This window comes from Spinacia oleracea, chromosome 1 (assembly GCF_020520425.1).
Source record: "Spinacia oleracea cultivar Varoflay chromosome 1, BTI_SOV_V1, whole genome shotgun sequence".
NCBI classification, from domain to species: domain Eukaryota; kingdom Viridiplantae; phylum Streptophyta; class Magnoliopsida; order Caryophyllales; family Amaranthaceae; genus Spinacia; species Spinacia oleracea.
Genome location: NC_079487.1, coordinates 15,581,273 through 15,652,868, shown reverse-complemented (window position 1 = coordinate 15,652,868; position 71,596 = coordinate 15,581,273). Strand labels below are relative to the sequence as shown.

Here is a 71,596-nt window from a genome sequence, read left to right as displayed (position 1 = left end):
CTTTGGGAAGACTAGTATTGGACAGACCTATGAAACTTTACTGTAAGAGATGAAAATCTGTCATAAGTAAATTTCATGAAAATTATTAGACACTAATCCTCAATACCTGAGTGATTTGAGATTACTTGTTTGAGAACTGCTTACTTTGACGTTGACCAACCGTCGCACCGTAAAAGGAGGCTATAAAGGCAACGCTCAGGTAATCACCTATCAAACGAAGTCTAATCTCAAGATCGCAAGATTGGGATTGTCCTCCCATAAATCGGGATGAGATGCTGAAAGTTGTACAAGGCCACTCGGAGAGCTAGAAATTGTAAAATGCATGGCCGTGCTCAGATGAATCATAGGCTATGATTATCTGTTTATTTGATCAGTTGAACTCTGAAACCGAGAAACACCTCTGGACATAATAAGGATGACAACTCTTACCTTATGTTCAAGAGCAAGCATCAAGCGACAAAGAAATTAGGAAATGCACACTTGTCCTAGACTGAAGGAAATAATGCCCTTGGTCCAAGTATGCATTTAATGTTAAGTCTAATAAATACGGTTCAGTATTAATTAACAAGTTAATAATTCAGTGAGATCAAGTGAGCTGAATGCCTAGCTAGAGGCCGCTTCAGTTCAAGTGGAATTAATCATATTAGCTTACTCTTGATTGAACCCGTAGGGTCACATAAATAATACGTAAACGGATCAAGTATTGAATGGCATTAAATACTCCATCTATGGATATTCGGAATCGACGGATCTTGGTTTCAGTGGGAGCTGAGATCGTCAAAAGCAATAAATGAATACTCCGGAAATGATGATATTGCCGGAAACGGAAATATGGATCGTATCGGAAATATAAATATTATCCAAGTCGTAGATGTTGCCGGAAACGGAAACATGGTACGTATCGGAAAATATTATCGGAAATGGAAATATTGCCGGAATCGGAAATATTCCCGGAAACGGAAATATTGTCAGAATCGGAAATATTATCGAAATCGAAAAATAATTCCAGAAACGGAAATATTAAATATTTGTTCGAAACCGAAATTAATTCTGGAATCGGAAATATTAAATATTGTTCGTATCGGAAATGAATTCCGGAATTGGGAATTTAATCAGAAGCGTATCGTACGAATTAGCATCGGACGAGGCTTGCTAGACGAAGGCCCAGCACGAAGCCAGGCCGTCGCCCAGCAAGCCAAGCGCAACAAACCACACGCCAAGCCTCGACCAGGCCCAGCGCAAGGCCAGGCCCAGCCAAGGCTTGGGCGCGCGCACGGATCAAGCAGGCTGCGAGCAGTGGGCCTCAGCGCTGTGCGCTCGGCGTGGGCCGCAAGGCTTGCGCGCGGGCGTGCGGTGCTTGTGCGCTGCTTGTGTGCGTGTTACACGAATCCTAAAGCTATCGGGATTCGTCATATGATTAAAACCTAATCCTAATAGATAAAGTTTATTTAATAGAGTCCTAGCGGGATTCTAATTAAACTAAATTAGTATTCTAATAGGATTATAAGTCCTTTTCCATAACTCTATAAATAGGTGCCTAGGGTCACAAATTTATACACAACATTGAAGTATTCAAAGGTAAGATTTTGAAGCAAAAATCAGCCAAACACTTGCAACCATTTTAGCCGAAAATTCCTAGGAACCTTAAGGGCGATTCTTGTTGGTCAAGCTTAAGGCGGATCCGGACGTGCTGTGGACTATCTACGGAGGGACGACACTTGGAGTCCTAAAGACTTGTTCTTGTTTGGTTCGGGCGCAGCTAGGGAAGGCACGCTAAAAAGTGTATGCATCTAAATTATGCTACATGATTATGTGTAAATAATATGTTTCCTGGCATTAAGGTTTTCCGCATGATTTATGTTTTGTCATATGTATCATAACCTAACAGTAAAATATAATAACAAAAACCACTGAGGGAAACTGAGGGTGTTGGGAGCCAACCAAGCACCAAATAATTAAGGTCGGGCTTTCTACCGACAGTCGGGCCATACCGACGAAATTCCTGCGCATTACAAGCGATAAAACCAAAAGAATGAAACAACATTTTGTATCATTCAAGGAGTACGAGTTTCTCCGACGCGACTCCCCCCATTGTTCATACTCAAAGTATATACGTTCCAAGAGTTTTGAAGCTCATTCGGGTTACACTTTACGTTAATTAGTATGTTATGTTCAAGGCGACTCAAGACTCTACACAAGACATAACATGCAAACAATTAAACAATTAAACAATGACACTTAAATTTAATCCTTTAGGACTTGTGATCAAACATAGGACTCAAGTGAAATTTCTCCCATTGTTCCTTCTCAAAACACTGTTTGAGATAACCCGACATTGCCTATTAACAACCGGGGTGTGCCCTTAGCACGAATAGTCATTAGTTCAATTCACATAAACTTCTTAAATGTATTCTACTCGGCGGTAGAATAAACGATGCACTGAGGCAAATCCAATAGGCTCAAAGTATGCTAGACATCTTGTACAATAGCATAATCATAATAACTTGCATGCGAAACACTCATACATGCATATCAACTTGAACAACATGCTTGACATAATTCAACGATTATAAAAGTCCATGACATGATTGTCCACATAGAATTCATAGATTCAATAATATATAATTCACAACATGCTTGTTCACACATCAAACATGAATTCTTAAAACTTTAAGTTCACATGATTCACAATCAATACACATCATAAAGTCCTCATGGGATAGGTGGTCACCCTAGTCATGTACGTACCTGGAATACCTAAGTATGGGGGCCACTGTGCGAATCACGACTCAAATCTAGAAATCACCTCCTATAAACACAATGGAGAAACTTAATTATTATCCATGTTTACTAAATGTCCAACAACTATTTAAGATTCTAAAACCTTTGTTTTAATTAGAAATTAATCGTTCTTTAACAATTTAATAGTCTCAATTGGTCAATTAAAGTCCAGCGCAAAACATTAACTTTGGGCCTTTAAAATCATTAAAAATTAACACTTTACGGCCTTATATTAAATCTGAAAATTAAGTTTGATTCCCATAATTTAAATCGTCATTAAATTATGTGAGTCAATCGCTTAAACAGTTGGAATTAAAATCCTATCAATGGGTCATCAATAAAACCATGTTTTGACCATAAAAATTGACACTTTAATTAATTACTAAATCTGAAAATAATAGTTCGTATAATTAAAATCAATCTCATCAATTCAAATACGAAAACATTAAAATACGGTGTTCACAACCGTTCCCAGCAGTTTAAATAATCCAAAATAATAATAATAATTTAATAATTTAAAAATGGAATTTAGAAAAAGAGTTAAAAGTATCCGGAGTATGGAAATCAATCAACAACGACAACCCACACAACACGAATTGTGTTGCGTGTGGGCAGCGAGCACAAAGCAGCTGGGCACTCGGCAGGGACGCACGAGCACTGGGCGTTGGGCTTGCTCGGCACAACACAGCAGCACCACACGGTACGTGCGCATGTGTGTGCGAGCTGGGCAGGAGCGAGAGATGCGAGAGGTGAGGGCGAGAGGCAGGAAACAGCGCATGCGGTGTGCGGGGCTGAGCGGGCAAGGCTACGAAGATGCGCGGGTGTGCGCGGGCTAGGCAGCGAGCAAGGCACTTGGTGCTTGTTTGCTTGCGGCCGAAGGTAAAAGGCAAGAGGAGAGAGAAAGTGACGAAAGAGAGGAGAGAGAAAGAGAGAGAGAGAGAGAGAGAGAGAGGAGTAATTTCTGAATTTTTAATGTGGGGATTAATGAGAGGGAGGATTGTATTTATAGTTTTTCCTTCCCTAATGGGCTAGGTTTTAGGGTATTGAGTTGGGCTTGCTAAGGAATTTAATTGAAATTAGTTTCTTGCAAGCCTTGTTGGGTTTGCCAACGGAATTGGATTGGGCTTGGATTAGAATTAAAATAGTTTTCGAAATACGACCCAACAATTCCCGAATAAATAAATTCGTTTAATTTATTTAATAAAATTCGGTTTTCATAAATAATTAATAAATAAATTATTTAAAAATAAAATACATTTAAATTTGTAAAAATCTTTGGTAAAATGAAATGCAATTAAATTAAATAAAATGCAATTAAATTTGTAAAAATCTTTTATAAATACAATAAAATATATTTATAAAATTACGAAAAATACGAGGTATTACATTTGCTATTAAATTATTATTCAATAATTTATTTATCATTTCGTACTTGACGATCCATTGTCGTACGATACGATTATTCGTTTCACCTAGTTCATGAATCTACGCAACACGATATACAATTTCACGATCCAATGTTAAATCGTATAATTATGTTTTCCGAACTAATTTTCCGAAAAGATATTAAATGAATTTCCTATTCATTTAATCCGATGATTTGTTACATGTCAATGGTGTGACCTTATAGGTTCAATCAAGAGTAAGCTGTGAGCCTAATTAGGATTAGAACTCACTGATCGGAAGCATATATTACTCCATCCAACTGTTTTCCGATCACTTGATCTCACTGAATTAATTATTTGTAATTAATCTGAACCTTTGGTATTAGACTAATGCACATTGGGTGAAGGATACATTTCCATCATGCTCATGCTCTTAGAATCTAGTATAATGACATCCCACCTAAGTATAGTTGAACTACTTCACTGATTCTTTAGGAGATATTTACTCTAAAATCTAATCTAATCTAAAATAAAGGAGGCATATTGGTTGAATTATTAGAGAGACATATAGGAATCTAAGCTAATAGTTTCGGAAAATGAAAAATAAGATTTCTAATTTATTTTTAAATTAAAAAAGTCAAGTGCCACGTAGATATTAGGTGTCATGTAGATGTTCTATTAATTAATTAATTAATTAATTAGTTAATGTATGTATGTACAAATCTAATCTAATATTATATAATTAAAGCGGACATATTTGCTATGCTATTAGAGCGCAATGTAGGATATCTAATTGTTCGGCCAATGAAAAATAAGATTTATAATTTATTTTTGAATTAAAAAGTCAAGTGACACGTAGATAAATAATTAGGTACCACATAAATATTTTAATTAATTAACTACTAATATATACAACTCCATCCAAAATCAAACACTCATAATTTCTTTTTTTAAATCTTCCCATAAAATAAACTCCGTCCAAAATCAAACACATTAATAATTAAAAAAAATTCTAATCTAATCTAATATATCCAAATAAAAGAGGCACATTTGTTGAATTATTAGAGCACCACGTAGGAAACCTAATGATTTCGGCCAATGAAAAACAAGATTTCTAATTTATTCTTGAATTGAAAAAGTCGAGTGCCATATAGATATTTTAATTAGTTAATTTATAATATATATAAATCCATTCCAAATCAAATACTCTTATAATTAAAAAAAATTAATCTAAAATAAATTTTATCCAAAATCAAACACTAGCCTAAAATAAAATTATGCCCTGAATCAAACACTAATCCAATGTTAGAGCGCTATGTAGGAAATCTGATGGTATTGGCCAATGAAAAATAAGATTTCTAAATTATTTGTGATATTAAAAAAGTCGAGTACCACGTAAATAAATAATTAGGTGCCACATAGATATTTTAATTAACTAATTACTATATATACAACTCTATCCAAAATCAAACACTCTAATAATAATAATAATAATAATAATAATAATAATAATAATAATAATAATAATAATAAATTGATATTCCAGTAGGAACACACACAAGAGGGGGGGTGAATTATATTTCGAACTTTAAGAGAGTTTCTTGCGGAACTTAGAAATATTAAAGGAACTGAGTATTAAGAAAGTAAAAAGCAATGATTTAGAAAACTTCTTGACACTAATCAAGAAGAGAATTCCTTTATATTATGGTAATACCTCGATTACAATAACTCTCTGACTCGAGTTCCTCTCAAACTCGAGTTCCTCACAATAACCTACTATGATTACAACTCACTTTTCTTCTCTTTCACTTAGACTTACGCTCCAAGTCTTTACAGGATAACTCTATCCTTTCTAATCTGAAATACAGTTTTGTTTCAAGAACTCTAGATATTAATAAGCTTAAGTATATATATATATAAAAAGACCTTTAGGAACTTGGATTAAACTAGGACACACACTCGTTTTTTTTTTAAAAAAAACTCTTTAAAACGTTTTAGGAAATGCAAAGCTCAAGGAATGTTTGTGTATTTGTTTTAGAAAACTTCGTGGCCTTATATAGAGTTTTGTCCTTAGGGTTTGTTTCCTTCAAAAACTCAACTTCCAACAACTGACACTTTGTTTGTCACGTCCCTAGACTTGAGGAACAAGGGAAGACCACTTCCCACTCAACTTCCTCAACTGCTGGACGTGTTTAAGACTAAGTCAATCACTTTTGTTTTCTTAAAAACGTTTATTTATTTTATCAAAATATTTAGGAGAAGTTCTAGGAAGATAAAAACTGTTTTTATTTAATTAACAAAATATAATAAGAATATGATTTTTATTAAACACAAAGAGATATTTTATTTAAAAATATATTCCTTAAAACGCATTGCCAGATATTTAAACAAAAACAGCTAAGTAATCCAAGTTCCTCCAGTTCCTTATATATCACCTAGCATACGAATATTTTACATACAATCTAAGTAAAGTAGACTACCTAGACATATATGTCTTCCCTTTGATGAGGCATTCAACTCTGAAGCTTCACTTGTTCCAGCTCAGGAACATTGATGAGTTCCTCTTATGTTCACAGAGGAACTAGTAGCCATGAGTCTACATTTTGTTCTTGTGACTATGAAGAACAGTCGATTTGTTATATGTGTTGCTCCTTTTGTGACTTTGAAACTCTAGCTTGTACTACTTCTAGCTCAGGAACTCCAGTAGCTGTTCCAAGTGCATATCAGGAACTTCAACATCTGTCTCAAGTTCCTATCATATTAGGAACTCAGGCACTTACCTGTCTAAAGTCATTAGCAACCATAATCAGGAAGTTTGCAATATGTGTGTTTCATCAACCAAAACCTAGGAACAACAATATTCCCCCTTTTTGGTGATGACAACACTTCCAAACTTTTTACAATGAGAGTAAACATAAACAGGAACTGATGCAGACTTCAATTGAACAAAAAAAAAATTAAAGAAGAAAAAAAAATTTAAAAAACTTACAGAGAATACACAAGAAGGTGAATCAGGAACTGGATTGATTTTACCTTGGAAGTTTGCACCTTGACTTCCCCCTGTTGACATCAACAAAAAGCATAGCACGAAATATAGCCATTCCAAACACAGTGCCCCACGATCAACGTTTGGCAAGTTAAGCTAGCCTCAAAGTATTAGACTAACTCACACAATAAATTAGAGAGCAAGCAGTAATGATCAAGACCAGAAAACACAAAGATACTAATCAAGCAAGTCAAGATAAGATGGAACAAATACCCAAGTTTTAAAAAATATACAGACCAAAAGAAAAAAAATGTTCCATGGCAAAAGAAATTTAAACATAGGAGAGGTTGATTAGGCTTGGGATGGGGAACCAGAACCAGCTGTTTCTTCGACCACTGTCTCCTCGAAGGATTCTAGATTGTTGATTTTGGTGAGAATGGTGGCACGAGTGGCATTGGCTTGATCTGAGTAGTGTTGGAGATTGGTTTGAAGGGTCTTGACACTGTCAACCAAGGCACCAATGTGAGCTTGCATTGTACTGATCCTGTGGTCTGTTCCTTCCTGCAGTTCCACCAGACGAGCAACTGTTGCCTTGAGCTCCAATATCTGATCATCTTTTGTGTTCCAGGCACCCCCATGATCTTGAACATGTTCCTGTGTAGATGGAACACGACGAGATTTGGATTTCTTGGAAGATTTAGGTGTCCTGGTTCTTGGCACAACAGCTTCAGGCAGTTCCTCCTGCTTGATGGGAACAACATCTTCTTCTATGGGCATCTCCTTGACCTCCCCTTCCTCATTAATTTCCATAAAGATAGGGCACTCTCTTCTTGTTTTCTTGCATAGCCACCCTCATGCTTTTCCTTTTTCCTTGGGATCCTACACTCTTCTTTTTCCCTTTAGGAACTCGAGACAGAGTCACCTCCAAGTGATCGAGTTCCTCCTCCTCTTCTTATTTAACTTCGATGCCCTCTTGATCTTATTCATCCTTTTTCTCTTCTTTGCCAGCCCTAATGACTTTTCCCTGAACCACCTTAAGGTTTAACAGATTTATCATTTCAAGTTGTAGGATTTGGGTCGATTTTAGAGGGATGACATAGTAGGGACTGAGGTCAACAGAGAAGCTTTTGAAGATTTCAGTGAGAAGGGAAGAGTATGGGATTTTGTATTTGGGAATACAGGTGGAGAGATGTTTGATCATGATTGCTGGAAAGTTTATGGGAATTTTTCTTTCGAGGCAATACATGAGGCATGCATCAAACAGACTGGCTATGTTTCTTTTCTGAGTTCGAGGAACTACACCTCTCCACACAATATTGAATAATAATTTTTGAAGGGGAGAGAAGTAGTTGTGTGTTGTGGAGATGGAAACTTTAGAATCTCCTCCGATGGAACCAACAATATCATTCTCATCTACATTATCAATTGTCACTGTAATTTGACCTTTCAACCACATATCAAAACCCCTATTGGGTGTACCAAACAGCTGTTCCAGATAAGAGGCATCAAATTCGATGCGAGTTCCATTCACTTTACTTGAACATACATTATCAACACAAGTAAAGTTTTTGCAAAATTCTTTCATGGCTTCAGGAATTAAAGGCGATTTGGCATAGTTACTCAACAGGCTTACCCATTTTTGGTGTTCGAGGATCTCCATCAACTCATTGAACTTCGTAGCTTCACACCATGTTGAGTTGATTGCAAACCCTTCGACCAGATTGTTCTCCTTTGCAGAGAGTTTCTTGGAGCTCTTTCCTTCCCCCTGAGTTTGAGCACTCTCCTGTAGTTCCTCAGTTTCCTCAATTTGTTCACCAGAAGTTTCTACTCGACGCTTTTTGGATTTTCTTGTGGAGGATCTAGCTAGGGTTTGAAATTGGGGATTTCATTTCAATGTTAGTGTCGATTGGTTCCCCTGAGTAATTGCGAGTATGGGGTTGTGAGATCGAAGGGGAATTGGTGATTTCATGGGTGAGGTATCCATGGGAACTAGAGAAGATGGATTTCTTTTTTGTTTGAGTGAAGTGAGATCGGTGTTGTTGCTGGTGAGAACCATGGTGATGAGTTTTTATAGGTGGGAGGAGAGGTGGTGTCAGTGGAGAAAGCGTGTGAGAGTGGAAGAGAGGGGTTGTGTGGGATGAATGCGGGAAGTGAAGAGTTTCTCCTATTTATTGCCAATGGAACCGTTCCAAATATTCTTTGAATGTGGGTATTTGATTTTGAATTTTAAAAGTTTGTTAAAACAAAAATTTAAAAGAAAAATAGAAAATAAAATAAAACTTGTTTGACGTGGTTTTGACTTGCCTAATTTTGCATCTCAGAATTAACTAGTTTGAAAGGAACTGCTTACCTAGCACATTTGTAGTGTGAGTCTGTTTGCCACGATGGTAAGCTTCAACTATGTTTGCACACAAGATTTTGTGTTTGTAATAGTCTATATGTACCATCGTTTTTGTCTTTATCTTGGAGGAACTTCAATTTGCAATTACCTTAGCTTGATCATTCCGAGTTCCATCCTCATTTTCTCATGTTTCTCCCTGTTTAAAGGCTTAGTCAAAATGTCAGCAATTTGGTGATCAGTTTGGCAAAAATCTAACTTTATTAATCCTTTCTTAACATTATCTTTAAGAAAATGGTGTCTAATGTGGATGTGTTTGACCCGGGAATGATGAACCGGATCTTTTGAAATACAAATAGACTTGTGTTATCACAATAGATAGGAACACAATCATAGATAATACCAAAGTCTCTTAACTGTTGTTTTATCCATAGTATTTGTGAGCAACAAGCTGCAGCATCTACGTACTCAGCTTCAGCTGTGGATAGAGCAACAGTGTTCTATTTCTTGGAACCCCAAGAAACCATGCATGGACCTAGGAACTGTACCATACCTAATGTGCTTTTTCTATTCACTAAGTCACCTGCATAATCAGCATCAGCATATCCTTTTAATTCAAATGATCCACTTCTTGGATAGAATAGGCATAGGTCATCAGTTCCTTTGAGATATCTTAGTATCCTTTTTACAGCAGTTAAGTGGGACTCCTTTGGATTTGATTGAAACCTTGCACATAATCCTACACTAAAAAGAAATGTCAGGTCTACTAGCTGTTAAGTATAATAGTGATCCAACCATACCTCTATACTTTGTTTGATTTACACTTTTTCCATTTGGATCAGTGTCTAATCTGGTAGTTGTTCCCATGGGAGTATGATTCACTTTGGCTGATTTTAGCTCGTATTTCTTTAGGAGTTCCTTCACATACTTTTGTTGTTATATCATGATTCCTTCCTCGGTTTGTTTGATTTGCAAACCAAGGAAAAAGTTGAGTTCCCCCATCATGCTCATTTCGAATTCACTGCTCATTAAGTTTGCAAAATCCTTGCACAAGTTCTCATTAGTTGCTCCAAACAATACATCATCAACATAGATTTGAACTACTAACAGGTCAGTTCCTCAAGATTTTAGAAATAAGGTTTTATCTATTCTACCTCTTTTGAAATCATTTTGTAGAAGGAACTTTGATAATCTCTCATACCAAGACCTAGGGGCTTGTTTTAATCCATAGAGAGCCTTATCTAGCTTGTAAATATGATTTGGAAATCCGGGATTTTCAAAGCCAGGAGGTTGTTCCACATAGACATCCTCTTCTAAGAAACCATTTAAGAAAGCATATTTAACATCCATTTGATAAAGTTTAAAACCCATAAAGGCAGCAAAAGCAATTAAAATTCTAATGGCTTCTAATCTAGCAACAGGTGCAAAAGTTTCTTCGAAGTCAATACCTTCCTGTTGGTTGTAGCCTTTGACCAGTAACCTTGCCTTGTTCCTTATGATTGTAGCATGCTCATCTTTCTTGTTCCGGAACACCCACTTCAGTCCTATTACTTTCTGGTGTTTTGGTTTGGGTTCCAAGTGCCATACTTTGTTTCTTTTGAATTCATTTAACTCTTCTTGCATGGCTATAATCCAGTCAGCATCTTCCAGAGCCTCGATGTGATTTCTTGGCTCAAATATGGAGAGGAACGCGTGAAATGCACAGAAGTTCCTCAGCCGTGACCTTGTCTGAGTTCCTTTTCTAATGTCACTCAGAATGAGTTCCATTGGATGGGATTTGTGATGTTTCCAAGGTCTGAGTTTAAACTGAGCTGCTGGTTTTGTGGCATTTTCCTCAGTTCCTTCTGTGACTTGAGTTCCTTGTAGATCATTGTGGAGTTCCTCAGGTTCTGGAGTGGTTTATGGATTTTCTTGGATTTCTTCGTGTTCCTCTTGTACAGGAACTTCTTGATTTTGTTGAGCAGTTCCTCTGGCTGTTTGCTTGTTTTGTTGGAACTCTTCATCATTGTCTACAGCACGAGACAACCCAATTTCAAAGTGTTCCTGTTCTTGAACTACATCATTTTTGTTAGATTCATCAAATATTATATGTACACTTTCCTCAACTCACATTGACCTTTTGTTATAGACTCTGTAAGCTTTGTTGTTTAAAGCATATCCTAGGAACACTGCCTCATCGCTTCTTTCATCAAACTTCCCCAAGTTCCTTTTGCCATTGTTGTGAACAAAACATTTACTACGAAAAGCTCTAAAGTATCACTAGTAGAAAAACATTCATTTGAGGCGTCACTTTTATATTCATTTGCGGCGTTTTTGGCGTAGCAGCAAATAGAGTGGCAGCAAATGAATAGGATTGATTTGCGGCGTTAAAAAACGCCTCAAATGAATAATTCATTTGCGGCGTATAGGCAGAAAAACGCCTCAAATTAATAGTATTGTTAGGCGGCGTTTTCTACCTAAACGCCTCAAACATTGTAAAATTGCGGGAGAATAAACGCCGCCAATAATGTGTAATTCTTTTTTTTATAAATAATTTCTTTTCTGTATTCAACAAACCCAAAAAAGTAGAACCTGTACTCACGCCACATTTATACAATGTCCAAAAGTATCGTCAACAACCAATAACTTCCAAGAAACTTTGATTTTTACATATAATACCACCATCATATGTTTACAAAAATAATCCAACTAAATGGTTTCAAGTTTATCATAACTATATCTTTTACACTTCGTACGTTACAAATTCACACCAAAAATATAATAAGGCAATTGTATATGATTTCAATAGCAGGAAACATCCACAAAAAAAGATCGATGAAGTGTTAATTATCTACACAAAATGTTCGGTGAAGTATGATGCCCATGTGTCTCGTATTTCAGCAATTTGCTCATCGGTGAAAGGATCTCCACTTAGTGACGGGCAAACCTAAAAAAATAATATATATCATAAAATAAGTTATCTTCGGTTAGTTCTAAAAACAACTAGCAAAATAGAAAATAACAAGTGTTGGTTGTTTTCGCTCCCAACTCTGAACTAATGAAGCTAAATAGGTATTCTAAACCCTTTACATGTTCAATATATTTAGTATTAGGTTTCTAAGACTCATTCCCATCTACTTTGGTCAAGTTATGCACATTTAAGGCTCGTTTGTTCGTTATATGACATATTTTGACTATAAGGGTTATCTTCGCTCAACTTTCAACTAATGAAGCTAAATAGGTTTTTTAAACAATGTAAATGTTTAATATAATTAATATTATGATGATAAGACTCATTCTCATCTACTTTTGTCTAGTTATGAACATTTAAGGCTCGTTTGATCGTTATAGGACATATTTAACTTTAATGGTTGTTTTCGCTCCCAACTCTCAACTAATGAAGCTAAATAGGTATTCTAAATCCTTACATGTTTAATATACTTAGTATTAGGTTTCTAAGACTCATTCTCATCTACTTTTGTCAAATTATGCACATTTAAGGCTCACTTGATCGTTAGAGGACATATTTTGACTATAATGGTTGTTTTCGCTCCCAACTCTCGACTAATGAAGCTAAATAGGTATTCTTAACCCTTTACATCTTTCATATACTTAGTATTAGGTTTCTAAGACTCATTGTCATCTACTTTTTCCAAGTTATGCACATTTAAGGCTCGTTTGTTCGTTATATGACATATTTTGACTATAAGGGTTAACTCTCAACTAATGAAGCTAAATAGGTATCCTAAACAATTCAAAACAATTTAAATGTTTAATATACTTAATACTAGGATGATAAGACTCATTCTCATCTACTTTTGTCAAGTTATGCACATTTAAGGCTCGTTTGATCGTTATAGGACATATTTTGACTATAATGGTTATTTTCGCTCCCAACTCTCAACTAATGAAGCTAAATAAGTATCCTAAATAATTTAAATGTTTAATATACTTAATATTAGGATGATAAGACTCATTATCTCTACTTTTGTCAAGTTATGCGCATTTAAGGCTCGTTTGGGATCAAAAGCCGAAGACTTCAAGTCACGCTTTACTGGTGGCCCTGGTCTTCCTACAGAATGTCTGCACAATCATACCCAAGGCTGTTTAATGTTTATACATTACATTACATACAACTTAATCATCAACTAACCCATATTTTCCTACATATAAATACATTATGTTCAAATATATATCAAAACAGATGACTGAGAAGCAAACAAGGGCATGAACTGATACAGAAGTAGAGAAAGATGCTTAGAAAAGGGCAAATTCTGTAATAAACTACCTTATTCCTAGCTGCAAGTTGAGCATCAACTCGAAATTTTTATGCCCCCTGCAGATAGTCTCCTCTTGCTTCTTGATGGTCTTTGGAAGTAGGATAGGTCGAAAGTTTCGTGGCATGGAACTATCCAAACGGTCTCCACTTCTCCGATTTAAACCATTAGCAGAACCATCATGACCAAAATCCCAAGTTCCTGCACAATCATACCCAAGGTTGTTTAATGTTTATACATTACATTACATAAAACTTAATCATCAACTAACCCATATTTTCCTACATATAAATAACATTATGTTCAAATATATATCAAAACAGATGAATGAGAAGCAAATAAGGGAATGAACTGATACAGAAGTAGAGAATGAAGCTTAGAAAAGGGCAGTTGCCCTTAGACCTTCACAAGTCAATGCAATAGCTTTACCAGGGAAGGGATGGTCAATCAGCATTTAGGAATTGCAAGGAATTGAAAAGCACCAACAACTAGGCAAACAGCCAAACGGCTGCCCCTAGTTTATCAGATCTAACTCATTAAGCCAGCACTAATGCATCGGAAATGCATGCTTCGAACGGTTTAGGTAACACAATTTGCAGATCAACATGATTGATTATTTGTATTTCTTACTACCGCATTGTCATTATTAAAAGGTTTCTGACAAAATGATGTTCTCAGAAAATGTTCATGCCTAAATTTTCTACAAAAGCATTGCTGCATTTAGTGCGAAATTCAAGATGAACAACATAACTAGCAACACTAAGAATTGAGATCAAGGTCAACAACATCATCAACAACAACAAACAAAATCTTCCAACAGTAAGCATCTATCAAGCAACAGTTAAGTTAAGTTCAGTACTTCAGTTTAGTGTCAAAACCCCACATTTGAAACATCAACCAATCAAGTTTATCAATTAAAATTAAAAAGATGAAGATGAAATATGAAAATTTCAAAGTAGCCCTTACAATAGGTTTTGTCTGGATTTGCAGTTCACTTCGTTAGGTGGAAGAGCAAGTTGTTGTTCTTCTTTCAGCTCAGGCAAGAACTCATTTGGGTGGGATAGGTCATATCCCTTCACTTTCTTTTTTCGTCTTATTGCACTCTTTCTCTTCTGGAAAAGAAATAATCAAATCCCAAGTGACCAAATGTGACATTAATAAGTAAAAAAAAAACCTTGTAAAAAAGAAGTCGAAATATTCAGATGCACGTTGCAAGTTTGTGTATAAGAAATTAACGGAACGAGAATTTACCTTCTGAGTTGTCTTCTTAGCATTTAAGGTTGCAATGGTCTCCCTGATTCTGCACTCATCCCAAAACAAAACAAGAAAAATAAATATTCAATTCAACAATTACAGTAAAATCCAAACCATTAAGTAGAATTTCAGCAAAACAGAAAGCAACAACAGCAAGCAACAGCAGCAAGCAGATCAACCACAACAACTATTAAGCAGATCAAAACTTAGCTAAATAGCAGATCAGAGAACAACCTAAGAAAACCACGTGGGCACACTACCTAGCATGACAGCATATGAAAACCCAAATGTAACCCAAGAACGAATTCAGTCCATGTGGACACACTACCTAGCATAAAACGAATCTAATTCAACCCTAGACTAACCTAGCATGACACGAATTTAATTTCAGGCAACAACATTGTTCTTAAAAGGGGACTAAAAATATCAAAACATATCTTGCATAATGAATATGAGGTTGCAACAGCCTCCGTGTTTCTTCAGAAGACAGCACATCAAGAAGTTTAATTTAAAATTCACCTTGTGAATTATATTCTTAGCACTTGAGGTTGCAACAGCCTCCATGATTTCTGCACTCATTTCAAACCAAACCCAGAAAATATAAATAAACAATTCAACAATTAAAGTAAAACCCACAAAATTAAGTAGAATTTTAGCAAAGTAAAAAAGATGTCTTACTGGAAAACAAAACTCGTGTTTTTCTCAAATTTGCGCTCCTCTTTCTTGGAAGCACCTAAACTATATCAAATTTGCAGACGAAATTAGATATACGAAATTACCTAACCTCAAATTCGAAATTTTTTGAAGGTTTCTTTATGCGAAAAATTAAAATTGATAATTAGGGTTTTATGCTTCAGCGGGAGAGAGGAGAGGAGAGAGCAAGAGAAAAATAATTCGATAATTCATGTAAATTGAAAGGGTAATTGAAAGGAAAACCAGCAAAGAGGGTAATTGAAAGGAAAACCAGCAAAGAGGAGGAGGAAGGGTGAGTGAAAGCATCATTTACCTTAAGTAAGAACGGCGGTGGTGGAGATGAGTTCGAAGGCTAATGACGGTGGATATGAATCTTAAGCTTCACTTTTCCCGGCGAGATTTGATGGTGAACCCGGCGAGATTTGATGGTGAAGAAAATGGAGGTCAGAGTCGGACCTAGTTTGAAGGAAGAAGGAGGAGCTTTTGTCTACCGACGAGAACCCAAAGAAAGAATTAAGCGTGGGTGATATTTTGTCGAGGACATAACACTGCGGCGTTAAACAAAATGACGCCGCTAACTAATTATTAGCATTGATTCGAGGCGTTATAGTTACAACTAACGCCGCCAATGAATCTTTTATCATTTAATTATAGGCGTTTTCAAATTAACGCCGCTAAGTCATAGCAGCAAATTAATATTTTTCTACTAGTGTATGTTGGGTTTTATACCTTTTAACAGTTCATAGGGAGTTTTGTTTAGGATTGCTCGAATCATAACTCTATTAACAATATAACAAGATGTATTAACTGCTTCAGCCCAGAAGTTCCTGGGCAAGGAACTGGCTATTAACATGGTTCTTGCCATGTCCTCTAAGGTTCTGTTTTTCCTCTCAACTACTCCATTTTGTTGTGGAGTTATGGGAGCTGAGAAATTGTGATCCATACCTTGTTCCTTGCAGTATTCATCGAATTTATAGTTTTCAAACTCTGTTCCATGATCAGATCTTATGTGAATCAATTGATGACCTGTTGTTTTCTGAATTTTCTTTGAAAATGTAACAAATTCATCAAATGTTTCATCTTTGCTTGTTAGAAAAATGACCCAAGTAAAGCGAGAATAATCATCAACAATAACTAAAACATATCTTTTTCCACTTCTACTTTGAATTCTCATTGGTCCACACAAGTCCATGTGGACGAGTTCCTATGGGTTTGTTGTGCTTACCAATTTCTTAGGATTAAAGGAACTTCGGACATGCTTGCCTTTTGCACATGCATCACAAACTTTATCATTTAGGAACTTGATTGAGGGGAGTCCTCGAACCAGTTCCTTTGATTTTAGTTTGTCGAGCAGTGAGAAACTAGCATGTCCAAACCTCCTATGCCATAGTAGTGGATCTTCTTCAATGGTACTGAGACAGGTTAAGTTGTTCCTTGGAACCGTATTGAGATCCACAGAATATGTGTTCCCTTTGCGAGTTCCTTCCAAAATAACCTTCCCAGTGTTATTGTTAATAATTTGACAATTTTCTGAAGTAAAACTTACAGAGTTCCCTTTGTCACAAAATTGAGAAATACTTAGTAGACTGTGCATCAAGCCCTCGACTAGAAATACATTTTCAATGGCATGGGAACTTGACCTTCCAACTTTTCCAATTCCAACAATTTCTCCTTTCATGTTGTCTCCAAAGGTCACAGTTCCTCCATTGTAGGCTTCTAGTGAGATAAATTTAGATTTGTCTCCTGTCATGTGTTTGGAACACCCGCTGTCGAGGTACCACGAGCTGTTCCCTCTCACTAGAACCTGTAAAGAAATCAATGGTTAGTTACAGGAACTCGGGTTTCCTCGAGTTCCTTTTCAACCACAATATCTGTCTTCTTAACCCATTTTTGCTTAACATAATTCATGTTCTTTTGATCTTGTTCCTTCATCTTGGAACATTAAGTACTTACATGATTTCCACTTCCACATGAGAAACAGACTTTTACACTAGGGAGTTCCACATATCGTTTCTTATGACCAGTTTTGTGGCTAAAACCTAAACCTTATGTTCTCTTGGATTGAGCATTCTCAATCCACTTGGGAGGAACCTTAGGTGGTTGTTTCTGGGCCCTGGCCATGGCTAGTTCCCTTTCTAGTTTCTCTTTCTCTTCCTTTGTGGTGATCAGGTCTTTGTTTAATCTTTCTAGGTCGACATTAAAAATTCCCATGTTAATTTCTAAGGATTTTGTGGGGTCTAGACTTAAGTTAAACATCTTGTATTGACTGAGTTCCACTTGAAGAAGGATGTTTTCATTCCTAACTTTCTTGAATGATTCATTTATGGTGGTATTCCTATCTAGCAATTCAAAGAACCTACTTTGAACATCTGATCTAACATTGTTTAGATAACTCATATGGTCTTTACTGAGTTCTAGGGCTCTATCACTTTGGGCTTTTAATATACTTAGCTTTTTATAATCATCTAGAGTTTCTAACAACAGTTCAATTAGCTTCGACTTTGAAAGACACTGAAGGGTGGAGGAACTTACTTCTTCTGGTGGAACTTGTTCAGTTCCACCTGTCCTTGCCATTAGGCAAAGATTTGCAGTTTCTTCATTTGGCTGTTCCTCATCATCTTCAGGATCTGTTGCTTCGCCCCATGCAGCTATCATAGCCTTTTTGAAGTTTGGCTTGTTGAAGGTAGACTTATTGTAGCGTTTCTTGACCTGTTCCTTTCCTTTTCCTTTGGCTTTGTCGTTTTTCCACATAGGGCATTCACGGATTTGATGATCAGTTTCTCCACATTTGAAACAACCTTGCTCAGTTTTGGAACTGATAATTTTCCTTGCAAAGTTCCTTCCTTTCTAGTTGCCTGGTTTGAAGTTCCTGTAGAGCTTTCTCATTCTTCTAACGAGCATGGCAGCCTCTTCCTCATCTGGCTCAGATTCGTCGAGTTCCTCAGCTTTTAGAGCAAGTCCTCGGTTTCTGGAGCTCTCAGGAACAGCAGCTCCAAGATGCAATTCATGTGTCATCAAGGAACCAACAAGTTGTTCAATGTTAAACTTTGTGAAGTCCTTGGTCTCAAATAGTGCAGTGACCTTTGTTCTCCAACGATCATCTTGTGGCATGCTCCTTAGTATTTTTCTTACATGGTCATCTGTGGGAATGATTCTACCAAGAGAAACTAATTCATTAGTTATGTTAGTAAATCTAGTGAACATCTCTTGAATAGTTTCTTTTGGAAGCATTTCAAATCTTTCATATGTAAACATTAAAAGATCAATTTTGGAACGCTTGACTTCATTTGTTCCTTCGTGGGTTACTTGTAGTAATTCCCAAATTTGTTTTGCATTCTTGCACCCCATGATTGTGTTCATGGGGTCCAAGCCCACAATGTAAGATTTTGACAGCCATAGCATTTATCTCATATTTTTCAAAATCCTCTTTGGTAAATTCAGATATTGGTTTAGGAACTACCTCGTTTTCTGCGTTGGTTTTTGTTACCTCAAAGTCTCCAACTTCTGTCACACGCCACACTTGGTAGTTTTCAGCTTTGATGAATATTGCCATCCTGTTCTTCCAGTATGAGTAGAACTTGCCATTGAACATAGGTGGCCTTTGTGTGGAGTAACCTTCTTCTAGTTTCTCTTGTGAGTTCATACTATCAGGAACTTGACTCAAGCAGGGTTTCCTGCGATTTTAGTGAGTACTGGCTCTGATACCAATTGATATTCCAGTAGGAACACACACAAGAGGGGGGGTGAATTGTATTTCGAACTTTAAGAGATTTTCTTGCGGAACTTAGAAATATAAGGAACTGAGTATTAAGAAAGTAAAAAGCAATGATTTAGAAAACTTCTTGACACTAATCAAGAAGAGAATTCCTTTATATTATGGTAATACCTCGATTACAATAACTCTCTGACTCGAGTTCCTCTCAAACTCGAGTTCCTCACAGTAACCTACTCTAATTACAACTCACTTTTCTTCCCTTTCACTCAGACTTACACTCCAAGTCTTTACAGGATAACTCTATCCTTTCTAATCTGAAATACAGTTTTATTTCAAGAACTATAGATATTAATAAGCTTATATATATATATATATATATATATATATATATATATATATATATATATATATATATATATATATATATATATATATATATATATATATATATATATATATATATAAAGACCTTTAGGAACTTGGATTAAACTAGGACACAAACTCGTTTTTTTAAAAATAAACTCTTTAAAAAGTTTTAGGAAATGCAAAGCTCAAGGAATGTTTGTGTATTTGTTTCTGAAAACTTCGTGGCCTTATATAGAGTTTTGTCCTTAGGGTTTGTTTCCTTCAAAAACTCAACTGCCAACAACTGACACTTTGTTTGTCACGTTCCTAGACTTGAGAAACAAGGGAAGACCACTTCCCACTCAACTTCCTCAACTGCTGGACGTGTTTAAGACTAAGTCAATCACTTTTGTTTTCTTAAAAATGTTTTATTTATTTTATCAAAATATTTAGGAGAAGTTTTAGGAAGATAAAAACTGTTTTTATTTAATTAACAAAATATAATAAGAATCTGATTTTTATTAAACACAAAGAGATATTTTATTTAAAAACATTTTCCTTAAAACGCATTGCCAGATATTTAAACAAAAACAGCTAAGTAATCCAAGTTCCTCCAGTTCCTTATATATCACCTAGCATACGAATATTTTACATACAATCTAAGTAAAGTAGACTACCTAGACATATATGTCTTTCCTTTGATGAGGCATTCAACTCTGAAGCTTCACTTGTTCCAGCTCATGAACATTGATGAGTTCCTCTTATGTTCACAGAGGAACTAGTAGCCATGAGTCTGCATTTTGTTCTTGTGACTATGAAGAACACTCGATTTGTAATATGTGTTGCTCCTTTTGTGACTTTGAAACTCTAGCTTGTACTGCTTACAGCTCAGGAACTCCAGTAGTTGTTCCAAGTGCATATCAGGAACTTCAACATCTGTTTCAAGTTCCTATCCTATTAGGAACTCAGGCACTTACCTGTCTAAAGTCATTAGCAACCATAATGAGGAAGTTTGCAATATGTGTGTGTCATCAACCAAAACCTAGGAACAACAAAAATCTACAATGAAATTCAATTCCAAATCAAACACAAATTTAATCTAATCTAATACTCCACCCGTTCTTAAATATTAGTCCCATTTTGACTTTTTCACCCGCTTCAACTCAATATTTAAACGTCATTATCTGCAAATACGTATGTTAAAAAAGTATAAAAATTTGATATTGTTAAACTACAAACTGAGACGAACAAAACAAGACATGAATATATTTTGAGATACGTATTGGAAAGAAATTAGAAGATTCTTTTCAATTGTGTATAGTGACAAGATTCCAAAAGGGACTAATATTCAAGAACGGATAGAGTATATAAAATATAGCAGTGGTAATAAGAGGTTTATTTTAACTAAACAATTTAATACATAGTCGTGCCTCGCACAGGCTAAAATTTAGTCTAAAATAATTCAATCCAAAATCAAACACTAATCTAAAATAAAATTCAATCCAAAATCGAACACTAATCCAATATTAGAGCGTCAAGTAGGAAATATAATGGTTTCGGCCAATGTAATCTAAGATTTCTAAATTATTTTTTAATTTAAAAAGTCGAGTGCCACGTAGATAAATAATTAGGTGCCACGTAGATACTTTAATTAGTTAATTACTAACATATACAACTCCATCCAAAATCAATCTATCTGACTTCTAAATAAAATATGAACTTTTGAATGGCATAAAGAGCGTCACCTAGGAATTTTTTAATTAATTTTATGTGTATATATATATATATATATATATATATATATATATATATATATATATATATATATATATATATATATATATATATATATATATATATATATATATATACATAGGTGTCACATAGATATTTTAATTAATTAATTACTGGTATATACAAGTATACAACTCCAACCAAAACCAAACACCCTAATAATTAAAAAATAAATCTAAAATAAAATTCATCCAAAATCAAACACTAATATAAAATAAAATTCAATCCAATATTAGAGCGCCACGTAGAAAATCTAATGGTTTCGGCCAACAAAAAAAATAGATTTCGAAATTAATTTTGAATTAAAAAAGTTAAGTGTCATGTAGAAAAATAATTAGGTTTCACGTAGATATTTTTATTAATTAATTACTAATATTACGCATATACAACTTCATCCAAAATCAAACACTCTAATAATTAAAAAATAAATATAAAATGAAATTTAATCCAATAAACTAATCTAATCTAATATATAAAATATAGCAATGGGTACATACAGGAGTTTTATTTTAACATAACAATTTAATAGAATTCGTGCATCGCCCGGGCTAAAATCTAGTATGATAAATTTAAGATATCATAGAAGGATTATAACGCTACTACGATTCTTATTTGATACAAAATAATAATGTATAGAATCATATTAATATGTGACTCTTTTTACTTCCCTGTATAAATCATATTAATATGTGACTCACCGGCCTCCAAAGTCTAAACAATGAGATTTTGTTTAGCGTGGAGTGTAAAATAAGTTATGTAAACCTTTAACAAAGTAGTGTATCTTCCCTTTTCAAATAGTATGAATATTTTCTTTGATTCCTTCATCATCACTTCCATTAATGATTCGTGCCCATAACACCAACGTTGGATGAATGTTTCAAACAATGAAATTAATGTTTTGTTATTGTTAATTTATTAGAGTATCTTTTATTGTTTCCTTACTTAATAAGGTTTTTACGTTGTTCCTTAGTTACAGTAACCAGTGTTATTGCTTCACGTAGTACGATTTATATCATAAGCTATCTCTACTGTCATGTCTTCCGAACAACTCGATTGCATGTCTTGTCATATGAGTTTTATTTTAACTTAATGGTTTAATAGATTTCGTGCACGAGCTAAAATCTAGTAAACTTAAATCATAACTTAAATTTATTTTGCAGGGAAGGGAGAAAGGTAAAGAGATTCAAAAGGAGCTTTTAAGAAAACATGGTTCCCACCAAAGGAAGGTTTTATGAAGCTTAATATTGATGGTGCATGGAAGTCTATGGATGAAGAAGGGGGAGGAGGAGTGTTTAGAAGACCCACTAGTTCATTGTTTGTGGGTTATTCTAGCAAATTCAATGACCATTCTCCTCTAACAGCTGAAATATATGCTCTTCGTGAAGGTTTGATGATTGCTAAGGATTTCATGATTGATAAACTGGAGGTTGAAACTGATGCTGTTAATGATAAAGTGTTGCTTGAAAGTGTTGATGATCAGGCTCATCATGAACTTGGATCTGTTTTAAGGGAAGTTGCTCAACTTCTTAGGCAGAATTAGATAGTTACCTTCTCTCATATCCCTCGTTTTTGCAAATAGGGTAGCTACAAAATAGGGCTATAACAACGGCCTAAATGTGTTGGCAAAGATCCATTAAATGTTGCCATAGACCTATAGCAGCAGTTTATATGGCGTTGCCAATAGGTGGCGCTGCTATAACTCTATGGCGACAGTTATTATGCCTTAGGCAACAACATTATAAAACAGTTGTCGTAGTTATCATTAGCAACACTTTTATTAGGCAACGACTTTTAACTTTTGGCAACAGTTTATTATATCTAAGGTAACAATTATTAAGTTTTAGTAACAATTATTTAGGATTTTAAGCAACAGTTTTAATGTCTAGACTAACAGTTTTATTATCCAAAGCAACATTATCAACAGTCTATGGCAACGTTTATTGCTCTAATATTGCAACAATTTTGTAGTCTATTGCAACATTTCTTGATAACGCTATTGCGGCACTTTTACATGAGTCTACATCAACGTTTCTTGATACAACTATTGCGACACTTTTACATGAGCCTATAACGTTTCTTGCCACAGCGACATTCTTATGAGTCTACAACAACATTTCTTCATACAACTACTGTGGCACTTAAATTTAAGCTTATAGCAACAGTTTTCATACGAGTTTATTTAATAGCTCATTAAAATGAAAATGTTCTACGAAATAATCTAACTACTACAAATAGAAAACATTTATTTCGAATTAAGTTTTACTTATTATTAAAATAAAATATCCAAAACAATCATTCGAATAACAAAAACCATGCATTGTTATAATATAAAAACATCAATTAAAAAAACTAATGAATCTCCAAAAAGAACTAATACTTCATGCCATCATTTTATCTACCATTCTCCTTCTATCTACCATCCTGACTCCTGTAAACAAAAAAATAATAGTCAATATTTTAAGAAAACTAATGCATGTAATTAAAATGATATAATATGATCAATTCTGCAAAACAACAGCTGAAAACCACACAACACAATCACACAACACAACTGCACTGAAAGAAACACAAACGAGCAAAGCAGATCAAAACTGAACAAGCAACTGATCAGAACAGAACTGAACAGCTATAAAGATCAGAACTGAACTGAACAGCAAGCAGATCAAAACAGAACTGGACAGCAAAGGAAATCAGAACAGAACTGAATAGCAAAGCAAATCAGAATTGAACTGAACACATGTCTCTAAAGGCTAAACACAATCAATCTAATACTTCTAACTAATGACAAATATATTAAGTGCTGATTTTGCCCATACAACCTGAAACTTAAACAATTGAATTTTGGACGAAAATGGCAAAAATGGTATATCATAAATGCATAATGAACCGTCGAAATTAGCAATGTGTCTATAGCAGCTTATTCTAGTATTTGGTCACAGTGTCAATTTGTGTCAATTAGTGTCAATTAATCTTTCAGAAATAACTTTGAATCTTCACTCTGCTTGTATCTTCATTACTAAAAATGAACTCTACCTATTATTGCCTCTCATTGATAAAACCAAAACCAGATCACCAATCTTTGTATCAAACATCACTATTTTGGTGTTTCAACTAAAATAATCTACATAGATATCTCTACTATAAACAGGACTCTTGGTAACACTAGAATTTCCCTATGTCTACTTCAGCTATCAAATCATGAACAAACAAAGTGGAGATATGTTTTTGTGTTTGAACTTATTTTGACAAGTAGAGATTACACATGTCTCCCAATCTTAACAAACTAATGTACGATATTTAAAAGATCTATAAAACCTCTCTTACAGAAAATAAATGGAGGCAATATTAGGATTCTTGAGTCTGCTCAATAAACGAAGAGTCACCTCGACTCTCACCGGCGAAACAAATAAAGAGAAGTCAAGTCCATAACTGAAGTGTCACAACTTTATTTAAAAACCCAAATCTATAAACGGCCTATGACAATATCCATATACAAAACCATGTAGGACAGAAACACAATCTATAGGTGTCTGTATCCGGACGAAGCAGACATTTTACAACCATGGGGAAAAAGCAATCAACACTAGCTGGAAGAGGTAATAACCTCCACGTAATAAACTGACTCCATAAGACAAGGGGTTTCCATAAGGAAAGTTGAAATAAGCCACGCGACAAATAAGTTTTTCTAAAAAACTTAGCCTCGTTGATTTTTTCATTCATGTTCTCCGTCAATAACATCTCAATCAATAGTAACCGAAGGGAAATTAAATTATCCCAGCATATTACCACTTTATCTACATGTACGTATTGATAAAAGAATTCTAGGTAATCTATCCTAGCTAACATTAGATTAGTACTTAATTGTTGTTGTTCATACATATTATTCCTTAGTAATAAGCAATAGTGTCGAACATCTGCAAGAGTATTACTCTTAAGACACTCTTCGTATTACTGAAATGACTGAAATGAAGCAGGTGCAAAGTTTGAAATTACTAATTAGTAATTACCTGTAGTGCTGATGGAGAAAGGTTGGTTCCAGGTTGGGGTGCTTGTTGTACTTGTCGACCTATACAAATTTTGGGAAATCCTGTAAAGATACATGATAGATTTTATGTCATCATAAGACATTCAGTATACAAGGAACAAACATAACAGAATTTTTAAAAATAGAGTGCAAAATAGTGCAGATCTTTATCAGACATACACCAGGAAAGAAAATATATGCATGTATTCAAGTATAAACTTTTTGATACTACTGTATGGTGTTATATCTTCAATGTCAAGAGTAGACTTGCAACTTTGTTTTAAGGATTTTCTAACAAAGACTTATAGGTTGTTACTCGAAAATTTCATCCCAAATCCAAAACCAAAGTTCCCGCATATAAATGCAATGCAAATTTTGTCAAGATGATGTACCATGGCTTCATAGTCTAAACAGCGCCAGAAGTATAAATGAAAAATGAAAATAGACATATATTCAACCTTCTGGGTAACTACAATACAACAGTAACATATAATGCACGTAACTGTCCCAAGCATATCTGAACCAGAATATATAGATCCAAACTGATGATGAATTAGACTCTGGCTACTTGAACCAATTTTCATGGTATTATAAACTCGTTCAGACCCCGTTGCTTGATATGGCTCTAATATAAGTGGATTAATTTATTAACTCAACATCAGAAAAAAATTGTTGTAGAATCTACCTCTATTTGTTGATCAACACCTTGAGGTAAACCTACAAATTTATATGACCAAATTAGCCTAGGGACATGCACCTGACCTGCTCAATATACAAAATAGACACAACACACCAAAAAAACATAGTTATAAGCTTCCAACAAACACACTCCAAACCAGACAACCTGAAAAAAAAAAAAAAAAAAAAAAAGAACAAACTGGTCTACAAACCAATCTGCACACACCATACCAGTCTACAAAACAGACTAGCATACACCAAACTGGTCAAACCAATCTGCACAGAACAGCAAAGATAACAGCCCCAAATAGTGCAATAACCAACCACCGGCAGTGCTAAGCCATTCCCCACGAACTACAAACCAAGCAGCTCCACCCAACCCAAAGCTGAAAACCAGCGGTATAGAAATGGACCTGTAGCACCAAAAGGCAAGAACATAGAAAATCCCTCTTAACTATTTGACTGCAACTCAAAGAACAAGCAGCAGCAAGCATAACACAGACAAGCAAGCCTCACACTCACTGACAACACAAAAACTAAGATAAACAATGATCATACAAAGGTCCTACCTGAACCCTGCAACACCCAACATGAGCAAGATGATACAGTTGGAAAATTATGCACATACTAATAACCGTATCTTGGAAAACCCAACACTGGATCTGACCCAAAGTTATGTAAAACCCATTTTGAGGCAGTTTGTGGACCAGATGCCAAGAGAAACTTGAACTTGCACCACATTCATGGAGAGCAAAGGCAGGAAAATTGAGAAAAGGCTTTCAAACCCAAATAACCTAGTTATATACGCCTGAACTAAAATTGACTTCAGCTAGTACTCATCTAATTTGATATTGACCTTAGACATCTGATATGACTTGTAACATTGTCGCTATGAATAGGGGGAGGCGAGTTATCAATCAGATATATAGGATTGCTCAATGGAAAAATAAAAATGGTGCAATGCAGGTCACTTGAGTTAAGTTGCTGGTATTCTTTATTAATCAAGAATTTTTCAGTCATTCAGCGAGTCGGCTACTTCTACCAAACTGGATATAACAACAAACTCTATCAGGGGCCGTTTGGTTGGGGATAATAATCAAAGGGAAAGGGAATGAGCTGATATCATTCCCTTTGTTGTTGTTTGTTAGCCCTCTTTTGTCATTTCCTTTACCCATTTTCATTTTTGAGTTAACCCCAAAACACTCTACACTCATTCCCCACCCCCCCAAGACTTTTCCATTCCCTTTCCTCTCCTCATTTCCCCCAACCCCCTCTCTCTCCTCTTAATCCTGCATCTTCAACAACAATTGGAAGCCATTAGAGTCTTCACCAGGCGACCACCGGTGTAACACACAGGAACTAACCTCCGACCACCAAGCTCCGGCCGCCGTTGAGGTAACGTCACGACAGCCGACGCTACCTGCCCCGCCGCCTCCTGGTTGTCGGAGACTAACGTGTGACGGGTTCCGGTGCCACTAAGGACGCAGATCATCGTCTTCGCCCAGGTCCAACCTCTGCTGCTGTAAGTGGAGGTCAAACCGATGGTGAGACAATTGGTGGTGAAGTTGATGAAAATATCCATTCGGTGTGCCTAAATCTAAGCCAACCATTCTCACAACAACATTCAAAAATAGAAAATTACATGTACTACCAGGAATCAAATTCTTTTTCTTTTTTTATAAAAATTAAAGTAAACTTTTAAAAAATCAAAACAGACAAGAGTTCTATTTAATCTTTGTTTGTTTTAATCTTTGTTAAGTGGAGGTCTAGACTAAGCTTTGTTTTAATCTTTGTTTTAATTTCTGCTGCTGTAAGTGGAGGTTGAACAGTTCTATTTAATCTTTGCTTTTGTGCTGATGGGATTTATTTAAACAGTTCTATTTAATCTTTGTTTTTGAACAGGAAGAAAATTTAATCATATTACATGTATATTTAAATTGGTTCTTTATAAATACATGTTTAGTAAAAAAAAAAATACACTTGATTCCTTGTTTTAAACCAAACAACCACAAAGGGAATCAGGGTGCAATTCATTCCGTTTCTGGGAAATACCCAATCAGGTAGGGAAAATCAGGGTCATTCCATTCCTTTCTCCTTGATTCCCTTTCTGCTATCCATTTCGTTTACCATTCGCGAACCAAACGCCCCCTCAGTGTTTAAAGACTTCTAACCTTAGCTCAAACCTCCCTCCCTTTATCGCTCTCTCTCCTCTTCCTCCACCCTCCCTTTCACTCTAACTAATGGCAACCATCAGCCAGGTCCGTTTGTGGACTGGGGCTCAAAGGACCTTGGACAACTGCAGGTCCTTCAGGAGCAAGCAACAACACAATTATTGGTTGGCAGAGCCTTGCATTAAAGGAGAAGGGCAACAAAGAAAAAAGGGGAAAATGAGGTTTACCCCGAGCAGTGGTAAAGGAGGAAGGATAGCCCCACATCTCAGAGAATCCCAGAATCACACACATAAGTCTATTTTAACAAATTCCGAGTAGATTACATCAAATAAATCAAAAAAATCAACAAAGAACAATCAAACAAGCAAGTATTTCACAAATTTTGATGAAAAATTTAAGAATTGAGAAGAAAATTACGGTGAAATAAGCAACAAAACTAAATAAACCAAAGGTATGCATGCGCTAACAATGAAGAAAAGAAATTGGGATTTTGTAAAATAACTGAAATTGGGGCAATTGATTAAATTAGGGTTTAACAAAAGGAAGATATAGGTTACCTGTAGCAGGTACTGATACAGCGTTCGCCCCTCGAAATTCAGAAACGCAAATCTCCAAAGAACGATGAAGGAAGGATAAAGGAGAAGAGAGGAAAACCCAAAAAAATGTGGTTTATTGAAACTCTTAGTACCTTAATTAATTAAAATGTATTTATTTTATTTTTAACATGTTTTATTTGCTTCACCAAAATCGTTGCCATAATTTATCAAAAAATAAAAATTAAAAAATATAAAAATTGTTGTAAAAGAATAATTAAAATATACAATCGTTGCTATAGTTTTTCTATGGCAACACTTTTTCAAACTCAGAGTTTACTCAAATGTATAATTATTTAACTGTTGCAATATCCAAGATATAGCAACGCGAGGTTTTCTGAGACTCTACCAGCTAGAGTCTTTGAAGACTATACCAAGGGTATAAAGGTAAATTCACGTGCTTATTTGTGTTTGACCCACTAATTAAACATTTCCCTTTAATTTTCTACTTCTCTCTCTACAAATCAGGTTTCAATTTTCAATTTTCAAAATATATTTTATTTATTCTTTTTCTTATTTGTAAAAGTAAATAGTATTTAATATGTTAAAATTTTCTCTCTCTTCTAAAATCACTTCAAACTTTCTGAGATTTTCGAATCTCTCTGCTTCAACTCTTCGCATTTCAATTTTCCATTTTCTAGGGTTCTTTCTCTCCTCTTATTTCCCTCATATTTACTGATTTCATATATTAATTCTAATTCCTAAATTACATTGATCTCGTTCTTTAGAAATTAAGGTTTTTAATTATTTTGAAATTGAATTGTTCTTCAGGTATGGAAGATGTTCAAAGCACGACAGCACAAGACTATGGCGGCAATCAAGAAGCTCCGGAAATCGGTATTTAATTTCTTCTGTATTTTATTTCCGATTTATGCATGCAGTTGTTGTGATAATATATTTATTGTAAATTTAAGATTGTTTGATTGTAAGAAATTGAGAGTTTGGATTTTGTGTTGTAAGTTAATTTGTTTGATTTATTTAGTATGCTCTAAATTAGGTTATATTAATTCGGATACCTTTGAAAATTCCATCTGATTGTTTGTGAATTGTGATGCCTTATTCCGAGGTTGACTATCCCTGGGATCCCATGTTAGTATGTCTGCTAGGTACTTATGTTTGATTTTTGTTCATCGTGCTTTGCTGTGGTTTGGAGTGGGTTGTGTTATGGTTTATCTAGTTGCTTTGCTGCTGAATTTGGTTCTGTAAGTTTGAATTTCTAATGTTGTAGCGTATGGTTTACCTTGTGTATTAAAGTGTGAATATTTTTATGTTTTCTTTGTAGAACTGCTGACTTCAGTATGGGTTAGAAAGAGGGCTAATACTTATAGGCTACGTTTTGTCATCTACTTAATGGCCTGATTTTAGAAAAAACATTAGGTCTTGGTTGATACTTATTAATTTAATGCTAGCCAAGTAAAATGATGATTCAACCATACTGTTTCAGCTTTATAACCTCACTATAAAATCAGATATGCTGGATTTTTTTTCCTTACAGAAAACACTCAGTCTTTTCGTACTTGAGGTAGATTTTAGCTATTTCTTTGTATTGCTATCATTATTCAAGTAGAAACGGTTGCATTTGTCTATGTAACTTTTACAAAATCATTCTTACAAGACTTAAGAGCGGGAGGAGGATCGATGGTTCTTGATAATGATTTCATGGGTTCTAAATTTGTCCACCAGGTTTGTGCATCTGTTGGCAGACTACACTTGTCTCTAAAACCCACTTCTCTCCAATTTTCAATTGAGTACGTGTTTCATCCTTGAAATTTAGAAGTACATTTAAAGACTTGAATTATGAAGGCTTGCGTCTGTTGAAATTTGGAAAAGAAATCGTCAAAAGATGAAGACGCTAATGCAGAAGTACACTGTAAGTTATTGTATTTACTTATATTCACCTATTTCTTGAACTATTCAAATCTTGGAAGTTATCTTGTTTACAGTTTTGTTAGTTGTTCCTGTTACCCGGCTATGACATTATGACAAGTGATAACTTTTTTTTTAAGTGCGAGAGAAAGTTCTATGGTTTTTAGGAGTTACACTCATCCGTTGAACGTATGTTAATGATATGCTACACTCATCTGCTACACTTCTTATCTGGCTAAAGAGTTGTTGGCTATTTCCAACCCATGCAAAGTTACCGTCCAATTTTTTTGTTATGATATGCTTTGCATTTCTAACCATTCAAGTAATAATTTCAACTGAATATACTTTGGGGTGGCCTAGTTCATGTCACTACTAATTATATTGGTTATCCTTAAAATAAATTATAGTCACTTTCCCTTTTATCAATTTTAAAGTAGGATTTTTTAATTTTTGTTACCCTTGTTTACCAACTTTTTGGTTTTTGTGTGATCCATTGAACACTTCATGAAGGTAAAGTTTGTTACAATCAGACCATTAATTCTCGTTGTCAACAAAAAAAAATCAGACCATTATTTATCTTGATTTGGGGCATTTGGGTTTCTCCCGTAAGGCTGCAACACAAATTCATTGTTTCTATTTTCCGGCTGAGTAGTTTTTATGTCATTCATTGCAGAAATTAACGGTCAAATAATGTAATCAGTAAACACTGATTCTGTTGAATCTCATAATGTTTCCTGGATTTCTTAAAGTCCATCAAGGTGTTAACATTTCTAAATTTTTTTGAGAAAATGAAGAATTTGAACACAAAGTTGAAAGCAATCAAAATGCTGGCGCAGGTGTATTGTGCACAGTGCTTGGTTATCATTTATGTACAACTAGTCTATGTCTTTGTAAATTTGAACAAGCGTCTCATTCTAGGTCATGTATGAGGTAGATAAAAGGTTAAAAAATTTCTCGCCTGTGATTTACACTCCTTGTCTTACAATACATGCAAATTTCCAAATGCTTCAGATATGGAGATATTTTCTTTATATGGAGTTGGAATTCCTACTGAGAGAGCCTATATTTACAAGCTGAGTGCAACAGCAGATTGTTACATTCCTTTTCAGATTGATACAATGGCAGACAGTTCAGATGAGTGCTCTTGTCTCAAAGGAGGGGTTTACAATGTTAATGGAGATGAAACAGTTCCTGTTTTGAGTGTTGGTTACATGTGTGCTAAAGCATGGAAAGGGAAAACCCGGTTTAACCCTTATGGAATGCAAACTTTTATAAGGGAGTATGATCATGCTCCTCCTGCTAATCTATTGGAGGGTAGAGGCACCCAAGAATCGCTTGCCATACGTAAGGCAACTGTTACAGAAAGAAAATTACTCAGTGGAAAGTGATGTAGTTAGGACTTAGGACCTTAAAAATGTTGTCTCAAGAGCATATGTGGAAAGATTCTCACTGTTCGGCGTGGCTGGTTTGTGGTGTGGGTGAACCAAGAACCATGGCCTGTGCCAGATGGTGCTGGGGATTGGTACCTCAAAATTACAAATCAAAGCAGCAACAACATCAGAGAGTTTCAGGCTAAGCTCCTACCTGTTAAAGAAAGTGGATACTCCCTTGAGGCTACTGATTATGGAGGCTGAAAATATAGATTTCATATAGTGATATACAGAGTATATATGTAACATTTGTTTATAAGATCAATCATATTTTATTCGATTAATATCATAGTTTTTTTTCTTCTTATAAGTAATTAATTTAGATTAGCCCTGACCATCTAGAAAATCATGTTTGCTTCATTATGACTTTTGTAAGTCATATGACTACCTTGTATGTTTGCTTACGCAAGATAATTTCCTACCATAAGTCACAAGTTATTTGGTACTCAATGTCAATTTTACAATACCATTTATAAGATAGTACATAAATTTGGTACTGGGCTACAAATTTCCAATACCGTTTTTACAAGACATTTGCATATCCTAAGTGTTATTTGGTACTCAACGCCAATACTATTTTCATAAGATAGTACATAAATTTGGTATTGGGATCCAAAATTTCAATACCATTGTTACAAGATAGTAAATGAATTGGTACTCAAATCCAAATTTCATCCTCCTCTTTTGGCTCAATTGTCCCTTATAGTGATCAACAATCCATCTCTCTTGCTCCTCCCATTTTGGCTCAATCGTTACTTACAATGATACACTTCTCGTGAATGCTTTTTTTTCTCGGGTTTCACTGTGGCTCGGGTTTGGTCGGGTTAGGCCGTTAGGGGCCGGCTCCCATTTTTGCAATGGAAACGTTCCCCGGAGTTCAATTTTGGTATTGAATTTTGTAATGAGGCTTGGAAACATATTTGAACTTGAATTGGGGTCCGAAATCAGGATTTGGACTCGAGCATTGGAATATCATAACTTTGAATTAGGAACCGAAATTGGAATTTTGGATTTGGAATGTTTTCAAATTGGAATTGTATTTGGCTTAGAATTTGTGCTCGAATTTGAACAAAAGTTCGGAATTAAATCGAATTCCCAATACCAGTTTACAAGACAGTAAATGAATTTGGTACTCAAATTTGAATTTTCAATGCCATATTACAAGATAGTTAATGAATTTGGTACTCAAAATTAAATTTTCAATGCCATTTTACAAGATAGTTAATGAATTTGGTACTCAAATTTAAATTTTCAAAGCCATTTTACAAGATACAAGATAAAAAATTAATTTGGTACTCAAATTTAAATTTTCAATGCCATTTTACAAAATAGTAAATGCATTTGTACTCAAATTTAAATTTTCAATACCATATTACGAGATAAGTAAATGAATTTGGTACTCAAATCCAAAATTTCAAAACCATTTCCCCATTTTGGCTTAAAGTTCGTTTTTGATATCAAATTTTGTAAATGTATGTGAACTTGAATTGGGGTACGAAATCAGGATTCGGACTCTAGGATTGGATTATCGTAACTTTTAAATTGGAAATTGCGGATATTGAACTTGTGGAGCTTTGAATTAGGAAGCGGAATTGGAACATTGTGTTTCAATTTGAAAGAGTTGTTGAAATTGTGTTTCACTTTGAATTTGATTTGAAATTGGAATATTGTGATTTGAAATTGAAATTGTGTTTCACTTTGAATTTGAATTTGAAATTGTGTTTCACTTGGAACTAGGAAGCCTGTGTTTTGAATTAATATCGTATAAGATCTTCATTTGATTAATATCATATAGTTTGCTTATTGACAGGCTTAAGTCGTATCACCTAATAAAAAAATAAACCTAATTCCACTAACAAGGTAGCAAGGGAAGTCAGGATCGTATCCACATGGAAATAGGTGTTCTTATTTATACTATTAAAACTAAGGTTTAGACTATTGGGAACAGGAAAAATGGTTGATTTTTATAACTAAAACTAAGACAATAATTAAATCGGGGAATAACAATATTAAGGGAATCTAGGGCAACGATTCACCACAAATGCAGATCAGGATTGGACAACAATCAATCACAAACCATAACTAGGAAAACATGCATCTCTCGAATCTTATGAATTCCTTAGGAAATTATATAATTGACTATCATAAGTCACAAACTATTTAGTACGCAACTAAAAAAATCCCAGCACCATTTTCGAAGATAGTAAATGAATTTGGTACTCACAACTATAAATGTGTGATACCGTTTTTTAAGATAGTTAACGAATTGGTACAAGAGGTTAAATGAATATGGTACTCAACTCCATATTTCCAATTCGTTCCCCTCGTTTGGCTCAATCGTTCTTTACAATAATTGACAATTCACCCCTCTTGATCTTCCATCGTCTTTTTAAATTGGCATACCTCGTACTTAATCATATACAGAGCGCAAATCTATATGTTTCTCAACTTCATTGGTCGAAAAATAGGAAATAACACCAAATTTGTATGTTACAAAATAACTAACATGTGAGAATATAGCTTATATTTTGAATAAATATCTTATAAGATCATATTTATTAGATTAACATCATAGTTTGTTTGCTTATAAATAAGTAGCTTAAATGTTTAGAACATCATATTTCATTCGTTAGAACATTCTATTTGCTTCCAATTATGACTTTTACGAGTCATACGATTATCTTTTATGTTTTTGACTTAAGATAATTGACTATTATAAGTCACAAGTTGTTACGAGTCATATAGTTATTTTATAACATAGTTTATTTGATTACGAGTCATATAAATTATTTTATAACATTATACATAGTTAAAAAGGTCAAGTATTCAATGAGCCGATACGCTCGTGAACAGCTCGACAAGATCGGTCAAAGCTCGGTCAAAGTTCGTTCACTAATAAATAAACAAGCTTGAACAAAAATATTAAGCTCGTTTAATAAATGATACTAGCTCGAACAACCTAGTGTTCGGCTCGTTTAGGCTCGCGAAAAACTCGTTCATGTTCATTTCCTAGGTCGTTCATGTTCGTTTATAAGCTCGTTCAAGCTCGTTTATATTAAATTTCTAAAAAGAATATAACTAATTTTTAATTAAAGTAAATATAAGTTTTAATTATTTTGTTAGATTTTGATATTTAGAGTATTTTTATTTTAGGAGACTATAATTTATAAAATAGTATTAGTGAGTATACTATGCTACCTTTTTATTTGGGTTAAAGTTCGATTTTGATATCAAATTTTGTAAATGTATGTGAACTTGAATTGGGGTACGAAATAAGGATTTGGACTCAAGGATTGGATTATAGTAACTTTTATGGAATGGAGTGAGTATAATTATCTTACGAGTCATAAATTTACAATATCGTCTTACAAAATTGTAAATATATTTGGTACTGTACTCTAAATTTTCAATACCATTTAACAATATAGTCAATAAATTTGGTACTGAACTTCAAATTTACAATACCGTTTTACAAGATTGTAAAAAAACTTGGTACAAAACTTTAAATATCCATGCCATTTTACAAGATAATAAACAAATTTGGTAATCAACTCCAAATTTCCAATATCATCCCCTTTTGGCTCAATCGTTCTTTAATTACAATGATCGACAATCCACCTCTCTTGTTCTTCCATCTACACAAATCCATACGATTCTCAAACACTTCTTTGGTCGGAAAATAGGAAATAGCACCAAATTTATATATTACAAAATAACAAACATACGAGGATAAATATCTTATATGATCATATTTATAGGATTAACATCATAAATTATTTTCTTATAGATAAGTAGCTTAGATGTTTGGAACATCATATTTCATTCGTTATGAATTTTTAATACCATTTCCAATAGTAAATTAAAGAAATCACAGGTTATTTGGTACTCGACGGTAAATTTTCAGTACCATTTCCAATACCATTTTACAACATAGTAAATAAATTTGGTAATTGACTCTAAATTTTCAATTCCATTTTACAAGATGGTAAATGAACTAAATCAAGTTATTTGGTACACGACTTTAAATTTTCAATACCATTTTACAAGAAAGTAAATGAATTTGGTACTCTAAAACTAGTTTTTCATTAGACTTTGAGAGCTAATAACGATTGACGGATGCATTTGAGTGCAAACCAACATTCTTACACCTCAACACCAAGATCTCGTTGGCCGCTTGATGTGATTTTCTCGTTTGCCATTCCTTTTCAAGCTACAAGCAGACATGGTAGATTTCTTATTAACATATATTAAAAAAAAAAATGCAGAATTGAAACAGAAAGGAACCATAGATTCAACAAAGTTAATTACTAAAGTGGACAAGCAAATAAAGCTTCCTAAAAAAATTTTGCATTAAAGCTTATTATTATTGACATTGGTAAGTTAAGAAGATCATTATTGACGCTTAAAGCTTGGAATTATGTTGATGATCATGAGCAAGATATATATAGTACAAGCTAAAGACTAATTATACTCCTTCTAGACTTAGGATAACGTAGCATTGTAATCTAATACTACTGCTAATACTTAGGAATCCAAATCTAGCCTACACTCTAGGACTAATATACCAATATTAGAATTGTAGTCCAATTCTAATTATTATCCTTCTAGGACTAATCTAGGACTAATTATTTTTACCCGGCTGGAGATTATGATAAGTTTTTACGTGACTGGAGATTACGATAAGCTTAATGTTTGTTTAGAGTTTAGACTACACTAAACCTCAAACAGTCTAATAAACAAATTAGAAGTTCTTACTAGAGTCATCATCTATACTGAAACAGATGAGAACTCAACAGAGATTATCACAAAACATGAAATCGAAAAGACAATTAAAGAGAGAAAGTGGAAAACCTTGCCGGAGCGCTTGAGACGAGCAACAATTGGAATACAAGTTGTTTCAAGAAAAGGGCCCTGGCGACTAATAAGGTCATGTGTTAGTCGCTGCCATCCTTTTAGTAACATTAAAGGACTTGTTTTTATCGCAATGACAGTGAAAGAAGGAATGTCAACAATTAAGCCCATCAAACCAACAACAATGATTGCTGGTACATGGAAAAATATGCATGATAGCCAGAACATATTAGCAAGGTTAACTTAGCTAGAATATCTATCTAACAAACCAAAAGCATGCATATGAAATCCCTTGTTTAGCAACCACAAATGAACCATGGTTCTAGTCTTCTTTTACACAACAAAACTCTACGCAATCCACTACTTTCTAATTCCAAACTGTCCTTTTATACGGACAATAAAACAAATGCGGTGAAGAGAATAAGGCTTAAATACACATTTGAAGAAGTTAGATGTTTATCCTCATTTTAAGTTAATCAGATTAGGTTCTGATCATCACAAGTAATACGGTAATACCCACCTAAGAGTCTGAAGCTCGTTTGAGCTTGTAGATTCACGAACCTCCTTTAAGTAAACTGGATATGAATGAATGCAAATATCTGCAAAATCCCGGACAACACAACTTCGTTTGACAGTATCCCATGTTCCATCCTAATTGTTGGAGAAAAACAGTTTTAACAAAATCAACTAAGGAAGGAAAATATATAGAGAAAAACATGCCACTTCAGAAAATTATCACAATGCAGTGTAAGAATTTATTGGATTCATTCTCTTGTCTAAAGGGCTTAAAAGCTGAAACCCAAGGAGTGAAAAATTCATAACCCACACCCACAATAACACTTCCTGATATGCTCAGAGCCAACCAAATAGCAGCAAGAGCTGGCAAAGCCAACAAAATTGTTACCTTAAGCTGTGTATCTAACCTGGTAGTGTTGAATTTCAGTTATTATGTGAAATTAACATTCTAGTTGATCTTAAAAAGTATCACGTATTTTTCTAGCATTATTATAAATGCTTGTCATGTTAAAGACGTTATAATCTAATTTGATAAAACTCAATCTCAGACATTGTGAATACGGAGTATTATTCAAAGTCTCAAACAGAGATTTGAAATATTATTTAAAGAATTTGTTTTGACTTCAGTACATTGTGTTCCCAATACCTTTATAGAGGGGCCAAATAAAAAAATGTTGGACTGTTATTCATTTATTTGCAATAGTAGCCATGGATATATTGGTGAACTCATACAAATATTTAATTGAGATTAACAAGTTAAAAATAGAAATTCAACTAAAAAAGCTGCATGATTTGTTCTAAGAAGAATTCATTTAGCCAATACACGTGCGCAAGGCAATCAACTTGGTTCCATAGAGCAGCAGATGGGATGCAAACCATTTAACCATATATACTGGTGATTACTACTACATGCCAGATAAAATAAATAAAAATAAAGCAAAAGTAAGTTGAAATCCAAGGAGTGAAAAATTCATAATCCACACCCACAATAACACTTCCTGGTATGCTCAAAGCCAACCAAATAGCAGCAAGAGCTGGCAAAGTCAACAAAATTGCTACCTTAAGCGGTGTATCTAACCTGGTAGTGTTGAATTTCAGCAAATTCCACAATCAAAAGCAATAAAAATTGGTCGAATTTGTCAATTGTAAAACGTCCAAGCAACATGTACATGGAAAAGGCCCAGGATCACTGCAACACTTCCTACAATCAATCTGAGACCAACGATTCCTACCAGCAAACCTACAACCAAAAATCAAAATTGAAGCAATTGGGTATTTTTAGTTTCTTAAATAGGCGTTAAAATATAACCCAGAAACATAAAACTATGGGTTAAAAAAACTCACATCAAAATTGAAATCCTTTTTCTCTCTCCTCTCAAACCCTAAATTACGGAAATTCATCTCCAAATTCGATCGATTTCAGCAAATTGATTCTACTCAAATTTCACTATACTCAACTAAACTTAAATTAAAATTGCCATATTAACATCATTCCATCATAAACCATAAAATCGAAAATCTAAAGAGAGAAAGAGGGAAACCTTGTCGGAAATTCAAGTTTTTCTCACCCTCCATTGTTGATGTTGAATCAGAGAAGTTTGTTCTGGTTCTGAAGAGAGAGAACGATGGAGGAAAGAGAAAACGATGGAGGGTTTTGATTTTTCTTGAAATTTTTGGGTTATGAGGGCTCAAATTCACTGATTTGGTTATGGCACTCAAATTTTGGGTGATTTATTTGATGGCGCAAAATGAAAATTTCTTTCTCTCTCTAGTTTTTAGTTTGGCGCTCAGAGATTAAGGCTTTCCCTCTTTTTTTTTGTCTGCTTTTACCCACTTTTGAGAATATTATTATTAAATTTTTGGTATAGTCTTTAAAGACTCTAGCTGGTATAGTCCAAGACTTTCTCATAGCAACGCTAGTAAAACCGTTGCATAAAAGGGCGTTGCTATAACCCTTTTTTCTAGTAGTGGCTCATTCTCTTGCTGCTCATTGTAGTGGGTCATAAGCTCCATTACATGATTCCATCTTGTGCCAAAGGGGATTATGAGATCGATTTTGAGCATGCAAATCCAGAATATGTGAGCAATATAAGAAGGGAAGCAATGGCTCGTGCAATTGCTACTGTACCTTCTTCCAACAATAATTCCTTAATTATCAACAAGGCTACTACTGCTTCTTCGGCTTCTTAGATTGTCTTCGGTTCTATTGTTTCAAGCAGGTGGTTGAGAGCTCTTCTAGCAAGGACAAGGAGATGGTTGGCAAAGGAAAAGGAAAAGGGTTTGCTCCCTTTGTTGTTGGCAGTTCAACAATGACTAAAGACATAGAGATTGTTGAAGTGGAGGATGGTGACATTACTAACAACTGAAGGTTTCTTGGAGTTATTTCCTTCGGATTCGCAGTTCTTTTTTTTTTTTTTTTTTTGATGCTGAAGGGGAAAAGATTCCAAAAGAAATACAAAGAAAAAAAAAGAGCAAACTGTTGCGATTAAAGCGAAAATTAGAACAAACTTATCTGATTCGATGAACTGAACGAAGAACAATTGTTGCGTCGTGGACACCCACTGTCCTAAAAGACGATTCCGCGCTACCTCCCGGTGCAGTAGAACAGAATGCGGTCGCCCTCCAGGATTAGCGCAACTCCGACGTTCCCACAAAACCCACCCCACGCCCACGCCCGCGAACCGCATTCCCAAGTCCCAAGTCCCAAGTCCCAAGTCCCAAGTACCAAGTCCCAAGTCCCAAGTCCCAAGTACCAAGGCCCGCGGCCCGCGGCCCGCGGCCCGCGCCCGGCCCGGCGCGCGCGCGCGTGTGTGTGATGTGTCCACCCATACCATTCTCACACTTTCTTAAACAAGAGTTACACTCATTCCCCAATTAATAAACAAGAGGAATATGAAGAGTTTTTCCAATGTGGGACTCTTGAATTTTCACTCACCCTTTTTTCCTTTGTGTTTCCCAATGAGAATTTCCAACACAAACTACTAGCTACTGGGAACAAAAATAACTAGCTATGGGGGAATGAGGCGTGGCATGGCCACACCCCTAATGTCCTCCTCTACTATTCTACGCAAAGCTAACGGGAGATCCTCCAAGATCATGGTCCTTAGAGGTTGAGCCACTCCATGATTAGCAAGCCAGTCAGCCGCGCGATTCCCCTCTCTGTAGACGTGAACCACCTTGACCTCCCAACCTGTTTCTCTAATCAAAGAACGACAGTGATTTATTAGGTGAGCACACTCACCACTTCTTGGGTTCTTTGATATTTCTTCTTTGACGTTTCTATCTATTTTGTTTTGAAATTTCTATTTCTCTTAGTTGAAAAGTTGATTGGGGCAAGGGTAATTACGGGTGGGCTTTCAAATTGTAGTTGCGCTGCGGATTTGGCGCTTTTTGGAATATAGTTTGCTTAGTTGGGGTACGGTTTTTGGATAGGTACGAGTATGATTTTCATAGGGGTACGTATTACATCTCGTTGAGAGGTTGTTTTGTATCCGTACTCTTAATTAAGTAAATATATTTCTTCGTTTTGCGTTAAGAAAAAAAAGAAGCTTAGAATTGTTATTGTTGATCCACGATTACACAATACACCCGGTTGTACAATAAAATTTCCTTACACTAGAGACCCACAACAAAAGAAAACGTTTCTCCACCGTGACCAAAGTTAGCGTATGATGCAATGAGCAATGATGTTATAAAACCACACAAAACGGCGAGCCGTATTCAAGTGTTGGCTTCACACCTGCTCACCTCAAACTCAAACTCAAACTCAAACTCAAACTCGTGTTTATCAATGGCTTCCGAGAAAGAAGCTGCTCTTGCTGCTGCTTCCGCTCCTGCCGATTCTCCCACCATGTTAGTCTCTTTTAAAACTTTCATTTTATATTCTTCCTCTCTAATTCAATCAAATCAACGCTAAATTAATTGATTGAATTGGGGTTATTTTTGAGAGATTGATTATTCCTTTTAATATTAGGGTTTTGTTGGGTAAATTGGATTTTGGAGTTTCATTGTCAAATTAATACAAGTAGAAAAGGAAGATTAGAAATGGGTAAGTATAAAGAATGACTGGTAATGGTTATAGGTTTTGATCAATGTGCGGAACTCCTGTTGTTATGAAAAGAACTAAAATTGTCAAGAATTTTTTGACTCAAAGTTCAACATTTTTATGATTTTTTCGGTTGGTGTTGATGATTTTACCCCTTTCTGAATTCCCATGTTGGGTTGAATTATAATGGGAAGAAAAGTAGGCAATTGATGTGAGCAGCATGTGTGCATTTTAGTGTTTTAAATTTCAATTAGGATTACAATTTGCTTCTTTGAATTGGTTGATTTGAAGTTGGCGATGACATGTGGCTTTGTACAATGATGTAGATTTGACAAGATTATCAACAAGGAAATTCCTGCCAATATCGTGTTCGAGGACGAACAGGTACTGATATTACAAGTTCAGGAAATCAGTATCTTGACATATATAGTGATCACTATTAAAGCTAGTAGCTTAACATCATTGTTGTTTGGTTTAATTTTGAGACATTATGCTTACCAAACACCCCAATATTTATTTTGGTGTACCACCCGGTTCACCCTTAGTGCTAATCCGGATTCGGGTCGAGTTATGGGTAGATAGGTTCCAGCCCCCTTCCAATTTTTGTTGTGGTGGATCGAACACGGGGTCCTCCCTACCAACTACCAAGTTCAACCCCAATCACCACTGAACCAACAGATAATTGGTTGTTGGTTTTTCTTACATTAGTATGCCCCTGTCAGTCTTGTTGCCTCTTTTGGTTCAGTATGTCATTTTGTTGTATATGTATTAATCCTTGTGTACATGTTTTCATTCATTGATCAAGCCTAGATTTTTACCCTTTGTCTTTTGCTGTTGTCCTGTTTCTGTCGTCAATATCCGGCTCTCGTGTCTTTGTATCGATTGTCAATTGATTGGTCTTCTTCTCTTTCCAACCCTTGGATATGGTCTAATTTTCCTTTACTTTGGTTCACTCTCACTTTGTTCCTCTGTAGTTTTCATTTGTAGTGGAAAGCCAAATTCTTCCTGAAATGTGTATGTTATGGTGGTTATTTCTTTTGTATTTTATTTTTGGCTTCTATGCTTATCCTGTCTACATGTTTCACTTCAAGATATACAAATACTCAACATACAATCATAGTTATATCCTACCTTTTGTCTACACTGTTATCTATAACTTCTAAATTTCTTTCCGCCAGGTTCTTGCTTTTAGGGACATAAACCCACAAGCTCCGACACACATCATTATCATCCCCAAGGTGAAGGATGGTTTAACTGGACTCTCCCAGGTACTTGTGATTCCTACACTTCTTCCTTCCACATTGTACTACTGCTGATATCTAGTCTTTTCTGTAGTGAATAGGTATCAATATCATACTCCACAGGTTGTTTGCTGGTTTTATACCAGTGCTTTCTTTTTATGCAGCAACTTTAGCGTCCTTGGTTTTATAATTTCTTGTACACTTGTAATTGAAAGCTCATTCTGTAATCACTGTGTGCATTGCCGTGCTGGCTGCTGGTAATGTATCAGTGTCTCTACCTCATTCTATTCATTCATGGTTCTAATGTGATACTTGCTAGGTTATCAGAAGGCTGGCTATACTTTCCTAATAGACAAATAAAAGCTTGTCACTCTTGGTTCCATTGTATACAACATGTAATGAGACATCATTTAGTTTTTCTTGAAGTTATGCGAACCATATTTTTTAAAAGATTGCCGGGAAAGGGCGAAGTTCTAGGCCGGACACGGAGGTAAAGGCGTAAAGCTGGCCTCTATGCTAAATATCACTTTGAATTTTGAAGTAGTGATGAACCTAGCTGAGTTGCATACTTGCATAGTTGTGTGCGCTTAACACACGTCAAATGCATGTTAGTGATGTATGGTTTCCATGAAGTCCAAGCTTAAACCAGTTTATCCGACTTGGTTGCTTTTCTAAAACACATTCGATAAAGATAATGTTGTTATTAAGAAGTACTTCTATAGTATTCTCCAAATTCTGGAGAGAGTTTTGAACTATGTAAGAGATGTGTAATGAACCCACTTAATGAGGCCCAAAAGAACAGACACAGCAGCAGACAGCAGACTGCAACCCAACAACACCAAGTGAAGCTGTTGCCACTACTTGACAAATAAAAGCAGCAGCAGCAGCAATTAATGTTGTACTTGCAAGTAGGAGAGAGCACAATAGTATAAGTAAAGTAGGAGAGGAAAGAGAAAGGGTGTGGAAAAATTAGTAAAGCTTAGGCTTTGGAGAGTGGTGACCTCAAGTCACTAACCCTTGGAGATTGGTGGCCTCAAGTCACTACTTTGGTACCTCAGTTTGGTGTTCTTCATCTTTCAATCAAATTAAACATATTTCTGTCATTATTTTTCTGCCCAAAATATTCAGTTCTTTACACTTGGTATCAGAGCGGTACAGTTCTGGGAAGGATTATTGATCTGATCTTTTGAGTTTAAAAAAAAAAAAAAAAAAAAAGGGAATCGTAGAAATGGAGGTCGCCGGAGAATGTGCAGCAAATCAAATGCAAACATGGATTCAGGACGAGTTGCGTACATCACATGTAAAAGAGATAGAGGAATCTCAGTTCTCGAAGATGAGCGAAGAATCCGACAAGAGCTCCAACTTCCAGAATTTAGTGGAAGGAATTTTGAGGGTTGGATCCTGCAATTAGAGGATACCTTTCATTTTTTCCGGTTAAATGAAGAGGCAAAGTTAAAGGCCGCCATAATATCACTTGACGGCGAAGCGAAGCGGTGGTTTGAATGGGAACACCAGCGTTGGCCGTTCTATAGGTGGCCGGAATTGAAGAATCAGGTGAGGCGCCGCTTTGGTTCTTCACCAGCATTGTCCAGGCACACACAACCAACTACGACAATGTTATATGACAAGGTGGAGCTCCAAAATATCTCCTTGAGCCACGGTTACGGCGGAGCCACTGAATCTGCAGTTGGTGTTAGTCCACAAGTGGTGGTGCCAAATAGAGGAATCAGTAATGTCTTTCCACCACCGCTACAACAAAAATTTAAAGAGAAAATGGAGGAGGAACTCAAGAAGCTTAATGAAGATTTGAAAAAGAGAATAGGTGAAGCATTATCTCCATTACCACGAAAATTGAAGCACATTAGGGAGGAGTTTGATGACAAAGAACATTAAACAGATCCGGTGGTGGGGAATTTCACAACCAAGCCACAACTCTTGGAGGTAGCACAAGAGAAAAGGGAGATCGAGAAAAGTAGATCTGGTAGATTATTACCAGAGTTTGGAGATGGATACGTTCCTTGGGTTTTCAAGGTTGATGGGCCAGAAACCTTTGTTAGACGAAAACAACCACAGTGGTGGAAATTTTTTCGACAGCGGTGGTACCGGAGGAACCAGATCAAGCGGAGGGTTCGCGAGGTATGGTAGATTAAGTGGTGATGTCGGTGTTGTGGTAGGTGGACCAGCTGTAGAAGAATTCGAGCGTGGCGGTGCTGGAGGTTGTGGATCTGGTGGTGGTCCAGGTTTTCTCGTGGGTGGTTGTGGCAGTGGTGGTCAATTTCTAAACGGAGTTGGTAAAATCAACTCCTCATCGTCGATGTTTGGTGGAAAACGGTGTGAGTTTTCGGATGGGTACTCCGGTGGAGGTGGCTTGGTCATAACGGGGAGAGTTCTTTTTACCGGCAGTATTACACGTGGGGGAGCACTTCGATCTCATTGGAGCTTGCAACAGAAATTTCCAAAAAATGAGGTGTATGGGAGAAGCTTTAATGGGTTCCTTGGCTTGGTGAAGAAGATAACTTTAGAGGATGATGAAAGTAAGGGCAAATGGGTAAATGGCAATCAAGGTGACATAAGGAAGGATCATGTTAGGTTGGTGAAGATAGGTGTTGTCACTGTTATGGGTGAAAGAGTTGGGAAAATTACAGAATCTTTTACTAAGGGCAATTCTGTAATCAACAACCAAGCAGAAGACAATTATTGTCCTCACGTGCTGGCAAACCCTACTTCACAAATTAATCTCTTTTTGATTGATGAGACAAAGCCCACCTTTGAGGCCCAAAATTCTAAACCTACTTTCTCTACTCTTCATTTATCTAATCAACCCAGCCCAATTTTCATCAAACTTACCCAACCCTTTACTTTTAAAACCAATCACTTTCCTGGTTACCCCAACCCAAAACCTTTCAATCAAAACTCATTTCAGCACATGAGAGGCATGACCACTTCCACTCTCACCTTGACTTCACCACATGACAACTTTTTACTTCCCCATGACAACCTGGTCATTTTTCTTGCAACCCTTAACAAAGAAGAGCTTGAGCGTCAATGGAAACTGGGCGTCAATTTCAGAAAACTGAATGGCATTGACCATTGCTACCGAGGCCGTGAATTCTCTGCTAATTATTACCCACCTTGAGGACAAGGTGGAAGTTTAGGAGGTCGGTATTGTAATGAACCCACTTAATGAGGCCCAAAAGAACAGACACAGCAGCAGACAGCAGACTGCAACCCAACAACACCAACAACACCAAGTGAAGCTGTTGCCACTACTTGACAAATAAAAGCAGCAGCAGCAGCAATTAATGTTGTACTTGCAAGTAGGAGAGAGCACAATAGTATAAGTAAAGTAGGAGAGGAAAGAGAAAGGGTGTGGAAAAATTAGTAAAGCTTAGGCTTTGGAGAGTGGTGACCTCAAGTCACTAACCCTTGGAGATTGGTGGCCTCAAGTCACTACTTTGGTACCTCAGTTTGGTGTTCTTCATCTTTCAATCAAATTAAACATATTTCTGTCATTATTTTTCTGCCCAAAATATTCAGTTCTTTACAAGATGCCACTGTGGTTTCCTTTTCAAATGTTTTCTTGTTTAGATTCGTGTAAGAGAGGGAAAAAAGTAAAAGAACAGGAGCCTCTTGGGAAAATATGGATGTCCAAAGTGACAACTATAAGGTAGAACCTTTTCTTGAATACCTATGTAGTTGTACTGTACATGTAATTGTTTGTGAACATGTCAACTTTGATTGTGCTTGATCATAAAAAATGGGGAATGGGCCTGTAATTCTAAATGAAAAAAAAGGATTGTAATCGCAATCCGTGGACTGTGGACCGTGGTGCACATAGAGCATGATGCACCAAAAGAACATATGTGCATAAGCAAAAGAACATGACACTACGCCAAAAGAACATGCGATATAATATTTCACTTTTTTGTTATAAAAATAATATATTATTTTACTATTTATTAAAAACCTAAATAAAAAAAAATACTCATGTTCTTTTCTCGTAACCAAATGTTCTTTCAATTAGATACTAGTGTTCTTAAGGTGCACCATGCTCTATGTGCACCATGGTCCACCTTCTAAATTGCGATGAACTCAACACCTGCTAACAGATACAAATAAACTCAGGAAGAAAAGTTGCTTGTTTTGATTAAGGGAAGAACTCAGAGTTTAGGGTTACAAAAGTAGTAGCTTGAGGCTCACCACTCTCCAAGCTTAAGCTTTACCACATTCTCAACATGCTTTTCTCTTTCCTCTTCTCTTCTATTTATGCCGTGAAGCTTACTGCCAGTACAATGCATTAGTTGATGTTTCTTGTCTTCTTGTGGTGGCAACGGTTTGGTGCTGTTGTTTTGTCTGCTTTGGTGCTGCAGTCTGTTCTTGTTGGGCTGCTCTTCTTGGGCCTCATTTAATTGGGTTCATTACAGCGTGTTAGGCTGTTAACCCATTAGATTTTTGTTCAACTGATCTCTCTTTATTGACAATTTGATGGGCGTGCCCCGATAATTTATGTTTGCATGTAAATGCAGGCTGAGGAAAGGCACTACGAGATTCTAGGCCGCCTTCTTCACACAGCAAAGCTTGTGGCAAAACAGGAAGGGTTGGACGATGGCTTTAGGATTGTGATTAATGATGGTCCAAAAGGATGTAAGTCAAAACTAACCACATAATCTCTTAACATTTCAACTTATTTTCAGTGTCCTAACAAGTTGTAATGCTTCATTTATCAGGTCAATCTGTTTACCATATCCATGTGCACCTCCTTGGCGGACGCCAAATGAACTGGCCTGCTGGCTAAGCTAAGCTGAATTTGGACTCAGAGATTGAGAAATAACCTGTCAATGGAAATAATGCTGTCTGAGTTATTAACATGTTTTTTTCTTCTTCTTTAAATGACCGTGATTGTGAACGACGCTTTGCGACAGTGGTGTATCTCTCCTTATCAAAATTACACTTTATGATAGACTTGAGTTTCATACAGTAATGAATCCCCGTCCTCACTGGTTTTTGTGAATGTGTAATCATATTGAATCCCCTGTACTAAATACAATACTTCACAAAATTTGTCAGTGTGTGAAATTTTCGCAAGATAACATATACTCCTCTGTATTTTCTTTTTGTGCTACAAGATTACCTACAATTAATCTAGGGTTGTTGATTTAGTTTTCAAGTACCCCGTGCTAAAACCGAAGCCATTTCTACTCGTTTACGGAGTATTCTTGTGAATTTATGCGATGGATGATTAAAGATAAGAAATCTCTAACCACATTTATTCATAGATATTTCCTATCAGGGAAACTATTACGGAGTATCATGAATTTTGTCGAATTCGTTTCAATATATGCTACTCTATAGTCTATACCGGGTATTTAAAACTATAATTTTCATAATAATGTCTTAAAAATAGGAGAAATTCCGAGTTAATCTTGGTGATTGGAATAAATTTCCAATCAAATGACATTTTCGTAAATATTTTGCTTGAAAACTATAGATGGCATATATTTAGGTGTTGAATGTATATTTGTAGTTATTGATTGCATATTACTCGGTATTGATTGTATATCACTTGTCGTTGACTGTGTAATTTATGATTGCTGATAAATTACTTAAATGCAATATTGTTTATTGGTAAGTGATTGACAGTATATTTATAGTTGTAGATTATTTATTAGTAGAAGTTTGTTGTATATTTTGAGATGTTGACTGTATATTATATAATTGTTGAATTATTATGAAAATACAATAATGACCGTACATGTGGCTCACTTTTGATGACATGTTACCGTACCTTAACTCACATTTAATGACATTTTCATAATAAAATCATCAGTTATTTACGAAAATGTCATTTAATTGGAAACTTTTTACCAATCACTGAGATTAACTCAGAACGACTCTAAAAATGGGGCTAAATATGACCTATAACGATCAAACGAGCCTTAAATGTGCATAACTAGGTAAAAAGGTGTCTTAGAAACCTTAAAATAAGTATATTAAACATGTAAAGAGTTAAGAATACTTGTTTAGGGTTCATTAGTTGAAAGTTGAGAGCGAAAAATATCCTTTTAGCCTAAATATGACCTATAACGATCAAACGAGTCTTAAATGTGCATAAGTAGATGGAAATAAGTCTTATAAAGTTAAATATAAGCATATTAAACATGTAAAGGGTTTAAAATATTTACTCCTATTTAGGTTCACTATTTGAAAGTTGGGAACGAAAAAAACTATTTTTGCCTATATATGACCTATAACGATCAAATGAGCCTTAAATGTGTATAAATAGGTTAGAATAAGCCTTAAAAAGTTCAAACGAAGGATACTAAACATGTAAAGGGTTTAGCATACTTGTTTAGGTTAATTAGTTGAATAGCCGTTTAAGCCAAAATATGACCTATAAGGATGAAACTAGCATTAAATGTGTATAACTGGGTGAGAATGAGTTTGGAAACCCTATTTTTTTTGTAGTGGAAAGAGAAATGTATTAAAATGTGAGGCATTTCCTAAAATAAAAATGTAAATACTAATCTAAGACGGATGAAAATGAAAAGTGTAAAAACTATTATAGGATGGAGGGAGTAGTAAAATGTTCACTTTTTGAATTATAAAATAAATGTTTGTTTCCAAATCCAAAGATACTCCCTCTGTCCCGAATTACACGCCCCGCTTTCATTGCCATAGGATTTTTTTAATTAGTTGGTAGTTGATAGTGATATTTTTTTTTTAATATAGTTAGTGGATAATGAGCCAACCCTTTAAAAAAGTAGGAATACAAGTGAGTCATTTTAATGAGAGAAATTATATACAATTAGTAAATTCATGCCATTTAGAAAAAGGGGCAAGTAAATTGGGACGCATTTATAAGGAAAACGGGACGAGTTGGGACGAAGAGAGTAAATGTTAATTTCTGAATTATTAGATAAATGTAAATTTTCGAATCAGTAGACAAATGTTCATTTCCAAATCATTAGATATATGTTCATTTCCAAATCAGTAAATAGTATTTATTTCTATCAATAAGAAAATGTTCATTTTAAAATATTTTATATAAATGTTCATATTGAACAACACAAAACGACATCATTTTGAAGGGGTATAGCCAACGTGATGAGGTTCTAGGCATATGGGCTAGTTATGTTGGTCCAAGTCCAATATCGTAACGAATAGTCCCCTTTGGGCTTTAGCAAGTTAGCAACACAACACATCGAATAGAAGTTCCAAATATCTGAAGTTGCTCCCCATATTTGAATTTCGAAATTAGAGCCGTTATATATTGGGGAAAAAGAACCTGGGTTAACGGTCTCTCACTCTCTCCCCCATATATACTCGATCTTCTTCATTACTCCGCTCCTCACTGAAAACTGGGGCATTGATTTATCTGAGTTAGGGTTTTTTATTCTGAAATTAAATCATCTGGTAAAAGTTGAAGAGAGAAAAAAGAGAGCAAAAATGGAAGCAACAGCAACAGGAAGAGAGAAAATTGCATTGTCCGCCATGGATGCGTTTGAGAAGCTTGAGAAAGTTGGAGAAGGTACTTATGGCAAGGTTTATCGTGCTAGGGAGAAATCTACTGGGAAGATCGTTGCTCTCAAGAAGCTCGTCTTCACGAAGACGATGAAGGTGTTCCTCCTACCACTCTTCGCGAGGTCTCTTTGCTTCGTATGCTTTCTCGTGATCATCATGTCGTCAGGTTTCTTCTCTCTCTTAATTTCGATTTCAATTTGTTAATTTAGGGTTTTCTACTGTTTGAATTTCCGATTTTCCAATTGCGCGTATGTTTGGGTTTCACATCACATTTCGATCTGATTTCTCAAAATTTACTTGCTAGATCACCATTTTTCTCAAGTTTTAAAATTCCGATGTCTTTATTTATCCATATTTTTGGGCTTTGAATGATTTTCTGCAACTACTGGTTCAATTTTAGGGTTTCAGCAATCCATTTCGCAAATTTCATTCATGAATGATTATGCTGTATATATATTCTACGTAAATCATATCATGTAGTTTTAATTGAATTTTTGCAGCTGCTGCTTCAATTTTCTATTTTAATTAATCCATTTCACAAATTCCATACTTGAATCCCGAGTCTAATTGGTTGAAAAATCCTGCTGTATTCTGTAATTGGAATTCTTTTTTGAATTGTTGATTCGATCATTGTTGTCGTTATCTATGCCATTTAGTGATATACGAGAGCGTATATCTTAATTTTAGAATAACTAGTTGTTGGACCGTGCGTTAGCGCGTACGGTCCCCCAAGTTATACAAATTTATTTTGTAGAAATGTTTAGTAAAAGAATAGCATTTACAAATTGATATAAGATGCTAATGTTAATAAGGACTAACTTTGTGAACAAAAATGTATGCTAATGAATTTGTATGCTAATGTTAATAGAGAAGGCGTGATGTTTGTCTAAAATAAGGACTAACTTTGTGAACAAAGTCTCCTCGTACATTTCAAGAAATTAAAATTTAGATTAAGTTGCATTAGAAACATTGTGAAATGTTATAACATTTAACTACAACAAAATGTGGACTGATTCCGCTGTATGTCCCGGTCAAATATAGAATACTGGAGTAATATATTGAAAACTCACAAGGTACCCTCCCATCATCAGTTGTACTCTTGACACTACAATAAACCTTTCAAATTGTCTTTCAATTATAGGGCTTGCTGAAAAACAAAAACATAATTCACATAATAAATATCAAAATTATACAAATACAGAGTAGCTGCAGTAAGTAGTTTTCCTCAAAGTCTACTGACGATTTCAAAAGCATTTTAAAAGAACACACAATACATTTGGATCAAATACCAGAATGATAATTCCATAATAACAATTTCTTTCTCTACCCTCCTCCCTCATACATACAAATTGTTAGGCAACGTACCTTCTAAAAAGAGAAATAATACGGTTCTGATGCAGAGTTAACCTCCATGGTCAGATGATTGCAGTCACCGGTAGCCATGGTCTTACCGAAACGATTCTGATGCAGAGTTAACCTCCATTCACTTGCTGATGCAGTATCATATGCATTTTCTCTTGATCTGCTACATTCCTACCTTCACAGATTTGTCGAGGCTTCAATTGAAAATAACATACAATTGACCTTTATCTTCGTTGTTGCCCTCCACGGCCAAGTATTTAACTGGTCCACTGTGGTCAGTTGAGACAAACAAATATAAATAGACATGTGTGGATGCTTGTCATCCCTACGCAACACAGAGATGCCTTATCAGCTGCCACTAAATACAAGCCGAGCTCGAGCATCTAGGCAAAGAACCGCCGACTTGTGACCAATGGGCACTCCACCTTGTGCGAGGTTCTTATCTCTCTCCCAGAAATTGACCATGCCGACGCTAGACCCACAGTCGGCAATATACCTTGTTGGATCCATGGTCAGGGTAGTAACTGCACAACCTATTTTAGGAGCGTCTGCACGGTCAAGTAAATATATGATCAACTACATGAGCATCCTAGAAACATATTCGGGATGGGTTAAAACCCTAAATAAAACCCGACTAATACTTGTCCAATTATAAGATGTTTTTCCCTCGTTGAATAGAAATTCACCCAATCAAACAAAATTTATAAAACACCTAAACTAACCGGCTATATGAATAGTTCCTATTCATGATCGTCCCATAGGAATGGATATGTTTGACTATTCACTCTATGCGTTCACAAGCTAGTTCGAATGGAAGTTGAGTTTTTGAACTAATCTAATCAAAGCTAGAAAAAGCACACAAATAAAGAAATTATAGAGGATTCGGGAATCGGCAATGGAAATCGAATCAAAGAAATAACAAGGTCAAGACATTCATGAATATGCAACGACATAGCAAATAGGGGAATGAAAACTAATGACGTGCTCGCCACCTCTCGGATGGAGCACGCGAAACAACCTAGCCTATGGAAAGCTTTCGCATAGTCCTAAGCTAGATAAGCTTGCATATAATAGGAACTATCATTCACTTGCACGAATTAGGCTCACAATGTCTTGCCAAACCTAATCATACATTCCAATCTAATCCAATCAAATAGCATTCGCGACTACTACTCAACTAGTCATGGAAATCCTATCACTAAATCACATTTAATCACAACATCAATCATGAATTTTCCCTAAAATTCCCCAAAATTTAATGCCAAGGCTTCATCCCTAACCTCTAGACTAAACTACTCAATTAGTATGATTAACATCAACATTATACTAACATTAATCCTAATCATGAAACTAATTGAACTAATGAAACTAATTGAAACAATAAAATTCAGAAAATTAAAACCACAAAAATTGGGGAAAAATCAAAGAAATTCAAAATAACAAACTAATCCTAGAATTCAAGCATGAAATCAAAGCATAAACGAAATTAGTGAAGCAATTAAAGAATTAAAGAACAAATCAAAAAGAAAAGTAGAATCATACCTTGAATTGAAGAATTAGCATCAAACTTGAAGAACAAAATGAAGAACAAAGCTCAAAAGAAATAGAAAAGAAATCTGAAAATTAAAGATTGAATTGAATTTAGAATCAAGAATTTGAGGCTAAGAATCCTTAATCCTAATCTCTAATCAAAGCCCTAAACTTATTCTAGAGAGAGAATTCTAAGCTAAGCCTAAGAAAATAGAAAATCACGTAATTAACAAAATGAAAGCCTAATTAAAAGTTGCTGCGATTTTCGTATTTATAATAGCAGCTCCGCAATCGAATTCGGTCGCACAAAAGGTGTTGTGTGGTCGCACAAAACTTGTGCGGTCGAACAAGGAAATGCATTCGGTCGCACAGCAAAAATCAGAGCTTCTGCCTGAGAATTCCAGTTTGTTCGACAGCACAGGTTAAGCCATTCGATCGCACACAACCTGTTCGATCTCACAACAAGCTGTTCGACCGCACAGACTGCTGCGTGTTAGCTGCGCCCACAACTGCGTGTTCTGCTGCGCCCACAGCTGCGTGTTCTGCTGCGCTATTTGCTGCACTGCTGCGCTGCTTTTCCTTGTTGTGGCTGTGTAGGGCTGCTGTTAAGGAGCTTCAAAGCTCATGAAAATAATCCCACATGGCTGCTGCAAGGGCTCATGAACAGCACACACAAGGCAAGCAAGGTTGCAGCCATACTCGTGCACGAGGCTGCACTTGGCTGCTGGTTGCTTGCTCGTGTACAGCAGTTGTGGCTGTGTGTACGTGCTGAATGAAGAGTGCAAGGCTGCTGTGTGATGGCTTAAAGGTGAGCAAGAGAGCTGCTGCAAAGAGCCTTGGAAATGGATGCAACGAAGCTGAATGCGCGCTACTGCTGTACTGTACTTGCTGTTGCTGTGTGTGTACGAGTGCAGCTGCTGGGGCTGCTTTGCCTTGGCTCGTGTGGCTGCACTTGTAAGGCTCGTGTGATATGCACACACACAAAGCTTCGTCGCTGCACATGCAAAGAATCGTATAGCAAGTTAGCAAATCGCAAAGCACGTTATTAAAAATTGAAATTCGTATTAATAATTCGTATCGCATTTTTACAAATCGTAAAATCATTTTAAACATCGTCAAGCATAATGACACAATATTAACACGTCAATACTCGAAACGACGCTTACGCAATGAGAATGCGCACAAAAGGCACGTTTTAAGCAAAAACGACTAAAATCTACGCAAGACGAGAAAATATTACGATTAATGCAAAAATGCGATAAACGAACTAAAAACGATAAAACTAAGCAAAAATAATAATAAAACGAACTAAAATCCTAAGCTAAGAGCGACATTTTTATGTCGCTCATCAAACTCCTCCAAGCTAGAATGAGAAACGGGGAGGAGAATGAGCTTATTTATTAAAAATCAAAATTACGAAAATAAGATCTACAAGAATGCACACTAACTCATTTTCGTAGGAATCACGGTTGCATTTAAGCGCATGCAACAAGCTCTTTGAACCCCACAATCGCTCATGAGGACGAGTGGGATCTCGCAAGGGTTTCCAAAGAGAAACACCCATAACTCTTCCAAAAATTTGAATCAAGGCAAGAACTAAAAATGAAAAACAAACCAAAAAAGAAAAGAAAGGAAAAGAAAAGAAAAGAAAAGAAAGAAAAAGAAAAACGAAACTACAAAACTCAAGATAAGGGCCTTTATTTTGGAACAAGTATGAGAGAATGCTAATATTACTAACCAAATAAACGCAAGCACGCTAAACAATGTCCTAAATCGAGTGAAAGATGCAAATGCCAAGCAAAGTGAACTAAGGGTAAGCACTTATCAATTCCCCTACAACCGAGCATACCAAGTCAAATCTCTAGATCCTATCCCCCCTTGAGAATAGCGTCTCGAGACACCACGAAGGCGCCGGAAAACAAGATTAGGCTACCCGACATCTTAGCATGACAATCCATTCCCTAAACTTGACTAAATCCTCCCTCCACCGACAATGACTCAACTAAAAAGGTCAAGAGGACTTTTTAGGATGAAACGTAGGCTAGGGGGTAAGGTGCGAAATAAATTTGGTAATTTGGTGCCTATACCTAAAGTGAAGCGCAATGATAGAACTCAACTTAAGCATATCGAACCAAAAAAAACTCATACCACTTATTTGGGGTACCCCCAAGCTTATTCAACAACTATTCTAAACTACAACTCTTTTTGCACTTTTCTTGATTTGATTCTCTTTTTTTTTGTGTTTCAATTGAAACCTCTTCTCATGCCTTATTTTTTTTTCTCTATTTTTGGCTTTTTCAAAACTTTTTCTTTTGCTTATTTATTCACTATATACAACATACTTCCCAAACTTTGCCATTCATACCAATAACAATCATTCCTCAACTTTGCATATTCATTCAAAACCAACAAGCATCATAACACAAACCAACAAGCATCATATCACTTCTAAGGGTGAAAATAAAACAAAGGCTAATAGGCTTGTAATGTGCTTATAAGAAATGAAGGGGCAAGGCTCAAATGGCTAGCAAGGGGGAAAATGCAAACAAAAATATATGAGAAAAACAGAAAATAAAGTCCTAAACTAAAAAGAAAAATAGTCACCGAAAGAAATGCCTCTATCGTCCCCCTAAAGTAGTTCGGTCGCGGTCTCGGAAGGAAATAGTCAAACTCGGGAGATAAGAAAGTCAATGCTAAGGATCCATGCCACTCAATAAATGAATATGTGTTTTGGCTATTTTGAACATGAACCTCACATGGGAGCAAATACCACTCTCTCCGGTTTCAAATCACTAGATAGAATCGACACCATCTTACCACAAGCCAAGGGTTCAAGACGCATGCTACCCAAAGTTCAACCAACTTTCTTAACACCTAAATCCTAAATTCGACCCAAGACATTGAAAACCGTGCACCCATCTACCAATTAGGAATAAAAGCATTCTAGTCTACAAGTTCCAATTTTATTTGCCCAAATCAAGAATAGTGCCGAAGAAACCTACAAAAACTTGCCTTGACAAAGATCGAGAAGGAAAAAGAAAGAAAAGGAATGAAAAAGGAAACCAGGGAAAAGAAAAGGAAGTAAAAAGAAAAAGAAAAATAAAGAAAATATTCACAAAATCAATGAAACTAATCAAGAAATATGCACAAAATCCAAAATATTCACAAATCAAGCAATCCATCACACGGAGATCAAAGTAGCAAACAATAGAATCTCCCCCCATGTCCTCAAGGCCTAAAACAAAACTAGGAGGGGCATAGCTACCCATCCAACCAATGCCCCGCAATAAAGATGCCCAACCCAAAGAATGCATGTGAGTTAGAAGGATATTACCGAAAATGTCGTGGGAGCTAGTCCCGCAAAGAACCGTAATAACGAACGAACTCACCAAGAAGAATAGCCGGACATGGCAAAGATGGATGCAAAGATTTCCACATCAAGATAGCTTGAGGCACAAAAAACTTCAAAAATCAAGAAAAATTAGTATACATGGGCCAAGTGGCCAACACCCACGGTTGCCTCCCGAGACTCGCTCTTTTTACGTCATTAGCTTGACGCTTCTTTCCTCGACAACGATCGCAATAATTTGTCATATGCAATGGCAAACATATCAAAGTGTAACAAGTAGGCAAGAGTCAAATGAGATGCAAGCACAAAGTAAAGCGCAACTCTATGCCTACAAGGGTTAGGGAACCAAAAATAAGAAAAATCAAAATGAAAAACAAAAGAAATACTCCCTTCTTCATGCTCCTTTGGGTAAGGAGAATTGTTTGGATCAATGGAGGAAAAAGAATCCTCAAGCGGTGGGAGTCTTGACAAAAAGGGAAAAGAAATGGGAAATGAAGGATAAATGTTGAGTTTCTTCTTTCGGAAAGGGGAATGAGGGAAGGGAGTGAGAACAAAAGATTCACAAACAACTTCACTCACATCACACAAAGCACAAGAAATCTCAACATAAGATCCTTCATTCACTTTAAAATCTTTTTGGTTGGCACATTCACTCTTTTCCTCAATTTGAATCGATTTAAGCACTTCGAGGCAAAATGGAGCAAAAAGATTTTCATCACCATCATCGATGCACTCACTCAAAGCGGAACGAGTAGGAACAAACTTTCCGATACTCAATTCCTCAATGTCATGCATCATAGGTGGCAATGTAGCATCAAACTCTTCTCTTCTCCATGAAACATCCTTAATAGATTCTTGCAATAGGTTAGAAATTCCCAAAAAACCTTTTACAACTTGTTGGGACATGACTTCAAATGAATGCAAACAAGAATCTATTCTTTGCTCTTCTTGAATTTCAAGATGCTTCATGGAGAGAAGCCTCTCAAACAATGATTTTGGATATTCAAATTCCAAAGCGCTTAGGAAATTGTCATGGAGAGAGAGAAGATCATAAAGCGGAATCGACTCATCATTTTGAGAAACAATAGAATTTGCAATTTTTTTTGGTTTTCAAAAAAAAAGAAAATGAAAAATGAACTAGTCTAGAGAACTAGAATGAAAAATCAAACAGTGATGCCATTCCCCGACAATGGCGCCATTTTGATAAGATGTTTTTCCCTCGTTGAATAGAAATTCACCCAATCAAACAAAATTTATAAAACACCTAAACTAACCGGCTATATGGACTATAGCGGCAAGTATAGGGATCGTCCCATAGGAATGGATATGTTTGACTATTCACTCTATGCGTTCACAAGCTAGTTCGGATGGAAGTTGAGTTTTTGAACTAATCTAATCAAAGCTAGAAAAAGCAAACAAATAAAGAAGTTCTAGAAGATTCGGGAATCGGCAATGGAAATCGAATCAAAGAAATAACAAGGTCAAGACATTCATGAATATGCAACGACGTAGCAAATAGGGGAATGAAAACTAATGACGTGCTCGCCACCTCTCGGATGGAGCACGCGAAGCAACCTAGCCTATGGAAAGCTTTCGCATAGTCCTAAGCTAGATAAGCTTGCATATAATAGGAACTATCATTCACTTGCACGAATTAGGCTCACAATGCCTTGACAAACCTAATCATACATTCCAATCTAAGCCAATCAAATAGCATTCACGACTACTACTCAACTAGTCATGGAAATCCTATAACTAAATCACATTTAATCACAACATCAATCATGAATTTTCCCTAATATTCCCCAAATTCAATGCCAAGGCTTCATCCCTAACCTCTAGACTAAACTACTTAATTACCATGATTAACATCAACATTATACTAACATTAATCCTAATCATGAAACTAATTGAACTAATGAAGCTAATTCAAACAATAAAATTCAGAAAATTAAAACCACAAAAATTGGAGAAAAATCAATGAAATTCAAAATAACAAACTAATCCTAGAATTCAAGCATGAAATCAAAGCATAAACGAAATTAGTAAAGCAATTAAAGAATTAAAGAACAAATCAAAAAGAAAAGTAGAATTATACCTTGAATTGAAGAATTAGCATCAAACTTGAAGAACAAAATGAAGAACAAAGCTCAAAAGAAATAGAAAAGAAATCTGAAAATTAAAGATTGAATTGAATTTAGGATCAAGAATTTGAGGCTAAGAATCCTTAATCCTAATCTCTAATCAAAGCCCTAAACTAATTCTAGAGAGAGAATTCTAAGCCAAGCCTAAGAAAATAGAAAATCACGTAATTAACAAAATGAAAGCCTAATTAAAAGTTGCTGCGATTTTCGTATTTATAATAGCAGCTCCACAATCGAATTCGGTCGCACAAAGGGTGTTTTGTGGTCGCACAAAACTTGTGCGGTTGTACAAGGAAATGCATTTGGTCGCACAGTAAAAATCAGAGCTTCTGCCTGAGAATTCCAGTTTGTTCGACAACACAGGTTAAGCCATTCGATCACACACAGCTTGTTCGATCGCACAACAAGCTGTTCGACCGCACAGACTGCTGCGTGTTAGCTAGGATCCTCACGCTTGATTAAATCTACAAATATCAAAGGGAACAAAAATCATATAACTTACACCAAAATGGAAGCCAAAGCAAATCATATAGAAGGCATCAAAGTAAAAGCCAAAATACAACAAGATGTTCAAGGACCCCTCAGCACCATATCTTTCGGATAACGGTGGTTCAGACCAACAACACACATAAACTCTTCATGTTTTAACTCCTCTTGGCCAGGAACCCAATGCATGGGAAGAATACTCACGGTGCCACAAGGCTCAACAATCATCCGAAGGTATAGGGCCACCAAGGCCTCAGTGTCGTCCATCTGATCCACTTGGCGGTTTATGTGCAAATTGGGCTCAACTAATGTGGATACCAAGGCAAAATCCCAAGTGTCAGGCTCCGCGTTGTATACATACAACAACTCCCCCCGAAAAGTGTGCTGGTTAGACACCAACCCACTGATGACCTTGTACCCCTTACGAACGGAGAAACTCCACCAGCCATACCCATTCGGCTTCGCCGACACAGGCCCTAGACGGAAAAGGTTTCGCCACAATCTCAAGGTAGGACTGATGTCCATCATGTCACAGATCATAAGGAAACAAAGAACAGAGCCCCAAGAATTGGGAGAAACATTACAAATAGCCAAGCCATAGCAATTCAACAACTCTGGAACAAAAGGATATAGAGGAAAACGTAGACCCATCTCTAAGCTAGCAACATACACAGCTGTACAACCCGGAGCAGGTGTAGTAACAATAACCTCTGCACCTGGCTCCACCAACATATACGAGGGCTTGATCCCATACTTAGATGCAAGACTAGACAAGCCACGACCTAGCCCATTACGAAAAAACGAACGAAGAATGATCGTATTAGGGCCTATTTTTACACCCCCTTCCCCACCAGGCGGGGAGGGGTCGTCGTCCAGATTCGCAAGCTCTTCGGACGCCATTATTGTCACTATATTGTTTAATAAACAAGAATCAAAGCAACTCCCTTGAACTCGGGATGTTGGAAGGTAGATGCTGGACTTCTCCGTATCTGCTTGTAGAGTAGGCCAATAGAATCCGGCTCTGAGTGCCTTGCTGGCAGTGGTTCGAGACCCTTGATGACTTCCACACGCCCCTTGGTGTATCTCTTCACTTGGCCAAGGTACGCGTTGATTTCACCCCTCTTTATTTTTTGAATAAGTGTAGGCAATTGGGGTTTGGCTTGTAGATGGGTAATAATTCCAAGCCCCAATTGGAGCCGAACACATCACCCACTCCTTCCCCTCAGTCTAGTAGGCGGACTGAGGGGGATTCGTTGGGGGAATCCGCCATAGAAATAAACTTAGATTGTTCACACCCCTCGGCCGTCCCTAAAGGAGTTGTGATCTCCAATTTCTCGTCGGGCTCAATTTGTTACGACGAGGATCGGATCCCGGGCCCTAGAGAGGTACCGGTGGCAGTATCCCGAGTTCAAAGGAGTTGCTTTGATTCTTGTTTATTAAACAATATAGTGATAATAATGGCGTCCGAAGAGCTTACGGATCTGGACGACGACCCCTCGCCGTCTGGTGGGGAAGGGGGTGTAAAAATAGGCCCTCATACGATCATTCTTCGTTCGTTTTTTTCGTAATGGGCTAGGCCGTGGCTTGTCTGGTCTTGCATCTAAGTATGGGATCAAGCCCCCGTATATGTTGGTGGAGCCAGGTGCAGAGGCTACTGTTAATACACCTTCTCCGGGTTGTATAGATGTGTATGTTGCTAGCTTAGAGATGGGTCTACGTTTTCCTCTGCATCCTTTTATTCCAGAGTTGTTGAATTGCTATGGCTTGGCTATTTGTAATGTTTCTCCCAATTCTTGGGGCTCTGTTCTTTGTTTCCTTATGATTTGTGACATGATGGACATCAGTCCTACCTTGAGATTGTGGCGAAACCTTTTCCATCTGGGGCCTGTGTCGGCGAAGCCGAATGGGTATGGCTGGTGGAGTTTCTCTGTTCGTAAGGGGTACAAGGTCATCAGTAGGTTGGTGTCTAACCAACACACTTTTGGGGGGAGTTTTTGTATCTATACAACGCGGAGCCTGCCACTTGGGATTTTGCCTTGGTACCCACATTAGTTGATCCCAATTTGCACATGAACCGTCAAGTGGATCGGATGGACGACACTGAGGCCTTGGTGGCCCTATACCTTCGGAGCCGGATGATTCTTGAGCCTTGTGGCACCGTGAGTATTCTCCCTATGCATTGGGTTCCTGGTCGAGAGGAGTTAAAACATGAAGAGTTTATGTGTGCTGTTGGTCTGAACCACCGTTATCCGAAGGGTATGGTGCTGAGGGGTCCTTGAACATCTTGTTGTATTTTGGCTTTTACTTTGATGCCTGCTATATGATTTGCTTTGGCTTCCATTTTGGCTTCCATTTTGGTGTATGCTATATGATTTTTGTTCCCTTTGATATTTGTAGATTTTACCAGGCCTGAGGATACTATGGCAAGTCATATCACCAAGGCTCAGTTGCTGAGGGCACAACTCCAAGCCAAGATAGCGTCGGGTGCTTTGAAGGCTCCCCCCCCCCCCGGCCGGAGTAAGCTTTCTCTTGCCGATTATAGGGCTTTTGTTTCCTTGGTTTTTCTCAACTTTGAATTTTCTATCTTACTCTTGGCTTCTTGTTTGTTTTTTATAGGATCCTAAGAAGGCACCAAGGCGTGCACAAGCCCCAGTTGGGAAGGCTCCTTCGGTTGTTCATGTTGAGGAATCAGATCATGAGGATGATGATCATATGCTCGAGGATGGTGCTGCTCCTATCCAGGCTGATGGTGCGGAGTCGGCTTTTGTGGGTAAAGGACATGACTCTTCCCCAGCCTCGAAGAAGAGGAAGGCGGAAGACGGTCAGCCATAGAGTTCTGGCGATCCTCCCTTCATGGTGATCAGTGAGAAAGTCCGTTTCAAGCGCCTCACTAAGAGCATGAATGTGCTATTCACCCAAGCTGTTGATGAGTATTTTGAGGGGATCCCGCTGGATGATTAGTTAGATGGATTCCACATGGCTTGGGCTGAGGTAATTGTACTTGGATATCTTTCTTCAATGTGTTTTTTTTTATTTGCCTTAGATGTTAATCCTCTTGGTTTGGTTGTGTAGCTTTCCATCCGTGCGGCTGCCATGGCCAGGCGCAAATATCACATAAGGAAGATAGAGGTTGAGCTTGATGGCCTTAGGAGGCAAAAGGAGGAGCTCTCTAACAAGGTATCCCATCTCGAGGCTGAGATTCAGAGGATGGAGTCTAACCTTGAGGTGGCGAAGGAGAAGTTGGCCGAGTGGAAGAGTACTCATGATGGGATGAAGGCGAAATATATGAAGTACGAAGGTTTATATGCAAAGAAGAAGGAGAAGGTACAAGAGCTTAAGGGAGAGCTATCTGCAGCCTAGGCAAAGAGCAAGGAGCTCGAAGATGGCCAAGCCTCCACGGAGGGCTACATTGAGGCGTGGAAGAAGTCTGAAGCTGGGGTGGCTTATTTGGCTAGTGTGGGTCAGCAGTCTTTGACCGTCGAGGAGGAGTCCTCTTTGGACAAGATGCATGAGTTGTTTGCGCGTAGGCTTCCTTCTGCTGACTTTGCCGCTATTGAGAAAGATTATCATAAATGAAGCTTGCTGAAGAGGAGGCTCTTATGTTTGATATGCTCAGGGAGGAGCAGAAGCGTTTGGCTAAGGAAGATGAGGTTGGGGTTGCGACAGAGAGTGTGACTGCAGAGGGTGGAGGTCCGGGTGCGGAGCCTTCTTCCCAGGGGCCTTCGACTCTTGCTTCTCGGGATGGTTCGAAGAAGGTCCGGGGTGATCGAGATGCTCTGTACCATGTGCTGATGCCCGGTGCTTTGCCTCCTGGCTCTTCTTCTTCTTCTAAGTAGTTCATGCCATGCCGCCTGCGTGCGTGCCTTTGTTATCCTTAGGCTTTTGCTTCCCTGTCATGTTATTTGTTTTTCGACTTTTGTATTTTGCCGTATGTGTGGCTTTTGATGTACCTTGACTTGTTATGCCTTTGACTTGGATTTTGTTGTATTTTTAGACATGTTTGGCCGTGGCTTGGCTTTTGATGTTTTTTTACTTAGCTTTTCATCCGTTCAACTTTTCCTGTTTTTTGAACTTGGATTAATTCGCTAGGTATGAGAATGAGCCGTTGTTCTCCAAAGGGACTAATGAGTCCCATGCTTGGGTGAACGATGACGCGCAATTCTTGAAAATGACTTAGGTTATTTCACTAAGTATAGGAATGGGCTTTTGTTCTCCAAAGGGACTAATGAGCCCCATGCTTGAGCGAAAGAGGACGCGCCGTTCTTGAAAATGACCTAGATTATTTCACTAAGTATAGGAATGGGCTTTGTTCTCCAAAGGGACTAATGAGCCCCATGCTTGGGCGAACGATGACGCGCCATTCTTGAAAATGACTTATATTAATTATTTCACTAAGTATAGGAATGGGCTTTTGTTCTCCAAATGGACTAATGAGCCCCATGCTTGGGCGAACGATGATGCGCCATTCTTGGAAATGACTTAGATTATTTCACTAACTGTAGGAATGGGCTTTTGTTCTCCAAAGGGACTAATGATCCCCATGCTTGGGCGAACGATGCTGCACCATTATTGAATTGACTTAGATTATTTCACTAAGTATGAGATCATGTGCTTGAACTTGGCTTGTTTTTTTCCTTTTGACGTGCGCTGCGCTTGCCTGGCCAATGTTTGGCTTCTACTTACAACATTCTGGAAACAAAATTTGCTAAGTAATTTTACCAGCCGAGCTCTTTACTATTGCCTTGAAGATATAAAACTTTGTTTACAATGATGGGATGTTATTTAGCCTATGTTCATCACTGAAAACTATGGCTAAGAGCTATAAACTAAGTACTTTTAGGGAAGCGAGAACACTTATGAGACTTAAACATAGAACCTTCTGAGATTGTCGGCGTTCCATGGTCGAGGGAGTTCTTTGCCTTCAGGGGTCTCGAGGCGGAATGATTTAGGGTCGGCTAACATGAATCGTCGTAGGAGATCGTCATTGTCACCAATCAAACAAAAAAGGAGCAAGAAGTAATAAGAAAAACAAGGAAGAGAAAGTGGAATTAATGAAAGTAAGATAAGAGAAAAATGTATATATATATTATAGAAGATATATTGTAAGAGATAATAAAAAATAAGTAAAGTTTAAAATAAATGAATAAGTAAAATAAGTATATTTCAAAATAGCATGTAAATATTACACCTGCTGCTGTAATATTTTATAATAATTCAATAAACATTTCATAATAGTCCATATTACCTAAAAATATATTTACCAAAAGTAATGCTCAATACGCAACTTTACATTAATTGTAATTTCCAAAAACGTAAAACACTAAGTACGTTCTAAAATCTAATCATATATTCACACCGATTTGCCAACCAAAACTCATGGAGTTATTTCCATACCATCATCTTTGTTTTCTTCATTTGCTTCTTGCTTGAGAAAATAGTCGACCCACATGTCTCTAACTTCATCAACATTTTCCGATGAATAGGTTCGTGAGAAAACTGTAAATAAGTAACATAATTAGTATTTTAGTAAACGCATAGTTCTAGCTAATGCATAGTTCATTATAGGAAAGCATTTTGCACTTATGAGATTTGCCTTTTATCAGAAATGAAATTTGCAATATCATCTATACTTGCAGCCAATCAAATCAAATTTCGGAGTCGATGCCTAGAATGAAACTGTGAAGCTACAAAGATAGATACAAGCAGTCATGCAGCCACTGTACACAAGAGGCATGCAGTCATGCAGCTCAGAACAAAGCATACTATGTGCAACTGTGATAGATACAACTATGCTCAGAATGAAACTGTAAAACTGTGAAGGTCTGGGGGATAGCACAATTTCAACATCTTCAAGTCTACCACATTTGCATTGCACAATTTCCAAGCACCCGACCAACTAACACTTATCTGCTCATCCCACACCAGATTATAAAGGGCCTTACTTTGATTCCTTATTGTCCTTTCATCTCATCAATTCATCAAATCATCAAACCAATACAACTAGTGCGTTTAGTATCCCTATTTCCAGATTATAAAGGGCCTTACTTTGATCTTTTTATGGAAAGAGGACGGGCATGAGAGCTCGAGAGTTAACCTGTTTGTTGCTATGTTGTGGGGGATATGGATTCATAGAAACAATGTCATTTTCAGGAAAGCTAAGACCTGCCCAGCTACGCTTCTTAGGTGGATTCATGGAATATTGAAGGAAGTAGAACAGGCAAATTGTGCTGCAAACTGAAGCTTTAGCAGTTTTGAAGGGTTTAACTTATGCTAGACAATATGAGGTTGATAGCATAACTGTTAAAACTGATAGCATAACTGTTAAAACTGTTGCTTGCCTTTTGTTCTGTTTGTAATTACTACCAAAAAAAAAAAAAAAAAAAAATCAAACCATAAACCTGAATCAAACCACAAACCAACTAACTGACTTTACCAACCAGGACAGAGTTTGTAGACTGCAAGATGTTCACAGCAAATTTTTTGTTCTAGTCATTTCAGAGTTCACAGCAAGTTTGCAGACTCATCCTCATGGTTTCACTGGTATGCTCACTGCAAGGCCAGCTGACAAAAGGGAAGGGGGAGGAAAGGATGCTGGACTAACCATAATGAATAGCAGGTGATTATAATAATGTGAATGCCCAAAATGGCAGGTAATCAACTGGACACAGCAGGCTTAGCAGCAAATCAAGGTATGGGAATCCGAATAATTAAGGACAGGGACTGCTTAATTCTTTTAAGTATTGAACTTTTGCACTTGGATTTTAGATGTTGTTTTCGCAATAATGCTATCTTGTATGCTTGCTACTATAGCAGTCTAAAGCTGGTTTAGAGCTGTTAGTCATTTTTACTTCAAATTCATAGGTAATAGCAATAATAGGAATTACAGGGAAACGGAGTAGCACATTAGCACAAACACTACTCATCTCAAAAATCCATCGAGTTATATACCGTATTTACTTTCATCTAAACAACAATACTGGGTATAAAAGATAAATGATACCTGGTCACAAACCCATAGAACTCTTTTTTCTAAAATATCGATCATATAACGACACACATAGTATCCAGAGTCATTCCTGTTTTGAGGTTGACGAGGACACTACAATATAAGGAATAAAAGAAATACAGTAATCCATCAGGTAAGTTAAGTTATTGTATTAATGTACTACATCATAGTATTATATAGAACACAGATGAAATACCTCTGGTTGCATCCACCCAATTTTTGGATTCCTTTTTACTTTCTTAATATCCTTTCGATAGAGAATGCTAAATCTTCTAATTCCCTTGCGTAAAAAAAATGATAGCTCAATGAGCTTCTTTTTCGATATTAATGGATAATCCAACAGAACAGAAACAGGAGGCTAAGGAAAATTGACAAGGAAAATTGATAACTATGGTTAACACATACTCATTGATGTCTCTTTTAATGAACTCAGGGATCTCCTTTCCTGCTCCAGCCGTATCCAACCAATACACTACTGCATTCCAAGGGCTTATGACTGCTAACATCCAGTTCTGACTATATACACAAATTATAAGAGAAAATAATAGCATATCGATAGAATTCAACAACTTTAACTATCTTCAGAATCAAAAGAAAATAAAATTAGAAAATACGCATTGCACCTACTTCTCATTATAAGGTGCAAAGAATAGTTGATTACGATTCTTTCCCTTGTTGCACCCAAAGGCACGAACTAAATATTCACACCGATCTGCCTCTTCCACTGTTGGATTCAACGGAGATAGAACTTTACTATCGCAAAATCCATACATACCCGAAAGTCCTTCGTCTTGACATCTTACTTTCAAGTTCCTTATCCCATCAAAAATAGGACATGAAACAAGTTAATGAACAAAGAAACTCTAAATAAAATTAGAGAATTAAAAAAGGACAAGTAATTACTTCATGAAAATATTCAAGTGGGCTGCTCCAATCGATTTTTGGAAACACCAATCAAGCATGTCCTCATAGTCAAGCAAAACATCTAACGGTTGTTCATTAAAAAATACACATTTTGGGATACTAAAGGAGATGGTTTCACCCTTCTTTCTCATTCCCATAGCTTGATCTTTCAAAATTTGCAACCATCTAGTAGATACCTTTTCAAGATCATCGGCAGTGATAACATACTTGTGAGTAGTTAATCCTTGGGATGATGTCGATCGTGGGGACGGAATGGTCACCTCATTTTCCGGGTGCGCATTGGCCTTTTTCATATGAACAACATAAATCAAATGATAAAAGAGATGTATTCATATCAACCACAATTTATCAATAAAATTTAGCACTTATCCTAAACAATCACTTAAAACAATCAAGGAGCCCCAACAACTCTATCCAGCCAGATTTCTACACTAACAAGATATCAGATTTCCTTTCACTTAAAGCTGCTAGTGTATGAGCATGTAAGTTTTCGAAACTGTTTAGGATCTGGTATACTTCTGTAACAAAACAAAACCCTGTTATGAGGCAGTGAGCTAGTTGGGTGAAAATTTGTAAGTTATTATGCCCTGCTATTCAGTTCTTCTTATTGTTGACTGCAGTTTATAAAGCATTCTCATTTTCTAAAGTAATTTCTCAGAATAAGGGAATTTCTTTGTTTGCTCATTCTCATTTTACTTTATTAATTAGCCTTGGGGAGTTTTTAGTTGGACTTCTCAGCACTGAAATTAATTAGCCTTGGGGAGTTTTTAGTTTGGAGTTTTCAGCACTGTCTTATCTAGTTCAGAGTTTTGACTGTTCCATTTCACAAAATTTCCAATTCCCATCTCCAGTTCATCTGTTTGTCATATATATTATTGTTTATTTCTTCATTTGCTGGTATTTTTTCCTTCTGTTGCAGGTATATTATTGTGATTTTTTTAGTCTAAATACGCAAATGTTTCAAATAATCCGAGAATTTACAAGCATCATAAAATTTACTAATCACATCGTAAACAATTACTTTTCGTGCTCCCTTTTGCACCCGTTTTAGGTAAGAAGAAAAACTAGAGCTGGCATTTTCAGGATTATGTTTTCGGCCTGAACTATTACTCCGCATTTTCACATTCAGAGAATGCAAACATTTTCTTTAACAGTTTGGAGATTTGAGAAACCACTTGACCGATTTCATGGATGATGCTAATACTGCAGACAAATACAGTGCAAACAAGAAGCAGCTCGGTCAATTAATTGACATTTACTGATCAATTTAATTATATGATTTGCCAAAGAGCTATTCATTTTCTTGTTCCTTCCATGAAATGACTTCTAAAATACAGATCAGAGGTAACTGTTAGTAGAAATGAGTTCAATTTTTTCAGTGTTGTGTACTGGTTTTGTCAAATCTGTACTGCTATATATGCAGTTCAGTCATTTTCCAAACTAAGATAAGTTTTTGAGATGAGTTTATACCATGGAGAATCGGATTAGAGGTTGGCTGCAATATTAAAATTCTCCTGAATAAAAAACCTAGATGACTAATTAAGATATCTGAAACCAAGTAACAAATAAACACAAAGAATTAGACATTGATACTCAAACATTACTCTAAACTGATACTCATCCGCCAAAGCTACAACATTGATACTCCAAGAGCCTTCTGTTAACTCATGAGTGAGCTGAATAATTGCTTTAAATTATTTAGTAACAGAAGGCAAGATCTCACTGATGTTGCCTTCTGTTAACTTGGAAATGCTCTCTCAATTGATCTCACTAAATTTTTGCCTTCTGTTACTGATCTAAACCCCATTCTATAATTTAATCGCATCGAATTACTATCAACTATCAAGTCTTACCCCAAATTCTCTTCTTTTTGTATGCCAAGGATAGCTCATATTTGTAAAGTTGGAAGCTGGCTCAGTAACATACCTAAATATATAAAAAAATCTCTTACTATAAATGCCTAAAGCTTTTTTTTTCAAAGGATGGGGACATAATCTTTAGGAGTATGGTGGAAATCTAGTAACTAGTCGTGCACTTCCATTTTAAGATACCAAAAGAGTTACTCTATATGTAATGCATATGGTATCAGGGTAAACTACCTTCACTAGAACTTCACTTTTAAACTAACGTATTCAACATTGTAACCTTCACACATGATTCAATGTTGCAGGAAAGAATGTTGCCATGCCATGCCATGATTCAATGTTGCAGGAAAGAATATGAGCAATGAAACTGAATAAAAAAATAAAATAAACAGACACTGTTGAAACTTGAAACTAAATCCATGAGCAATGGTCTGATTCCACAAAGCACATCAGAAACTCAGACTTGATTTCACAAGAACACAGATTTTCATCAAGCTCGTAAATCGAACTCGTTGTATGTATCCTGCCTTTTGATCAAGTCTATATAATGTGAGTAAGCCAAACAGATAGGAACCAGGATTCGCCAAGCTAATGAGACAGACTTTAAAGTACACCAAAATGCTACACAAGTAGACACTAGACAGTAGTCAGTAAGTACTTGAATGATCTGACAGATATACACCGAAATCCAACATAAACTACAAGTCCAACAGAACCTAGTCAGTCAATCAAGATTCAGGAGCTAGAATGAAAGGCAAATTTATTCTTGTCGCCCCGAGACACCAATCAACGGACTGGGATACCCAACAAAAGTGAAATTGATTTTGGCACTCCCCCCCTTGTAAGTAAAGCACTCAGAAAAAATTGTGACTGACGATGCCAAAAATTGTGACTGACGCTGCTGGAACGAGATCGAGGCAGAACAACATAAAATCCCAATAGTTCATATCAATTATAATCTAATCCCAACAGTAGCATATCTAGATAATCTAATCCGAATTCTCCGCATAAATTCCAAACAGTAGCATATCTAGATAATCTAATCCGAATTCTCCATTCACCCCATAAAATCCCAACAGTTCAAATCCATTATAAGCGCATTATTAAAAATCAAATTTTAATGATAATACCTTTTTTGGAAGAATCAAGTGAATTGGCCAAGATGTATAATTGTTCTTAGCTTCACAGACATACTGCAATTCGTCGTTTGGACATGGCAAGCTAGCATGAGGCACAATATCTTATGTGATACTGACTCGATAGTGACCAGGTGGCGCTGATCGTCCATGATTATTGATCATTTCTGTTGTCTTTTGTACGAAGACCTGTCCATTAACAACTATTACAAGCCCTTTGTCGCCGCCTTCAATAGCCAAACAACAATCACTCCAGCCCTATGAATACAAGTTATGAAACATAATCAAATTTCGTGAGCGTATACTATACAAATACATATTGAAGGATATCACTTTGACGGAATAAAATATTAAATGCTGAATACCTCAGGAAAAGTATGTTTACTTGTGATATCCAAATGATTACTCTGCTTTGCATGGCTTGTTACACCCTCATGTTGATTAGTAGGGTCTGCGTGAGGCAAAGAAACATGGTACACCTCGACCTCAGTCTGAACCTGATGCTCTTGATGCACAGAAGGATTTCTCGTTTTTTGAGCTTCTGTTTCAGAACCATATGAAATGTACGCATCATGCTGAGATCGAGCCTCTGAAGAAATATGGGTAAACTGATGACCTTCGTTGCCTTGTTCTCCAATACCTTCGGTTAGCAGTTGTGTAAATGGAATATTGAGCAATCCATGATCAATTGAGTTGTTTAACTGGGCAGTAGTTATCATATTCCCACCACGAACACTAGACCCATTGACACCAAAACCACCAGACCCATTGCCATAAACACCATCAGACCCATTGTGAACACCACCAGAAACAGCCTGGCCAGACCCATTGCCACGTGTACTAACCTGATCTTGCCCACCAAAACCACCAGCCTGTCCAACAAAACCATCAAACTGACCTGTCTGCCCACCTAAACAACCAAACTGACCCGCCTGCCCACCTAAACAACCAAACTGACCATTATGTCCACCAAAACCACCAAATTGACCACAAGTGGCCACGAACGACCTCAATTGCTCCTGGGTTAAGCATGAAATCATGAAAGACATAAACATATTTTGATTATTTTGCATAAATCCCATCTCTGACCTCATCTTGTTCATTTCAGCATGCAATTGACTAGGTGCAGTTGGTTTGTTAAACCCAAAGTACTCTTTGTTTGTGATGCCTGATCTAACGGCCCTCACTAAACCACCATGTTCACGCTTATTCAATGCTCTTGCTAAGATATCATCTCGACCATTAGCAACGATTTCACCTCTTTGAACCTGAGCCTCCAATGCCATCTGCAATTTGAGAATTGATGAGGTA

At 36.4% G+C, this 71,596-nt stretch overlaps 5 protein-coding genes and 1 long non-coding RNA gene across 27 annotated transcripts; 3 read left to right on the top strand and 3 right to left on the bottom strand.

Annotated features, from left to right (window-relative positions):
• Positions 1–12,153: 12,153 nt before the first annotated feature.
• On the bottom strand, positions 12,154–16,396 carry LOC130465747 (uncharacterized). Its single transcript, XR_008925761.1, has 7 exons — positions 16,007–16,396; positions 15,679–15,738; positions 15,520–15,569; positions 14,998–15,046; positions 14,713–14,858; positions 13,758–13,947; positions 12,154–12,416 (listed from the first exon to the last, which is right to left on the bottom strand). It is a non-coding gene; the product is annotated as an uncharacterized lncRNA (long non-coding RNA).
• A 7,398-nt stretch (positions 16,397–23,794) lies between these two features.
• On the bottom strand, positions 23,795–28,262 carry LOC110804055 (uncharacterized). Of its 14 annotated transcripts, none has more exons than XR_008926336.1 (4): positions 27,614–28,262; positions 26,257–26,662; positions 25,555–25,634; positions 23,795–23,975 (listed from the first exon to the last, which is right to left on the bottom strand). XR_008926336.1 is itself a non-coding variant. In XM_022009616.2 (3 exons), the coding sequence occupies exons 1-3, from the start codon at positions 27,829–27,831 to the stop codon at positions 23,926–23,928; spliced, it is 348 nt and encodes a 115-aa protein (XP_021865308.1). In that variant the 5' UTR covers positions 27,832–28,241; the 3' UTR covers positions 23,795–23,925. The 14 variants fall into 14 exon arrangements, 1 of the variants encoding a protein (XP_021865308.1); XR_002537631.2 differs by having other exon boundaries at positions 26,819–28,168; XR_008926340.1 differs by having other exon boundaries at positions 26,257–26,288; positions 26,819–28,168.
• A 2,449-nt stretch (positions 28,263–30,711) lies between these two features.
• Positions 30,712–32,636, top strand: LOC130466279 (phospholipid:diacylglycerol acyltransferase 1-like). Its single transcript, XM_056835078.1, has 2 exons — positions 30,712–30,883; positions 31,891–32,636. The coding sequence occupies exon 2, from the start codon at positions 31,893–31,895 to the stop codon at positions 32,265–32,267; it is 375 nt and encodes a 124-aa protein (XP_056691056.1). The 5' UTR covers positions 30,712–30,883; positions 31,891–31,892; the 3' UTR covers positions 32,268–32,636.
• Positions 32,637–36,195: 3,559 nt separating this feature from the next.
• On the bottom strand, positions 36,196–39,508 carry LOC110804052 (uncharacterized membrane protein At3g27390). 9 transcript variants are annotated; one of them, XR_008926326.1, is made up of 5 exons: positions 39,218–39,508; positions 38,755–38,916; positions 37,681–37,759; positions 37,161–37,227; positions 36,196–36,519 (listed from the first exon to the last, which is right to left on the bottom strand). XR_008926326.1 is itself a non-coding variant. In XM_056835075.1 (5 exons), exons 2-5 carry the CDS (start codon positions 38,845–38,847, stop codon positions 36,409–36,411), a joined length of 402 nt encoding a protein of 133 aa, XP_056691053.1. In that variant the 5' UTR covers positions 38,848–38,916; positions 39,218–39,507; the 3' UTR covers positions 36,196–36,408. The 9 variants fall into 9 exon arrangements, 3 of the variants coding, with proteins under 3 accessions (XP_056691053.1, XP_056691054.1, XP_056691055.1); XM_056835075.1 differs by having other exon boundaries at positions 37,681–37,811; positions 39,218–39,507; XM_056835076.1 differs by lacking the exon at positions 39,218–39,508 and adding an exon at positions 39,021–39,210 and having other exon boundaries at positions 37,681–37,811.
• A 1,829-nt stretch (positions 39,509–41,337) lies between these two features.
• LOC110804048 (14 kDa zinc-binding protein) lies at positions 41,338–48,054 on the top strand. Its single transcript, XM_022009604.2, has 5 exons — positions 41,338–41,528; positions 42,048–42,105; positions 42,900–42,989; positions 47,489–47,606; positions 47,690–48,054. Exons 1-5 carry the CDS (start codon positions 41,353–41,355, stop codon positions 47,755–47,757), a joined length of 510 nt encoding a protein of 169 aa, XP_021865296.2. The 5' UTR covers positions 41,338–41,352; the 3' UTR covers positions 47,758–48,054.
• A 2,174-nt stretch (positions 48,055–50,228) lies between these two features.
• On the top strand, positions 50,229–68,771 carry LOC110804047 (cell division control protein 2 homolog C). Its single transcript, XM_056835074.1, has 2 exons — positions 50,229–50,649; positions 68,336–68,771. The coding sequence occupies exons 1-2, from the start codon at positions 50,409–50,411 to the stop codon at positions 68,350–68,352; spliced, it is 258 nt and encodes an 85-aa protein (XP_056691052.1). The 5' UTR covers positions 50,229–50,408; the 3' UTR covers positions 68,353–68,771.
• The last annotated feature ends 2,825 nt before the right edge of the window (positions 68,772–71,596 follow it).

What these genes read in the sequence shown, in the direction of transcription:
- LOC110804047 (XM_056835074.1), top strand. Translation starts at nt 50,409, where the DNA reads ATGGAAGCAACAGCAACAGGAAGAGAGAAAATTGCATTGTCCGCCATG.
- LOC130466279 (XM_056835078.1), top strand. Translation starts at nt 31,893, where the DNA reads ATGGAGATATTTTCTTTATATGGAGTTGGAATTCCTACTGAGAGAGCC.
- LOC110804055 (XM_022009616.2), bottom strand. Translation starts at nt 27,831, where the DNA reads ATGGATATTTTCATCAACTTCACCACCAATTGTCTCACCATCGGTTTG. An exon ending in CCGGAGCTTGGTGGTCGGAG is followed by an intron (nt 25,635 to 27,613) that starts GTTAGTTCCTGT and finishes GTATCTTTACAG; the next exon opens with GATTTCCCAAAATTTGTATA. An exon ending in TTTCTCCATCAGCACTACAG is followed by an intron (nt 23,976 to 25,554) that starts GTAATTACTAAT and finishes TTTTGTTTACAG; the next exon opens with GAGTCAGGATGGTAGATAGA.
- LOC110804048 (XM_022009604.2), top strand. Translation starts at nt 41,353, where the DNA reads ATGAGCAATGATGTTATAAAACCACACAAAACGGCGAGCCGTATTCAA. An exon ending in CCTGCCGATTCTCCCACCAT is followed by an intron (nt 41,529 to 42,047) that starts GTTAGTCTCTTT and finishes ACAATGATGTAG; the next exon opens with ATTTGACAAGATTATCAACA. An exon ending in TCGTGTTCGAGGACGAACAG is followed by an intron (nt 42,106 to 42,899) that starts GTACTGATATTA and finishes TCTTTCCGCCAG; the next exon opens with GTTCTTGCTTTTAGGGACAT.
- LOC110804052 (XM_056835075.1), bottom strand. Translation starts at nt 38,847, where the DNA reads ATGTACATGTTGCTTGGACGTTTTACAATTGACAAATTCGACCAATTT. An exon ending in AACGAGCTTCAGACTCTTAG is followed by an intron (nt 37,228 to 37,680) that starts GTGGGTATTACC and finishes TGACCTTATTAG; the next exon opens with TCGCCAGGGCCCTTTTCTTG. An exon ending in GTCTCAAGCGCTCCGGCAAG is followed by an intron (nt 36,520 to 37,160) that starts GTTTTCCACTTT and finishes GTCTGCTTGTAG; the next exon opens with CTTGAAAAGGAATGGCAAAC.